Source organism: Lathyrus oleraceus, chromosome 2 (assembly GCF_024323335.1).
Source record: "Lathyrus oleraceus cultivar Zhongwan6 chromosome 2, CAAS_Psat_ZW6_1.0, whole genome shotgun sequence".
In the NCBI taxonomy this organism is placed as follows: Eukaryota; Viridiplantae; Streptophyta; class Magnoliopsida; order Fabales; family Fabaceae; genus Lathyrus; species Lathyrus oleraceus.
In genome coordinates this window covers 185428663-185500751 of record NC_066580.1, presented here as the reverse complement: position 1 = coordinate 185500751, position 72089 = coordinate 185428663, and positions in this window count along the sequence as shown.

Here is a 72089-nt window from a genome sequence, read left to right as displayed (position 1 = left end):
ATTTTTTATTATATTTTATTTATTTTTTTATTATTATTTTTATTTATTTATATTTTTTGTAAAAAAAAATTTTTTTCTTCTTTCTTTTCGGATCTAATTCTGATTGACATGATGAAATGCAATATGAAATGAATGCATGAATGAGGAGGGCAAATTTTGGGGTGTTACAACCTGATACCAATGAATTTTTGAAAAATCTTTTCTTAATCAAACTTGTAAATAAACTTAACAATATTGACTTAAATTTCAAAAGACAAAAAGAACTAACAACCCCATTCAAATTTTGGCCTTTTGTGCCCTTTTCTAAATTTTTTGTCAAAATCAACACACCAACTTTCTTTGAAATTTTTACCACGAAAGCCTCATTTTTATGTTGGTACGTAGGCATAAGACCAAAGGTCTTGTCAAACAAAAAATTATAATCGATGAATTCATTTCTCATCCTCACACTCTATTTTTTTTCTCAAACATCTTTTATACTAAAAGATAGGTACACATAAAAAGGGCTCCCTAGGAGTACCTAGGACACTTTGGGTGATTGTAGCGGTAAATTCATGATCATCAAGCTATGGATAAGCTAGACATCAATAAAACCAGAGTCGCCACCACACTTTTATTGTTTTCAAGTGAAAAGAGAAAAAGTACGAACAAAACCCAAAAGTAAGAAGTTTTCAAATCAAAACTAATAAAATATCAGAGATTACAAGTAAGGGGGTTGGTTACACAGAGGGAAGGTGCTAGCACCCAAAGTTTCCTAGGTACTCTTATGAAGCCCTTTTTGTGTGCATATGTATTTGGTACAAAATGATATTTACAAACAAATGGAGTGGGGGGATGAGAAAATAATTCATTAATTATATTTTTGTGTTTGACAAGACCTTCGGACTTGTGACTACGTACCAACATAAAAATGAGGGATCAAAACCTCATAGTTCGTGATACAAATTTCTAAATGGATGCATTGATTTTAACAATATTTAAGTTTGAAAGGCACAAAAGGCCTGAAAATGGTTTGAATGAGTTAGTTCTTTTTTTTTTTTTTTAAAAGTTTAAGTCAAGTATAGTTAAGTCTATTTACAAGTTTGATTAAAAAAAAGAAGTTTGAAAATTCAATGGCATAAGGCCAAAGTTTCTATCTTTTTGCAAAGTGATCAAAGTTTAGAATAAAACTAGTTCAAACAAAGAAGATTTTTAAAAAATGAGGGAGAGATTTTGAAATTAAAGAAATACGGAGGATATGGAGAGACTAATCCTATGCACAGAATTAAAAGTTAAGGGTTAAAAAGATCTGACCAATGGGTAGCAATCCAATAGACAAGAATGTCAATAGAAACCCAAATTCCCTTTGACATTTAGAATCAAGCGACATACAAATGCACAATTATATCAATCTTGAAGAGCAAAGGCATCAAATAAAGATAGCCATATCCAAGCTTTAGCCACTCCACGATCTTCTTCAAATTAGCCCATGTAATTGATGAATTCTACAAGTCAGAGGTTCAAAATAACAGCTTCACAATGATCATGTTGAAGATAAACTCAAAGGGGTCTTGAATGATGTATCAGATGAATTTTCAAATTGCAACCACTTGGTTCACAACAAGTTGGCATTGGCCAAGTCCTTTAGCATAGGAATGTTGCCTAAATTCTAAGTCCATTTGTCCAAGGTCAAGCCAACAGTCCACACAAAAGTTTTTTAGGGTTTTTGTTGTTATTATGTACATTAATGGTCAAATACCACACAAACAAGCAAAGTATACACAAACAAGATATATCACACAATATGGTTCAAATGGACAAAGTGAAAATTGCATTAACATAAATAATTAGAATGGTCGGAATAATGGCAAATGAATAAAGACTAAAATTAAATGACATTAAAGTAAATTGCTTGAAATTAAAAGTTCGTTGTTAATAGATTAGAAGTTAGTATTGTTTTGCTTTTGCTTTTCATTTTTAAGTCATTCTTTGGAGAACACTCAACCCACTTATCACAAGCATGGATCCTTGTTCCAAGACATCTTCCAAAGGAAGGAAAAAAGGCTAAGTCAAATCAACCTTGACAAAGGCCCAACAACAAGAGTCAAACTCAAACAAGTCATCACAAATGGTCAACACAATTAATTGGCATTTATTCAAATTAAAAAGACTAAAATAATACATTTAAATAAAATATAGTTTGTCAAATTCCTAAAACCTCATCAAAACACCAAAGAAATTGCCATGAGATTTATCATAGGTCAAACAAGGTCAAAGGACCTTGGAGAAAAAATTTCAGAAGTTTTTAAAGACTTAAAAGTATTTTTAAACAATTAAAAATATTCAAAAAATCAATTAAATCATGAAAAATATTAATAATGATCCAAAAAATAATTTTAATTCAGAATATGAAAGAGGAAATTATTTGAAAATGTTTGGTGAAACTCTCATATTTTTTGGATCAATATTAAAATTAATATGAATTAATGAAAATAAAACAATTAAAATGAAATTCAAATAATCAGAAAAAATGTGGACCACTTGATCTCCCTCATTAATTGAGGTGGCAGATCAAGTGGCCATCAACGCGCTTTCCCCCATAGTCATGAGTCAATGCGTAGCAGGGATGGTAATTACAAGCAACGCGTGAGATTAAAACATTTCAAGTGAGATCAATGGCTCAGAACCTGTCCAGCACACCACCGGCACTGGACCGCCGGTCACCTTCTCAAGCGAGGTCCACCGGACTCGTTCACTAATCACCATCAAGAAAATGAAAAAGGAGGACATGATCTGAAAGAAAAAAATGGCATAGAGCACGAATCTGACCTAAATTTCAACTAACTCTAAATATATAAAAAGATATGAGGAGTTGAATTTTGAGGTGTGTCAACTGAGTTGCTTCAATTTGACCTCTAAGCAACTCAATTTTCTTGCCTACATTGGTAGGACTTCAGACAACCAAAGATACAAGAGAATTGAATAGAATTGAGTGAGAATCTAAGAGATGAAGTTTTTTGAAAATTACCTTCAATGTTATGCAGTTCTTGATGAGGCTTGCTCCAAACACGATCTGATCACACTTGAGAAGCTAGAAGGAAGTGATTAGAGAGGTTGCAAGGCTTTGGATCCTGAAGTTCTTGAATCTCCAACAGTTGAGATTCAAACTCAAATTTCGAATTGAAATTTCTCAGGTTTTCCTTTAGAATGAGAGGGTTCAATGGGGGGCAAAGCTGGCGCGTAAATTCTTGTTCGAATGAGCTCAGAGGCCTTCTATGTATAGCCAAAGTGAATGATATTTGCACACTTCAAAATTTGTCCAAAATTGGCATTGTGGATGGCACGAGTGCATGGGCATGTACAGGCCCATGATGCAATGCATAAAGGTCCAAAAATTATTCCAATTGAAGTCTAAATAAAGCTTGAATGGAAAGGCATTATGAACAGAAGTTTGTGCAATTGATTCTTTCCAATGATGTAGCCCTATTAAAGCCATATGCAGACCTAGCAATCTTCATCTAAAAAGCATGAACTTGGGTTCTTTGGAAAGCCTGGATCAAGGGGAACAAGTTTGATGTTCAACACTTTTTCATTTGGAGCTTGGAACATGGAGAACAAGTTTTATGGGAGCTTCAAATGAGAAGAGTGTCTTCATCAAAGTTGTATCTATTTCAAATACCTTCAAAATGGTCACTAATTTCATGTCATTTGGATTTACAATGATAGAGTTATGCATTTTTGAAGTTTGAAAAAATCACTTCTTCAATGGTATTGGTCAAAAATGACCTATAATGTAACCTTATATCACATGCTCATAAAAGTCAAATTAGCTCCCACTACAAACATCAAAGTTGAAGTAGACATCTTGAACTTGATTTTGCAACTTGGAAATCTTTCATCTCATAAAAATCAAGCAAGGTATGGCCTTGGGAAGTTGACTTTCAAATTAGGGTTTAGACAAAATGACCTATAATGTTTCAACATAGAAAATGATTTTCCAAGCAAAACTAGCTCTAGGTCTGAACATGAAAGTTGTTAAAAATGTCATTTAGAGTAAATGTTCTCTTGGAATCATTTTCATATGGTGCAAATTGTAGGAGATAGGGTCTAGGGAGACCCAGTTTTGATTAGATGAATTCATCTGGCCAACCACCATCAACCAACTTGCTAACCTTCAAATATTTTGACTTTCTTGGCTCATGGTAGGTCATATATGCATAAGATGATGAATTTTGAAGTGTGCCTTGAGAAATTTGATCAATTGGTGAGATAGCTTGTTGGAGAAGTTACTCAAGATACCCAGTTAAACTAGGGTTTCCAAGGTAAATCACCCTTAAACTCTTGAAGAAAACTAGATCAATAACATGTAGAGGTCATTGGGACTCATATATGATGATCATAACCTTTCTTGGATAAATCCATGCTTGTGCTCTCTGTCATGAGGGTCTCAAACCCTAGATATGAACTAGATAGATCAATGGAGATCATGCCCTACCTACAAAAGAGTTAGGCAAATGCAAAGACATATTTTTGTATTTTGGTTAGTAAAATGATAATACATGTATGATACAATCACATAGTGCTTGGTGATCTCTCCCAAAACAAACCCAATGAAAGAGGGGTGAGGAGGATGCCAATGTATGATCCCAATGCTAATGCTTATGACGAAATTGCATAAGGGATATTAGGGTCAAAATTGGAATCCTACAGATGCCCCTATTTAAGGACATTCTAACTGAGGAGGCGAAGGTTAAAATCTTCGGCTCGACTCAGTAGAATGGGCTTAAATAACAACATATAGAAACAAATTTTTGTCCCTAAAAGACCTCATGATGCATATGATATGAATGTAAAAGTTAATGCTCTGTGGGGAAATATTTTCACAAAGGAAAAAAAATCAGAGAGACCAAAAATCCACAGGAGTATAATGCATTCCATAAGGAAAACTCACTGGGAAGACAGAGACTCTGGGGGAAAAAGGTATTATGCGTAGGCCAGGCTACGACTTAAAACTACTAGGGGACTCGAGGAATTCCATACAAAAATGGAAAAGACTCAGCCGGGGAACAACAACATCTGCAGGGGATACGAGTAAGTCAGGATAAAACTGAAGCACTTGAATCATGCAGGGAAAGCGATTTCACTAAGGAAATGGGCACTTAACTCAACTGGGGAAGAAATAAACTTCAACACAGGAGGAGCAGAAATCTATTATCTACTACATGTTACTGGGTGAGGAGATAATAAAGATCTGTCAGAGAGGACATCGGTCATCGTTTAGGATGAACATATCAAGGATGACTCGCTGAGAATTTCCAAGAGAGAGTATTCATTACCAGTTACTGGGTAAGAATAGCCTTGTTGGGGAAAACTGCATAAAATAGGATTTACAACTATCAGTTACTGGGAAGAAGACCAAAGGTGAGAATATCCGTCATCGGTTAGAATGAACATATCAAGGATAAACTCAACAGGGAAGAATATTCGTCATCGGTTAAGATGAACATATCAAGGATAGACTTTCCTGGGACTGTCAAGGAAGATACCCGTCATCGGTTAGGATGAACATATCAAGGATAAACCAACTGAACAAAAAGGTAGGAATTACATCTATCGAATGCAGGATAGAAGACCATCAAAGAGAAAATCCGTCACCGGTTAAGATGAACATGTCAAGGATAGACTTTGTGAGGGGAGAAAATAGGAATTACATCTATCAGTTACTTGATAGAATACCATCGAAGAGAAAATCCATCCCCGGTTAAGATGAACATATCAAGGATAGACTCTGCGGGAGAAAGTAGGGTTTACAACTACCGGTTACTGGGTAGAATACCACAAGGAGAAGGAAATTTGTCATCGATTAAGATGAACATATCAAGGATTAACTCTCTGGGGAACAAAATAGGGATTATAACTACCTTTTTACTGGGTAGAACACCAAGGATGAGAATATTCGTCATCGATTAGGATGAACATATCAAGGATAGACTTAGGCATGGGAAAAAAAGATATCAGTCACCGGTTAGGATGAACATATCAAGGATATACTTCCGGAGAATCAGAAACAAATGAATCCACTGGGTACTCCACTATTGGGAAACAAGGGTACTTTTGCCGGGTATTGGGCAAGAAGTAACAAACTACCAAGTAAGAAGAATATTACCAGTTACTGGGTAATAAGCTCTCAGGAGACTCAAAGCATCTATCTAGGTAATAGTTAGAAAGAAACAGTCAATCAAGACTCAATCCAATAAGGACATAACTCAAGGGGAGTGATTCCATCCAGATAATCAATTGGGAAGGAAACTGAAGTAATGATCATCCACTAGGAAACAACTCAGTGGGGAAGAGGAGAAAGGTTAAAGTCTTTCTGCCTAAGGGGATGATGCTCTACAATTGAGGGAGGACAAACACCGAACTCGTATGGGGATAAAGTACCGCCATATAGAGAATAAGAATCTCAGAAAAATAAACTAATCAGATATGATGATGCAAATATGCATTTATGAAATTATATGAATGTATATGTATATGTATATATGATGATTATGCTGACAAAACGATCACAAAGGATACAAAGGTGTCGCAAAGAATTTGAATCATCGGTACAATCCTCGGTCAATCTACAAAGAGGGAGACAACTACTGGAGAACAGAGAAATCAACATCTCAGAGGCTCAAAACTAGCCGAGGGAGGAGATCTGCTGAGGTGAGGAGAAGTTATCACGTCTGCAGGGAATTTTAGTTCAACACCATATCAAATGGGAGACAACCATACAGAAGATAAACACAAAACAATTGCTCAAAAACCAGGAGAAAGCTCTGACTGGGAGCGAGTCGGGTGGTGACTGGTGAGGAAACCAACGCGATCCACTGGGGAAAACATCTTACTCTGCTGAAGATCAACCCTTCTGAAGAAACACGAACACCGTTGGGGAACCCAAAAACTCTGTCGGGGAAATAACACGCCGCAAGGTACTGAATCAACCAACTCTATTGGGGAAAAGAATCGGAACTCTGCTACGGAACAAACACTCCGCAGGGGAACCAAATTGACACAAATAACTAGGGATACCTGAAGGGTTAACTGCTTAGGGAACCTCTGATGTTTCACACTTAAGGACTTGCTGCTCTTTGAAGTGCTGTTGATACTTCCTTTTAATTGCTTTGAAAATTTCTCGTTTTTATATGTTTTAAGAAAAAATTATTTTGATTAAAAAATTTAAATTTCAAAATGATCATAATAAAATTTAAACTATTGGCTGAAGTAAATAAGAGAAGAAACAATTGGACAAAAGCTCAACTTTATTTAATGGGATGGTAGTTTGTAAATGACAAGACTCCATAGATTTTTACAAAGTTGAAAATGGTAATTTTCATGGAAAAGGGTTACATTGAATACAAATGATCCTTAATCCTTCTACCAATCCTTGATATCCACTGCGCTCTTGACCGCTACTGGGATGATGAATCGACGTCAACCCTTGTGCTCAACAAAGTCTTTCCAAAATTGGACGATCAGCAGACTGCAGTTACTTACCATAATCCCTAATTTTTGCATGTTTCCCCAAGGTGGGATACTCAACTTATTGGGAAATACATTCTGTTTTCATGTCTCTAATTTTTGCCTGGATCGTCCTTTCGGGTTTTCAATCCACTGAGATGCTCTTTTTTGCCTAAGCAGCCCTTTCGGGTTTTTAACTTAGCGAGTTGTTCTTTTCTTTTTTAGGCGAAGTATTTCTTGACTGCATCTGTGTTCACAGGACAAGTGAACTCTTCACCATCCATAGTTGTAAGAATCAAAGCAACGCCCGAAAAGGCTCTCTTAACAACATATGGGCCTTCTTAATATTAGGAGTCCACTTTCCCCTAGAATCTGGTTTGAATGACAGGATCTTCTTGAGCATAAGATCACCTTCTCTAAACACACGATGTCTGACCTTATTATCAAAAGCTTTCTTCATTCTGTGTTGATATAACTGACTATGACATATGGCAGTCAATCTATTCTCTTCAATTAAATTCAACTGATCAAACATGGTTTGACACCATTCAGCCTCAATCAACTTGGATTCCATGAGAACATGCAATGACAAAATCTAAACCTTTACGGGGAACACTGCTTCCATACCATACACAAGAGAAAAAGGGGTTGCCCCTGTTGAAGTGCGGACGGATGTATGATACCCATGCAAAGCAAATGGGAGCATCTCATGCCAATCCTTATATGTGATAACCATCTTCTGAATAATCTTATAATGTTCTTATTCGCAGCTTCAACAGCCCCATTCATCTTAGGTCTTTAGGGAGAAGAATTATGATGTGCAATCTTGAAGTCTTTGCAAAGAGCTTCCACCATATTGTTATTCAAGTTTGATGCATTATCAATAATAATCTTGCTTGACACACCATAACGGCATATGATATGATTCTTAATAAACCTTACAACAACTTGCTTTGTTACATTTGCATACGATGCCATTTTCAACCCATTTTGTGAAGTAGCCAATTGTCACTAAAATGGAACGATGTCCATTCGAAGCTTTGGGCTCAATCATCCCAATCATATCAACTCCCCACATGGAGAAGGGCCATGGGGAAGAAATAACATTCAATAGTGAGGAACATGAATCTTATCAGCATATATTTGACACTTGTGGTACTTCTTCACAAATTTGCAACAGTCAGATTCCATTGTCAGCCAATAGTAACCTGCTCGCAACATCTTCTTTGCCATTGTATGTCCATTGGAATGAGTACCAAAGGAACCTTCATGCACTTTAGTCATCAACAAGTCTGCTTCGTGTCTATCCACGCATCTAAGCAAAACCATGTCGAAGTTTCTCTTGTATAGTATATCACCATTCAAGTAGAAATTATCGGCTAATCCTCTCAAAGTCTTCTTATCTTTTGAAGATGCCCCAGGCGGGTAAATCTGACTTTGGAGGAAGCATTTGATGTCATAATACCATGGCTTCTCGTCTCTGACTTTTTCAACAGCAAACACATGAGCTGGCCTACCAAGACGTATTACAGACAAATTGGGAACCTCATTCAAATACTTCACTACAATAATTGACGCCAATGTTCCAAGAGCATCTACCATTCGGTTCTAATCTCTATATGGTATTAAAATGGGTTAATTTGTCTCCCATTCACCTTTGATATGATTCACAACCAAAGCTGAATCTCCAAAGACATCCAAATACTTGATTCTGAGATTCATGGCCTCTTCAAGCCCCATAATGCAAGCTTCATATTCTGCCATGTTGTTTGTACACTTGAAAGCCAATCTAGCTGTAAATGGTAGATGCGTGCCTTGAGGAGTAATAATCACTTCCCCAATACCATTACCATACTGATTAACAGCTCCATCAAATACCATGCCCCAACGGGAACTAGGTTGTGGCCCTTCTTCAAGCAATGGTTCATCACAATCTTTCATTTTCAAGTACAAAATTCCTTCATCAGGAAAGTCATATTGCACTGACTGGTAATCATCAATCGGTTGGTGAGCCAAATGGTTAGCCAAGATACTACCTTTGATCGCTTTCTAAGATCGGTATTCGATATCATACTCTGATAACAACATCTGCCAACGGGCAATCCTCCCAGTTAAAGCAGGCTTCTCAAATATATACTTGATTGGATCCATTTTGGATATCAACCAAGTGGTATGATTCAACATATATTGACGCAGACACTAAGCAGCCCAAGCCAATGCGCAACAAGTCTTCTCAAGCATAGAATACCGAGTCTCACAGTCGGTGAACTTCTTACTGAGGTAGTAAATTGAAAATTCTTTCTTTCCAATCTCATCTTGCTGACTAAGAACATAACCCATACTATCTTTAAGCACAGTCAAATACATGATCAATGGTCTTCCTTCAACAGGCGGAGACAAAATCAGAGGTTCAAGCAGATAATCCTTGATATTGTCAAAAGCTTTTTGGCAGTCTTCGGTCCAATCACAAGACTGATCTTTCCGAAGAAGCTTGAATATAGGCGCACATATGGCAGTCATATGTGAAATGAATCTGGAGATATAACTCAAGCGGCCGAGAAAACCTCTGACTTGCTTCTCAGTTTTGGGCGCAGGCATCTCTTGTATTGTTTTGACCTTGGCAAGATCAACTTCAATACCTTTCTCGCTGACAATAAAGCCCAACAACTTACCAGAAAGAACACCAAAAGTACACTTATTGGGATTCAAGTGGAGTTTATATTTCCTCAAATTCTGGAATAGCTTCAACAAATGCTCAACATGTTCCTCTTCATCAATTGATTTAGCAATCATGTCATCGACATAAACTTCAATCTCTTTATGCATCATATCATGAAAAAGAGTAGTCATTGCTCTTTGGTAATTTGCATCAGCATTCTTTAGACCGAAAGGCGTCACTCTATAACAGAATTTTCCCCAAGGTTTAATGAATGTGGTCTTCTCCATATCTTCAGGTGCCATCTTGATCTGATTATATCCAGAAAATATGTCCATAAATGAAAAGACTTTGAATTTAGAAGTATTGTCTACCAACATATCAATGTGTGGCAAAGGGAAATCATCTTTCGGACTGGCTTTATTCAAATCTCTATAATCAACGCACATGCGGACTTTTCCATCTTTCTTTGGCACAGACACAATATTGGCCACCCATTGCGGATACTCAGTGGTTACGAGGAAACCAATGTCAATCTACTTTTGAACTTCTTCTTTGATCTTTACAGCCATATCAAGATACGTTCTTCTCAACTTCGACTTGACTGACGAGCATTCTGGCTTCAACGACAATCTATGCTCCACAATCTCAGAATCCAAACCAGGAATGTCTTGATAGGACCAAGCAAACACATCTGAATACTCTTGAAGAAGATCAATCAACCCCTTCTTGACATCTGAACAAAGGCGAGACCCGATCTTGACTTCCTTCACATCATCCTCGGAACCCAAGTTGACTAGCTCAATCTGCTCCTCGAACGGCTGAATGGTCTTTTCCTCTTGCTCAAGAAGACGAGATAATTCATCACTCACTCCTTCATCACTTTCCTCCTCGGCCTCGAACACAGGGAATTCAAAATTTGGAGAAGGATCATTGTATTCAATGGGGTTAGAAACAAACCTGCATAATGATTTGATATTTTGATTTTAGAGAAGTGGATCTGTGACCAAATATTATGCAGATGGACAATTATATTGTTTATTTATGTTTTTTGTGATTACCATTTTTAGAATAAAGCAAAAAGAAAAAACAAAACATCATAGATGTGGATGAATAAAATTAATTGTATTAATGATCAATTTAGAAATGCCCAAACAATGTTCACTTCTCCCTTAGGCATAGGAGAAGGATTTTAAAAACATATAAAAGCAATTACTTAGATCGATGCAAAATAACAGGAATATCAACAGTAGTCCAATTGTTGCAAGCCTTTCCATGCGTCACAAATGAGATGAATGCATAAAGAAGGGGAATGAGATGAAGAGGGAGGGGAATGGATCAAAACTCAAATTGGTCAAAGGAGGACTTTTACCAAATTAATATCATCCATTCCTTTTGGGAGATGGAATGTACATTCCATCAATCCCCTAAATCAATGATATTAACTCAACAAAGTCAAATCAACCTTGACCAAGGCCCAACAACAAGAGTCAAACTCAAACAAGTCATCACAAATGGTCAACACAATTAATTGACATTTATTCAAATTAAAAAGACTAAAATAATACATTTAAATTAAATATGGTTTGTCAAATTCCTAAAACCTCATCAAAACACCAAAGAAATGGCCATGAGATTTATCATAGGTCAAACAAGGTCAAGGACCTTGGAGAAAAAATTTCAGAATTTTTAAAGACTTAAAAGTATTTTTAAAAAATTAAAAATATTCACAAAATCCATTAAATCATGAAAAATATTAATAATGATCCCAAAAATAATTTTAATTCAGAATATGAAAGAGGAAATTATTTGAAAATTTTTAGTAAAACTCTCATATTTTTTGGATCAATATTATAATTAATATGATTTAATGAAAATACAACAATTAAAATGAAATTGAAATAATCAGAAAAAATGTGGACCACTTGATCGCCCTCATTAGTTGAGGTGGCATATCAAGTGGCCATCACCGCGCTTCATACCATAGCCACGAGTCAATGCGTGACAGGGATGGTAATTACAAGCAACGCATGAGATTAAAACATTTCAAGTGAAATCAATGGCTCATAACCTGTCCCGCACACCACCGGCGCTGGACCTTCGGTCACCTTCTCTGGAGGACATGATCTGAAAGAAAAAATGGCGTAGAGCACGAATCTGACCTTAATTTCAAGTAACTCCAAATATATAAAAAGATATGAGGAGTTAAATTTTGAGGTGTGTCAACTGATTTGCTTCGATTTGACCTCTAAGCAACTCAATCTTCTTGCCTACATTGGTAGGACTTCAGACAACCAAAGATCCAAGAGAATTGAATAGAATTGAGTGAGAATCGAAGAGATGAAGTTTTCTAAAAATTACCTTCAATCCTATACAGTTCTTGATGTGGCTTGCTCCAAAAACGATCTGATCACACTTTAGAAACTAGCAGGAAGTGATTAGAGAGGTTGCAAGGCTTTGGATCCTGGAGCTCTTGAATCTCCAACAATTGAGATTCAAACTCAAATTTCAAATTGAAATTTCTCAGGTTTTCCTTTAGAATGAGAGGGTTTTAATAGGGGGCAATGCTGGCGCACAAAGTCTTGTTCGAATGATCTCATAGGCCTTCTGTTTATATCCAATGGGAATGATATTTGCACACTTCAAAATCTGTCCAAAATTGGCAATGTGGATGGCACGAGTGCATGGGCATGTCCAGGCCCATGATGCAATGCATAAAGGTCCAAAATTGATTCCAATTGAAGTCTAAATGAAGCTTGAACAGCAAGGCATTGTGAACAGAAGTTTGTGCAATTGATTCTTTCCAATGATGCAGCCCAGTTAAAGCCATGCGCAGACCTAGCAATCTTCATCCAAAATACATGAACTTGGGTTCTTTGGAAAGCTTGGATCAAGGGGAAGAGGTTGGATGTTCAACACTTTTTCATTTGGACCTTGGAACATGGAGAATTTTGAGGTGGAAGTTTGGAAATTTCAACATGTTGAAAATTTTACTAAGTATCAAGCCATATATCTCAATATTCCACCTTACTTAACTTTTTATGTGAGCTTCAAATGAGAAACATGTCTTCACCAAAGTTATAGATATTTCAAATACCTTCAAAATGGTCACCAATTTCATGTCATTTGGATTTATAATGATAGAGTTATGCATTTTTGAAGTTTGGAAAAATCACTTGTTCAATGGTATAGGTCAAAAATGACCTATAATGTAACCTCATATCACATGCTCATAAAAGTTAAATTAGCTCCCACTCCAAACATCAAAGTTGAACTAGACATCTTGAATTTGATTTTGCAACTTGTAAATCTTTCATCTCATAAAAATTGAGCAAGTAATGGCCTTTGGAAGTTGACTTTCAAATTAGGGTTTAGACGAAATGACCTATAATGTTTCAACATAGAAAATGATTTTACAAGAAAAAATAGCTCTAGGTATCAACATGAAAGTTGTTTAGAATGTCATTTAGAGTAATGTTTCTCTTGGAATCATTTTCATATGGTGAAAGGTGTAGGAGATAGGGTCTAGGGAGACCCAGTTTTGATGAGATGAACTCATCTGGCCAACCACCATCAACCAAATTGCTAACCTTCAATTCTTTTGACTTTCTTGGATAATGGTAGATCATATATGCATAAGATGATAAACTTTGAAGTGTCCCTTTAGAAATTTGATCAATTGGTGAGATAGCTTGTTGGAGAAGTTACTTAAGATACCTAGTCAAACTAGGGTTTCCAAGGCAAATCACCCTCAAACTCTTGAAGAAAACTAGATCAATAACATGTAGAGGTCATTGGGACTCATATATGATGCTCATAACCATTCTTGGATCAATTCATGGTTGTGCTATTTTTCATGAGGGTCTCAAACCCTATATATGAACTTGATAGATTAATGGAGGTCATGCCTTACCTACAAAAGAGTTAGGCAAATGAAAAGACATATTTTTGTATTTTGGTTAGTAAAATGATAATACAAGTATGATACAATCACATAGTGCTTGGTGATCTCTCCTAAAACAAACCCAATGAAAGAAGGGTGAGGAGGATGCCAAGGTATGATCCCAATGCTAATGCTTATGATGAAATTGCATAGGGGATCTTAGGGTCAAAATTGGGGTCTTATAGTGATAACACCTTCCCTCTGTGTGACCAACCCCCTTACCTGTAATCTCTGACATTTAATTAGTTTTTATTTGAAAACTTCTTATCTTTGGGTTTTGTTCGTACTTTTACCCTTTTCCTTTGGAAACAATAAAATCACGGCGGTGACTCTGGTTTTATTGACGTCAAGTTTATCCATGGATTGATGGTCATGAGTTTACCGCTACAACAATGATTTGGCTTGATCTCAATATAATTAATTACCTTGAGATCAATCCAAATCATTGTTGTAGCGGTAAATTCGTGACCATCAAGCTATGGATAAACTTGATGTCAATAAAACCAGAGTCGCCGCCGCGCTTTTATTGTTTCCAAAGGAAAAGGGTAAAAGTACGAACAAAACCAAAAGATAAGAAGTTTTCAAATAAAAAACTAATAAAAGTCCTGAGATTACAAGTAAGGGGGTTGGTTACACAGAGGGAAGGTGTTATCACCCAAAGTGTGCTAGGTACTCCTAGGGAGTCTTGTTTATGTGTGCATATGTTTTGGTATAAAAGATATTTGAGAAAAAAATAGAGTGTGAGGATGAGAAAAGAATTCATCGATTATATTTTTGTGTTGGACTAGACCTTCGGTCTTGTGCCTACGTACCAACATAAAAACGAGGGATCAAAACCTTGTAGTTCCTGATAAAAATTTCAAAGAAAGTTGGTGAGTTGATTTTGACAAAAATTCAAGAAAAAGGAACAAAAGCCCAAAATTTTAATGAGGTTGTTAGTTCATTTTGTATTTTGAAACTTAAGTCAATATGGTTAAGTTTATTTACAAGTTTGATTAAGAAAATATTTTTAAAAAATTCATTGGCATAAGGCTAAATTTTCTAATTGTTAAAACATGTTTAAGTTTGAAATCACAAGCAAAGAAAGTTTTTGAAAGGAGGGAGAGATTTTAAAATTTAATAAGTGGGAGGAGATAAAGAGACTACCCAGAGCAAAAATTTAAAAGTGAAGAGTTGAAAATATCTGACCAATGAGATGCATTCCAACAGACAAGAATGTCATATAAAAGCATATTTTCCCTTGGACCTTGATCATGTAATAAGCATAATCAATGAGCAATATCCATACGTCATAAAGATCAAGGCATCAAATAAATATAGCCACATCGAAGCAAGCATTCCAATAGTTAGCAGTCTTCATTATCTTCCCATGTAACAGATGAAGTATTCCTTGCTCAACTTAGAATGAAACATCAGACAAAGATTATAACAAAGTAACAATTAAGCACATAGAAATGATATCAGATGAACCAAAGAGATCTAAAGTCTTGCATCAGATGAAAGTCAGTTGTCAAGAATATCTCAGTCTTAGATGTTGGCATTGGACAAGTCCTTTAGCATAAGGAATGTTGCCTAAGCCTAAGTCCAAAAGTTCAGATTAAATCCCAATAGTCCACCAATTTTTTTTAGGGTTTTGTTGTTATTAGGTGTTTTAAGGTCCTAAGACCACAAACAAAATCAAAACACACAAACAAATATATATAATCACAAGATATGGCTCAAGTGAGCATAGTGAAAAGGACTGAATCATAAATAAGTTATATGAAATGTAAATGGAAATGAATGATAAATGACTGAAATTTAAATTGCATAAAGTAAATGACTTGAAAGTAAAAGAAAAATGAATAAAGTCAATGGTTAATTCAAATCTTAGTGTTGAGTTTTAATTTGTTAAGTCATTCTTTAGAGAGCACTCAACCATTCATTCACAAGTATTAATCCTTGAACCAAGACATTTTCCATGAGAAGGGCTCAAATTCTGATAATTCAACAAGTATGCCACTAGCTCTCATGAAAGGAAAAAATATAAAGTCTCCACATAATGCGATGAAGAATAGGAGACTTACAATCTCACTGACTAGAATGATATGCCTTAAGGGTCAAATTTAGCTCTATGTTAAGCAATTGTAATTGGACTTATGTAGAAGTCACAACTATCTGAGGTCGGGCAATAAAAATATAGGTGTTAATGCATGTTAGAGATTTGGTACAAAGAACCAAACTCCTAAAACATACCACACACTAAAATAAAAGTGGGAGGGACCTATTTCAGTCATACTTGTATTGATTCATCTGACACAAGGTCATTGATGAATCAATTAGCATTTACACATTATAGATTTCATTGGTCAAATGAGGGAATGGGGAAGAATAGGGATGAAGATGAAGATGAAGGGGGAAATAAAAACACAAATTGATCATGGGAGGAATTTCATCTGATCAAAATCATCCATTCATTTTGGGAGATGAAATGTACATTTCATCAATCCCCTAAATCCAATGGTTTTTATCAAACAAAAGTTAAATCAAGCATGACTCAGGCCCAAACAGAAAGGTCAAACATCACAAGACCTTAAAAATTTCACAATTTTTGGAAAGTCAGAAGCATTATTAAACAATTAAAAATATGCACAAAAACATTTAGTTTATGAAAAATACCAAATTTAATCCAAAAAATAATTTTAATTCAGGATATGGAAGAGGAAAAATTTAAATATTTTTGGTGAAAGTCCCATATTTTTTGGATTAAAAATGAAATTTCTATGAATTAAATAAAATAAGGAAATTAACTGGAAAATCAGAAAATACAAAAAAAACAAGGGTCATCAGAACTCCCTCATTAATTGAGGTGGCAGATCTGATGGCCAAGCACGCGCTTCCATCAAACACCTCAGTCAACGCGTGTACACGCGTGGTATTCAAAAGTGAGGGTCAGGATTAAAACGTGGATGCATGATCAGATGGTATGGGCAATGCCAACACACCACCGGAGCCGTAGCTCCGGTCATCTTCTTCGGTGGACCTCACCGGACAGGTCCACCCTAAACCACCACCAAAATAAAAAGTAAGGACATCATTTTAAAGGAAAAATGCTCAGGAGCTCGAATCTGGCCTCAATTTCTTCCAATTCCAAGTATATTGAAAGATACATGGATTTGAATATTGAGGATCATGAACTGAGTTGCTTCGATTTGACCTCTAAGCAACTCAATCTTGTTACCCATATTGGTAGGACTTTAGACAACCAATAATCAAGAAAACTAGGTGATAAATGAGGGAGAATTAAAGAAGGGAAGTTTGAGAAAATTCACCTTCGGGTAGCTTCAAATTGGCTTGATCTTGATCTGAATTCACTTGGTTCTTCCTTCTCTTTCTTGTAGTGACCAATTGGGATGAAAAAGGCAATGAATCCTTGGAGTTTGAATCTCAAAACAGAAGGTGAAATTCAAACTCTATTTCAAAGAAACCTTCAAGGAGCTCTATGGTGTGAGGTTCTGAGATCACTTGGCAAAGCTTGGGTAAGGTGTCTGTTGGTCTTGAGGCGATGCACTTGTTTATGTAGGCAATGGGATCCAGTTTTGCACCCTTTGAAATTTTGCCAAGATTAGAAACAATGGTGCATAGATGCATGGGCAACGAATTAGGCCCAATCAATGATGCAATCCAACTTTAATTCGTGCATAATGAATACTGAGGTAATCACATGGAAGCATGCAAAGAGAAATGATCACTTGAATTCAAAACTTTCCAAAACAAACCTTTGAAACGAACCATACACAAATCCCTCAAATCTTGTCCGAATGAAGTGATCTTGGATTTTTTAGAAAGGTGACATCAATGGGAACAACTTTGGTTTTGAAAATTATTCCATTTGAAGATTGGACCATGACGAATTTTGAGGTGGAAGTTTGAGAAATCAAACATAATTGAAATTTTTCTAAGTACCAAGTCAAATAAACACTTCTTCCACCTTGAATAACTTTTTCTATGAGCTTTAAATGGAGATGGTTTCTTCACCAAAGTTGTATATCTTTCAATCCTATTAAATTTGTTTAGAAATTTGACCTCATTTGGATTTTTCATGAGGGATTTATGCATTTTAGAAGTTGAGGAAAATTGCTTGTTCAATGGTAATGGCCCAAAATGACCTATAATGTCTCCTCTTGGAACATGCCCTTGCAAGTTGAATTTGACATTTATCAAAGAATAAAAGTTGGAGAATACATATTGAAATTGATAATGAACTTTGGATGGCCTTTATATCATAAATACTAATAAAGTTATGGTCCTTGGAAGTTAACTTCCTAACTAGGGAACAAACAAAATGACTTATGATCTTTCACCATAAAAAATGACTTTCCAAGCAAAACAAGATCATGATGTCAACACGAAATTTGTTTTTAATGTCATAAGGAGTAAAATTGCTCTTGGATTATTTTCATTTGACAAAAATTATAGGAGATAGGGTCTAGTGAACCCCAACTTTGACTAGTTAACTTTCTCTGGTCAACCTCTTTGGCAAGAAAAGTCTTTCAACAATGACGTCCGCATCACTCTTTGGAAAACTTCAATAACATGATTTAGAACTTGGTAGGCTTGAGAAAGATGAAAGTCAAGAACATAAATCTAAAGTAATTGCCTTGAAGGTAGACTCAAAAGAAGATAAAGATGATGACGCATTGGAGGAAGATGAGAATTTCATGCTCCTTGTTAAAAGGCTTGGTAAGTTCTTTAACAAAAATGATAAATCCTTTAACGCTAAAAAGAATAGACATTTCAGGAAAAAGGAGACCACCATATCTACGCAAGATATAACATGCTACGAATGTGGAAAGCAAGGCTACATAAAGCCGGAATGTCCTAAACTTTCAAAGAAAGGCGGATTCAAGAGCAAGAAGGATTTCAAGAAAAAAAAGCCATATGTTGCATGGGAGGACAATGAAATTAGTTCTTCATCCGGATCAGATAGCGAGGAATGTGCAAACTTGGCGCTAATGTCTTCTCATCATTCCGATGATGAAGAAGAGGTTAGTAATGATTTTTCTCTTTTTGATGATGATGCACAAGGTGAAATTAATGAATTGTTAAATGAATGCAAAATTAATTATAAAACTATATCATCTCTAAAGAAACAAATTTCTTCCTTGAAAGAAAAGATTGAAATTTTTGAAAAAGATTTTGAAAATGAAAAACAAAAGATGATTAGTGAAAAGAAGAATTTTGTATGTCTAAAGTGTGAGTCTATCTGTTTCCAAATTCTCCAACTTAAAAGAGTCCTTGAAAGGTATGAAAAAGGACAAATTGGTTTGGAAGGGGTTCTTAGCCAACAAAGGTACTCAAATGACAAAAGTGGACTTGGTTACTCCAAGTTTTCTAAACCAAGTTCAAATAAAACTATTTTGTTATTCCTAAGGATCAATCTCCAAAAGAAAGAGTCAACACACCAAAAGTTGTGCATCAACGTCCTAAAAAGAAAAGGTTTACAAAGGAAAAGTCTTATATTCCTAGATATAAAAGCAATTTTGAACCAACTTGTTTTTATTGTGGTATTATTGGCCATACGCCTAATGCTTGCTATGTTATAAACTTTAGTGTAGTAAAGGGGCATTATGTATGGGTTGAGAAAGGTATTAATTATGAAGGGCCCAAAGCAATTTGGGTACCTAACAAAACTTAATTTTTTTTTGTAGGTATGCTTGAAAGCCACATCATATCTTTGGTATTTGGATAGTAGGTGCTCCAAGCATATGACTGGTGATGTGCACAAATTTTCAGATCTAATGCTTAAGGCCAAGGTAGGTGCACCAATTTTCATATCCGTCGAAGATGTGCTATATGTTGAAGGACTAAAGCACAACCTCTTAAGCATAAGTCAACTTTGTGACAAAGGATTCAAAATAAGGTTCACAAAAGATGAATGTTTAATTGAAGGCGAAGTCACACAAGAGGTAATGCTTGTAGGTAAGCGAATTAATAATATTTTCATGATTTCCCTTAATGATGTTTCTTTGAAGGTTAAGTGTCTTGCGGCAAATAACAACGACTCATGGTTATGGCATAAGAGATTTGCTCACATTCACATGGAGCACTTGGATAAGTTAGTAAAACATGACCTTGTCATTGGATTACTAAAGATAAAATTCATCAGAGATAGACTTTGCGATGCTTGTCAAAAAGGGAAGCAAACCAAATCAACTTTCACATCCAAGAATGTGGTGTCCACTTCTAGGCCACTACAATTGTTACATATGGACTTATTTGGTCCATCAAGAACAAGAAGCTTCGGAGGTAACTTATATGCTTTAGTTATTATTGATGATTATTCTAGATATACTTGGACATTCTTTTTAGTACATAAAAGTGATGCATTCAAAGCGTTCAAGAAGTATGCAATGCAAATTCAAAATGAGAAATCATTAACAATTGCCTCCATAAGAAGCGATCATGGTGGAGAATTCCAGAATACTTCTTTTGAAGACTTTTGTGGAGATCAAGGAATATTTCACAACTTCTCGGCTCCAAGGACTCCTCAACAAAATGGAGTAGTTGAAAGAAAGAATAGGTCATTGGTGGAACTTGCAAGAACAATGCTTAGCGACTCAAATCTTCCTAAGTATTTTCTGGCGGATGCGGTTAGAACGACATGTTTTGTATGTAATAGAGTTAACATAAGACGTATCCTAAATAAGACTCCATATGAACTCTTCAAAGGAAGGAAACCCAACATTGCTTTCTTTCATATCTTTGGATGCAAGTGTTTTGTCCTTAACAATGACAAAGATAACCTTGGTAAGTTCGACGAAAAATCGGATGAAGGTATTTTTCTTGGTTATTCTTTTACAAGTAAGGAATATAGAATTTATAATAAAAGAACTTTAAATATAGAATAATCCATGCATGTTAAGTTTGAAGAATCTAACCCCTCGAAAGAGGAAATTGTTGTTTGTGATGATGATGATGATTTTGTAGAAATTCCTAAAGAAGATACTTCAAACAAGAATCAAGAAGAACCGATTCAACAAGAGTCAAATGAAAATGATCAACCTAAGGAATGGAGGACTCATAAAGATCATCCTATTGACAAAGTAATTGGTGACATTAGTCAAGGTGTTGCTACAAGATTGAATCTCAAGGATTAATGCTTAAACATGGCATTTGTTTTGCAAATAGAACCCTCTAAGATTGATGAAGCTCTAGGAGATGATCAATGGATTGTTTCTATGAAAGAAGAATTAAACCAATTCGAGAGAAATCAAGTTTGGGAACTTATTTCTAGACCAAGTGGTAAGCACGTCATTGGAAGAAGATGGGTGTTTAAGAAGAAACTTGATGAGAATGGAATAATTGTTCGAAACAAAGCAAGATTGGTCGCTCAAGGGTAGAATCAAGAAGAAGGAATCGACTTTGAAGAAACTTTCGCTCCGGTTGCAAGGTTAGAAGATATTCGTTTATTACTTGCTTACGCATGTTCAATGAATTTTTAGTTATTTCAAATGGACGTCAAAAGCGCCTTCTTGAACGACTACATCAACAAAGAAGTCTATGTCAAATAACCCCCGGGCTTTGAAGACTTCGAGCATTCTTCACATGTATACAAATTGAAGAAAGCGCTCTATGGATTAAAACAAGCACCAAGAGCTTGATATGATAGTCTAAGTAATTTTTTATGTGAAAAAGGTTTTGAAAAAGGCAAAGTAGACAAGACTTTATTTATCAAGAAGATAAAAGGGAACACCTTGCTTGTTCAAGTCTACATAGACGACATAATCTTCGGTTCAACCAACAAAGAACTATGTGAAAAATTTGCCTTGATAATGCAAGGTGAATTTGAAATGTCTATGATCGGAAAGATGAACTACTTCCTTGGATTGCAAATCAAGCAACTAAAAGATGGAATCTTTATCAACCAATCAAAGTATTGCAAAGAGTTATTAAAGAGATTTGAAATGGATGGTTGTAAAACAATATCAACACCAATGGGCTCCAAAACCTATGTTGATCAAGATGAATCGGGTGTGTCACATGATATTACAAAGTATCGAGGTATGATTGGTTCTTTATTATATTTGACGGAAAGTCGTCCTGACATAATGTTTAGCGTGTGTTTATGTGCTCGCTTCCAAGCAAATCCAAAGGAGTCACATCTCACGGTGGTCAAAAGAATCATGAAGTATCTCAAAGGAACAACCAACGTTGGCTTATGGTATCCTATAGGTTGTGTTTGTAAGTTAATTGGTTATTCTGACGCGGATTATGCAGGTTGTAAAACAGATAGAAAAAGTACTAGTGGAACATGTCACATCCTTGGTAATGCATTAGTCTCATGGTCATGTAAGAAACAAGCGTGTGTTGCTCTTAGTACGGCTGAAGCAGAATACATAGCAGCGGGTAGTTGTTGTGCACAAAATCTTTGGCTAAAGCAACAATTAAGTGACTATGGAATCGATCTTGGATGCATACCACTCCGATGCGACAACACAAGTGCGATTAATATTACAAAGAATCCTGTCATGCACTCAAGGACCAAACACATAGACATTCGACACCATTTCCTTCATGATCATGTGCTTAAAGGCGATGTCGAAGTTACCTTTGTCGATACTCATAATCAACTAGCGGACATTTTCACAAAACCACTCGCAAAAGAACAATTTTATAAGATTCAAAGAGAACTTGGCATTTAGGATGAAGGTGATATATAAATCTTCCATAATTATTCACTATACATTATAATGAGGCCAAGGTACGCAAGTTTTTAATTTTTTTTATTTGTGAAATTTCTCTTTAAAATGTGTATATGAAATTTTTGCATTTTGTTGATTTTATATTAGGTAAATTTAATTTTTTGATAAAAAAAAATTCACTCAAAATTGCATTAGTATGTATATTACCTTGTCAAACTAATTTTTTTTTAAAATCCTTCATATTTTGGGCTGTGCAAAGCTACTGTTATTTACTTTTTTCTTAGAGTAATCGGTTACTCCAAATTGGGTAATCGATTACCCTACCACTATTTCTTCCAGATTTTTTTTTAAAATTTTTAACACACATGAGTTTTTGTCATAAAAAGTACTTTTGGTCTTAAGTGTTTTTTCTTGTTTTTTTGCTTAAGTCAATCACTTCAGCATTGGTACTAAGTTTGGTTTATATTATGTTTGTATTATATTTTGTTTCATTCTTGTGTTATGTGGTGCTTGGTGTGTGTTGTTTGCATATTGTTACTTATTTCACCCTATTTGTTAATGACAAAGGGGGAGAAGAGATTGTTATTGTGTTATTTCTTTGTTTTCTGTTTCTCTCTAACAAAATGAAGATTTCAAAAGATTCCTTAAATCATCAATTAAGGGGGAGCATTTGCTAGAGAAACATGCTTGGATTGAACTTTCATTTTTTTTGGGTTGTCATCATCAAAAGGGGGAGATTGTGAAGACATGACTTCTCAAATGTTTTGATGACGACAAACTTCTCTACAAGTCTAAGATTGATTAACAAAAAGGATTGATCAAGATTTAAGCTCATGAAGGAAGTTTTCAACTAAATGATCAAGTCTCGATGAAACTCATGAAGTTTCGTATTTCAAATGAATAGGTATAACACTTGACCTCTAGATGATTATACAAGTGTTCAAAACATGTCTCATTCATGCCATAATCATTGGAAGTAATTTTATGCATCAAAGAAATCATAACACTTCATTTTTTAAGCTATTTTTCAAATCTGGGATAAAGTAATCGATTATCCATTTTAAGGTAATCGATTACTCTATGAAAAATTCAAATATTTTTGCACGTTGGAGGCAAGTAACCGATTACCCATATTAAGGTAATCGATTACCACTGAACTAGAGGCAAAAATCAGTGCATCTCTTCATGGAAACTTTTCTATTTTCTTTACCGTGAACCATGGCATCCTTTGGGTAATTGCATCCATTTGAGGAGGTGTTTAGACAACATATATACATCATTTTTTCAGATTTCAAATTAACCTCCTTGCAAAAATTTCAAATCAATTACTCATATTCTTTCAAACATTTTTCAAGTGTTCTTCCAAATTTTCTTAAGAGTGAAACCTTGCATAAACCATCTTTTTAAGCATCATAGTTTCATTCCATACAAAGAATACTTGTATAATTATTGTGAGAATTAAGTGTTATAAATGAGAAGATCAATTGATAAATTGATATACTTCAAATTTTCAACTATTTCATCTTCTACAAAAATTCAGAATTGTATCTCTTGATTACAACTTATTTTTAGGATTGTTAAGAATAAGTTTGTAAGGTTTTATCCTTGCTATCCGGTGTGTGGATGCAAGAGGTCCTTTTGTGAGAATTTGAGTCTCGATTGGACTTTAACATTGTAAATCCAAGAGGATTGTTCTTGGTGTATTAGAATTAGATAGAAAGGCCTTAAGGTGTCTTGTCTAGGAATCTAACATTATAGTGAATTCTCTTTCGTGTTGAAAGGGGAGTGGAGTACTCTCGATCTATGAGGGGAACCACTATACATCGTGATGTTCTTTACTTTCCGCACTTTACCGCTTTTCATCACATAAGTATCTCAAGAAAGTAAAAATCAATAAACCGTAAAAAATCCAAAAATCGTCTAAGTGCCTCATTCACCCCCCCCCCCCCCCCCCCCTCTCTAAGGCACTCCTTAAATTTACAATTGGTATCAGTGCAGGTTATAGGTAACATGTTCCTAAAAGATCTGCATGGCTTCCGCAAGCACGAATCCGATTTTCAAAGACGGTGGAAGTAGTAACAAACCACCACTTTTCTCTGGAGAATATTTTGATTTTTGGAAGATCCGCATGAAGGCACATCTAGAAGCCCAAGGAGAAGGCATATGGGAAGCCGTTGAAGATGGTCTGCATAATCCTATGAGTGTGGTCAATGGCATTGGTACTCCAAAGATAAAGAGTTCGTATGATGAAGATGATAAGAAAAAAATATTAAATGAAAAGAAAGCAATAAACATTCTTCAAAGTGATTTAAGCATGGACAAGTTCTTCCGCATATCTCAATGCAAATCGGCGAAACAAATATGGGACACCTTAGTGGAGACACATGAAGGCACCGCCGAAGTAAAGAGATCAAGGTTGAATACATTAAGTCAAGAATATGAGATGTTTAGAATGCTGCCCAGAGAATCCATCGTGGTGCTACAAAATAGATTTGTTCACTTGACTAACCACTTGATTGCTCTCGGAAAAACATTTACAAATGATGATCTCAATCTTAAAGTACTAAGATCATTGACTCGAGAATGGTAACCGAAGGTGACGGCTATCTCCGAAAAGAAAAGTCTTTCAACAATGACGTCCACATCACTCTTTAACAAACTTCAAGAACATGAGTTAGAACTTGGTAGGCTTTAGAAACATGAAAGTCAAGAAAAGAAATCTAAAGGAATTGCCTTAAAGGTAGACTCAAAAGAAGATAAAGATGATGACGCATTAGAGGAAGATGAGAATTTCATGCTCCTTGTTAAAAGGCTTGGTAACTTCTTTAACAAAAATGATAAATCCTTTAACGCTAAAAAGAATAGACATTTCAGGAAAAAGGAGACCACCACATCTACGCAAGATATAACATGCTACAAATGTGGAAAGCAGGGCCACATAAAGCCGGAATGTCCTAAACTTTCAAAGAAAGTCGGATTCAAGAGAAAGAAGGATTTCAAGAACAAAAAGACATATGTTACATGGGAGGACAACGAAATTAGTTCTTCATCCATATCGGATAGCGAGGAATGTGAAAACTTGGCGCTAATGGCTTCTCATCATTCTAATGATGAAGAAGAGGTTAGTAATGATTTTTCTCTTTTTGATGATGATGCACAATATGCAATTAATGAATTGTTAAATGAAATCAAAATTCTTTATAAAACTATATCATCTCAAAAGAAACAAATCTCTTCCTTGGAACAAAAGATTGAAATTTTTGAAAAAGATTTTGACGTTCTTATTCGCAGCTTCAACAACCCCATTCATCTTAGGTCTGTAGGGAGAACAATTATGATGTGGAATCTTAAAAAAGAGCTACCACTATATTATTGTTCAAGTTAGATCCATTATCAGTAATGATTTTACTTGGCACACCATAACGATATATAATTTGATTCTTGATAAACCAGACCACCACCTGCTTGGTCACATTCGCATATGATGCCGCTTCACCCCACTTTGTAGAGTAATTTATAGCCACCAGAATGAAACGATGTCCGTTCGAAGCTTTGGGTTCAATCATTCCAATCATATCAATTCTCCACATGGAGAAAGGCCATGGGGAGAAAATGACGTTCAACGGTGTCAGGAGAACATGAATCTTATCTACATAAATTTGGCACTCGTTGCATTTCTTCACAAACTTGCAACAGTCAGATTACATTGTCAGCCAATATTAACCTCCTCTCCACATCTTCTTTCCCATAACAAGTACATTGGAATGAGTACCAAAGGAACCTTCACGGGCTTAAGTCATCTACAGGTCTGCTTCGTGTCTATCCACACATCTGAGCAAAACCATATCAAAATTTCTCTTGTAAAGCACATCACCATTTAGATAGAAGTGCCCAGCTAATCTTCTCAAAGTCTTCTTATCTTTCAAAGGTGCCCCAGACGGGTAAATCTGACTTTGGAGGAAACATTTGATGCCAAAATACCATGGCTTTTCATCTCTGACGTCTTCAACAACTAATACATGAGCTGGCTTATCAAGATGTTTCACGGTCAAATTAGGAACTTCATTCCAAAAACTCACCACAATCATTGAAGCCAATGTCGCAAGAGCATATGCCATTCGGTTTTCATCTTGACGAATGTGATGAAACTCAACCTTTATAAAGAAAGTTGAAATCCTCCTCGCATAGTCTCTATATGGTATTAACCCAGGTTGATTCGTATGTCGTTCACCTTTGATCTGATTGACAACCAAAGTTGAATCTCCACAGACGTCAAGATATTTGATTCTGAGATCAATGGCCTCTTCAAGCCCCATAATGCAGGCTTCGTACTCAGCCATATTGTTTGTACACTTGAAGGTAAATCTAGCTGTAAATGGAAAATGTGTGCCTTGAGGAGTAATAATCACCACCCCAATGTCATTACCATATGAATTAACAGCTCCATCAAATACCATGCCCCAACGGGAACCAGGCTCCGGCCCTTCTTCAAGCAATGGTTCATCACAATCTTTCATTTTCAAGTAGAAAATTTCTTCATCAGGAAAATCATACTGCACTTATTGATAACTTCAATAGGTTGGTGAGCCCAATGGTCAGCCAAGACACTCCCTTTAATTCCTTTTTGAGATAGGTATTCAATATCATACTCGGATAACAACATCTGCCAACGAGAAATCCTCCCATTTAAAGCGGACTTCTTCAAAATGTACTTGATTGGATCCATTTTGGATATCAACCAAGTAGTATGATTCAACATATACTGGCGCAGACGCTTAACAACTTAAGCCAATGCGCAACATGTCTTCTCAAGCATTGAATACTGAGTCTCACAGTCGGTGAACTTCTTACTAAGGTTGTAAATTGCATATTCTTTCTTTCCATATTCATTTTGTTGACCAAGAACATAACCCATACTCTATTCAAGCACAGTCAAATACATGATCACGGGTGTTCCTTCAACAGGTGGAGAAAGAATAGAAGGCTCAAGTAGATACTCTTTGATATTACCAAAAGCTTTCTAGCAATCCTTGGTCCAATCACAAGACTGATCTTTCCAAATAAGTTTGAATATAGGCGCACATGTGGCAGTCATGTGCGATATAAATCTTGAGATATATTTCAAGCGGCCGAGAAAACCTCTGACTTGCTTCTCAGTTTTGGGCGCATACATTATTTGGACCAAGATTGAAGGAATTGCGCATGGGTGTAATGCATGGCCCCATGTGGAAATATTTGTAACCAATTTCCATTTCAACATTGCATGGTCCCTTGATTTTGTTTCAACATCATTTGGAATAGAGTTTGGACCTTTTGACATCATTGATTGGGCTTTGTACACGCCCATGCAAACATGCATGAGATCATTGATATTTTTGGATTTTTGATGGAATTGTGTGAAAATATCTTGGTAGCCTATAAATATATGACCTTGGTGATCAGAAATGGGATCCTCTTGCCCATGCTTCGACCCCCTTCTTCCACAAACACCATTGAAAGGATAATCTTGAAAATTTCTTTAGAAATCGAGTTTCAATTCTCATTCTGTTTTAGAATTGAAACTCCAAGAGTCCAAGATTTTTAATCATTAATATCATCTCCTACAAGCTTCTAGAGTCAAGCCAAGCCAAATTGAAAGCAATATCAAGCTGATTTGGACTCCCCAAAGGTGAGATTTCAGAAACTTCTCTTGTTTGATTCTCCCTCATTTCTCATCCATTTTCCTTGATTGTTGGTTTGCTGAAGTCCTACTAATGTAGGCAACAAAATTGAGTTGCTTTGAGGTCATATCAAAGCAACTCAGTTCATGATCCTCAAAATTCAAATCCATGTATCTTTCAATATACTTGGAATTGGACAAAATTGAGGCCAGATTCGAGCCCCTAAGCATTTCTTCTTTAAAATCATGTCCTTGTTTTTAATTTTGGTGATGGTTAGAGGTCATCCAGTCCGGTGAGGTTCACTAGAGAAGATGACTGGAGCCCTAGCCCTAATGGTATGTTATCATGTTCCCAACCCTTTGATTCATTCAAAACGTTTTAATCTCGTCCCTTGTGTAGTGATAAATTCATGACCATTAAGCTATGGATAAACTTAATGTCAATAAAACCAGAGTCACCACCACGCGTTTATTCTTTCCAAGGGAAAAGGGAAAAGTATGAATAAAACCCAAAGATAAGAAGTTTTCAAATATGAACTCATAAAATGCCATAGATTACAAGGAAGGGGGTTGGTTACATAGAGGGAAGGCGTTAGCACCCAAAGTGTCCTAGGGACTCATAGAGAGCCCTTTTTTGTGTACATATGTATTTTTGTACAAAATGATGTTTTGAAATAAATAGAGTGGAGGGATGAGAAAATAATTCATTGATTATATTTTTGTGTTTGACAAGACCTTCGGACTTGTGCCTACGTACCAACATTAAATAAGGGATCAAAACCTCGTAGTTCGTGATAACAATTTCAAAGTGGATGCATTGTTTTTAATAAAAAAATTAAGTTTAACAAAGGCACAAAGGGCCTAAAAAGTTTGAATGAGTGATAGTTCTTTTTGTCTTTTTGAAATTTTAAGTCAAGTATAGTTAAATTCATTTACAAATTTGATTAAGAAAATAGTTTAAAAATTCAGTGGCATAAGGCCAAAGTTTCTAATTTGCAATATGGTCTAAGTTTAGGATAAAAAACAACACAAGAAAAGAAGATTTTAAAAGGAGGGAGAGATTTGAAATTAAAGAAGTTGGTAAGAGATGAAGAGACTAATCCTAAGCAAAAATTTAAAAGTTAAGAGTTGAAAAGATCTGAGCAATGGGCTACAATCCAATTGACAAGAATGTCATATAGAAACCCCAAATTTCCCTTGGACTTTAAAATCAAGCAATATCAATACACAAATAGCAAGATGAAGAGAAAGGCATCAAATAAAGATAGCCACATCCTAGCTTAGCAACTTCATGATCTCCTTCAAAATCTCTTATGCATTAGATGAACTCAAAGATAGGCACCAGGCACAGGTCCAAAGTAACAACTTTAATAAGACCATGTAGCAGATGAACTTAGATGAGATTATAATACTTGCATCAGATGAAGTTTCAAATGACAAGCACTTAATTTTATGAAAGTTGGCATTGGCCAATTCCTTTTGCATAGGGAGTGTTGCCTAATTCTAAGTCCAATGTCGCAAATCATATCCAACAGTCCGTACAAATGTCTTTTAGGATTTTTGTTGTTATTATGTACATTAAGGTCAAAAGACCACAAAAAGAAACAAATATATACAATCACAAAATGAGGATCAAATGAGCAAAGTGAAAATGACATTAAAGTAAACAAGTTGAATGGTATGAATAATGGGAAATGAATAAATACTTAAAATTAAAGTGCATAAAAGTAAATGACTTGAAATTAAATGTTAGTTGTTAGTTGATTAGAAGTTAGTATTGCTTTTGCTTTTGTTTTATTTAAGTCATTCTTTGGAGAACACTCAACCGACTATTCACAATCATGGATCCTTGAACCAAAACATCTTTCAAAGGAAGGAAAAAAGGCCATGTTTTCACACAATACCATGAAAGAGGGGAAACTTACAATCTCACTTACTAGAATGTTATGCCTTTTGTGTCAACAATTTAGCGCTAGGTTAAGCAATCATAATTGGACTTATGTAGAAGTCACAACTATTTGAGGTCGGACAATAGAAATTTTAGTGTTAATGCATGTTAGAGATATGGTATAATGAACCATACTCCTAAAACATACCACACTTCAAAGAATATGCAAAAGAGGTGGACCGAATCTCATACACACTTATGTTTGTTTTGCAATTAACTAGCCTTAGGATATAGAGACCTCAAAGGTCCATGAAATTAATGAGAAGAGAATGGGATTGAGATGAAGAGGGAGGGGAAATGGAATCAACACAAATTGGTCAAACGAGAACTTTTATCAAATTTAAATCATTCATCCATTTTGGGAGATGAAATGTATATTTCATCAATCTCTTAAATCCAATGATTTTAACTCAACAAAGTCAAATCGACATTGACCAAGGTCCAATAACACAAGTCAAACTCAACAATTCAATATCGAAAGCTCAACACAATTTATTTTGCATTTAAACAACTAAAATCAATTAAATAATGCATTAATTTAAATTATGGTTGGTCAAAATCCTAAAACCTCATTAAAACACCAAATAAATGGCCATAAGATTTATCATAGGTCAAACAAGGTCAAAGGACATTGGAGAAAAAATTTAATTAATTTTGGAAACTTAAAACTATTTTTAAACAATTAAAAATAATCACAAAAATAATTAAATCATGAAAAATATTAATAATGATCCAAAAAATAATTTTAATTCAGAAAATGAGAGAGAATTTTATTTAAATTTTTTTGGTGAAACTCTCATATTTTTTGGATCATTATTAAAATTAATATGAATTAATGAAAATCAGAAAATAGGAAAAAACGTGGACCATTTGATCTCCCTCATTAATTGAGGTGGCAGATCAAGTGGCTCCTAGCGCGCGTTCCATGGTGGAGTCAATTCAAAGCGTTGTATGGATGGTTTGCAAAACCAAGGCACAAGATTAAAACATTTGAAAAGGATCTTGTGGTTCGGATGAGTGTCAGCACACCGATGGAGCCAAAGCTACGGTCTCCTTCTCCGGTGAGCTTCACCATACTGGTTCACTCATAACCATCACCAAAATTAAAAAGAAGGACCTGAGTTTAAAGTAAAAATGCCCAGAAGCTCGAATCTGGCCTCAATTTCTCCTAACTCCAAGTATATTGAAAGATAGAGGGAGTTGAATTTTGAGGTGTATGATCTGAGTTGCTTCGATTTGACCTCAAAGCAACTCAATCTTGTTGCCTACATTGGTAGGACTTCAGACAACCAAATATCAATAAGAATTATGAGAATTGAGTGAGAATCGAAGAGATGAAAATTTCTGGAAAATACTTCAATGTAAGTATGTATTCAATCGATCTTGCTCTTGCTTGCTATTGATCTTTCTCTGGACAATTGATGGAGTGGAATTGAATGATCAGAAGGCACATGACTCTTTGAGTTTTGAATCTCAAAATAGTGAGATTCAAACTCAATTTCCAATGGAAATTATCAAGGTTATCCTTTGAAATGAGAGGGTTTGAAGGTTGGGAATCAAAGCTGGCGCGCAGGGTCCCTGATACTGATGGCAAGGGGTTCTATTTATAGCCATATGGTTTGATATTTGCACACTTGAAATGAAGATCCAAAAATAGCAATGTACATTGCATGGGTGCATGGGCGTGTGATAGGCCCATGTACTCACTCCTTCTGGTCCACAATTGAGTACAAACAACACTGAAGTCATGTTGGAAAGCTATGCATATGTGTATGGAAGGTTCAAGTTCACTTATGCCAAATGATGACCCAATGTTCAAGCCATGTGCAGGTCACTCATATCTTGTCTAAATGGGATAAAATTGGACTTTTTGGAAAGTTTAGATCAATAGGAACAACTTTCATGTTGAACACTTTTTCATTTAAAGCTTGGATCATGATGAATTTTGAGGTGGAAGTTGTGAAAATCAAACATGTTAAAAACATTTCTAAGTGTCAAGCCATATGTTCACTTATTCCAACTTGGCTAACTTTTTATGTGAGTTTCAAATGAAAAATTTTGCTTCATCAAAGTTGTATCTCTCTTAAGCTAATTCAAAATGGTCAAAAATTTGACCTCATTTGGATTTAATATGAAGGAGTTATGCATTTTTGAAGTTGAGGAAATCACTTGTTCAATGGCATTGGTCTAAAATGACCTATAATGTATCCTCATATCACATGAATATAAAAGTTTAATTTTCTCTTCCCCCAAACATCAAAATTGAAGTAGACATCTTGAATTTGATTGTGCAACTTAGAAATCTTTCATATCATAAAAATTGAGCAAGTTATGGCGTTAGGAAGTTGAGTTTGGGGAAAAAGGGTTGTGTGTTGGCAGGCTATGACTTAAGAACAACTGGGGGAATCGAGGGATTCCATAAAAGTGAATCGATGGAAAGAACAAAAGGAACACCTGCAGGGGAAGCGGGTAAATCAAAACAAAGCTGAAATACTCGAACCAAGCAGGAAACAACGATTCCACAAAGGGAAAACGCACTCAAACTCGACTGGGGAAGAAAAGATCTTCAACACAGGAGGAGCAGAAATCTATTATCCATTACCGATTACTGGGTAAGGAGATAACAAAAATCTGATAGAGAGGACATCCGTTACTGGTTAGGGTAAACATATCAAGGATGAATCGATGAAGGCAACCAGGATGTGTATTCATTATCGTTTACTGGTAAGAATAAACTGCTAGGAAAAGCCAAAATAGGATTTACAACTACCAGTTACTGGGCAGAAGACCACCGGGGAGAGAATATCCATCCCCGATTAAAGTGAACATATCAAGGATAGACTCAAAGGAAATAAAACTTGTCATCGGTTAGGATGAACATATCCAGGATAGACTTGCATGGGGATTCTAGGGAGGATATCCATCACCGGTTAAGATGAACATATCAAGGATAAACTGCTTGAAAAAGTAGGAATTACATCTATCGAATGCTGGATAGAATACCAAAAAGAGAATATCCGTCATCGGTTAGGATGAATATATCTAGGATAGACTCAGAGGGGGAAATAGGAATTACGTCTATCAGTTACCGAATAGAATACCAAAAAGAGAGTATCTGTCATCGATTAGGATGAACATATCAAGGATAAACTCAAACAAGGGAAGAAAATATTCGTCATCGATTAGGATGAACATATCAAGGATATACTTCCTGGGAGACGTGAAAACGAATCCGCCGGTGGAACAAGGTTACCTTTGCCGGGTATTGGGAAAAAGTAACAAACATGAGAAGAATATTACTAGTTACTAGGTAATAGGCTCTCAAGGGACCAAAAGCATCAATCCATGTAAGATCTATAAAGAAACGGTCAATCAAAGGACTCATCCTAATGAGGATATAACTCAGTAGGAGTGGTTCCATCCAGATAATCAACTGGGGAGGAAATTGAAATAATGATCATCCACGAGGAAATATCTCAGTGGGGAAAGAGAAAGGTTAAAGTCTTTCTGCTTAAAGGGATGACACTCTACAATTGAAAGAGGACAGACAAACCAAATATGCATGGGGAGAAGGCAAACCACCATAGCAAAGGATCAAAGCGAGCAATGAATCGCAAAGTGAAATAATAATATTATATGAGTGTATACGTATATGTATATGTATATATGATGATTATGCTGACAAAACGATCACAAAGGATACAAGCGTCACCGATTTGAATCATCGATACAACCCCTAGAAAATCCTCATGGGAGGGAAATAACTGCTAGAGAGAAATAAACACACGTTTGAAGGCTCAATCCTGGTTGGGTAAAGCACAAGGAGAGGATCTGCTGAGGAAACTGCTACAAACTCTGTGGGGAACTTTAGGTCAACACCATATCAAATGGGAGATAACCCTGCAGGGGATAAACACAATAGCTACTCAACATCAGGAGTAACTCTAACGATCTGCGAGGAATCAAAATTCCGCCGAATCCATGCTAACTGCTGAAATAACACGCCTACAACTCAAGGGAGGCCAAAAAACTTGGCTGGGGAAACCAACAAAATTCAGCTATTGAAATGCTGCCGAGGATGAAATAGGGATTACACCCATTGCTTAGGGAAAACCAATAATGCTCCATATTTTAGGGCTTACTGCTTTTCAAACTGCTGTTGATATTCCTTTAAAATGATATGGGTTGCTTAAAATAAATGCTTTTATATATTTAAGAAAATATGATTTTAATTTAAAATTTAATTTCAAAATGATCATAATAAAACTTAAATCTATTTGGCTGAATTAAACAAGAGTAGAAACCATTGGATACAAAGTTCAACTTTATTTAATGGAATAGGAGTCTGTAAATGACAAGACTTCATAGATCTTTACAAAAGTTGAAAAATGGTAATTTACATGTAAAAGGGCTACATTGAATACAATGATCACTAATCCTTCTACCAACTTTTGATGTCCACTGTGCTCTTGGCGATTTCATCAAAGATGGTGAATCGGAATTGACCAATTTGCTGAAGAATGTCTTCAAAACTGAAGATCAGCAAGATGTAGTTACTTGCAATAATCCCTAATTTTTGCATAAATTTCCCCAGGATGGGGTACTCAATTTATCAGAATGATCTTTCTGTTTTTATGTCTCTAATTTTTGCGTTGATCACCCTTTCGGGTTGCAATCCACCGAGACCCTCATTTTTTCCTAAGCCGCTCTTTCAGGTTTTTAGCTTAGCGAGCTATTATTTTCTTTTTAGGCGAAGTATTTCTTGACTCCATCTACATTCACGGGACGAGTGAACTCTTCACCATTCGTAGTTGTAAGAATCAAAGCACCGCCTGAAAAGGCTCTCTAAACAACATACGTGCCTTCATAATTAGGAGTACATTTGCCCCTAGAATCTAGCTTGAAAGATAGAATCTTCTTGAGCACAAGGTCACCTTCTCTGAACACACGAGGTCTTACCTTCTTATCAAAAGCTTTATTCATTCTCTGCTGATAGAGCTGACCATGACACATGGCAGTCAATCTCTTCTCTTCAATTAAATCCAGTTGATCATACCTGGTCTGACACCATCCAGCCTCAGTCAACTTGGCTTCCATCAAGACATACAATAATGGGATCTTAACATTTAGTGGGAGCACATCTTCCATGCCATAAATAAGTGAGAAAGAGGTTGCCCTTGTTGAAGTGCGGATGGATGTACGATACCCTTGCAAAGCAAATGGAAGCATCTCATGCCAATCTTTGTACGTCACAACCATCTTCTGGATTATCTTTTTGATGTTCTTATTTGCAGCTTCAACAACCCCATTCATCTTGGGTCTGTAGGGAGAATAATTATGATGTGGAATCTTGAAGTCCTTGGAAAGAGCTTCAAGCATATTATTATTCAAGTTCGATCCATTATCAGTAATGATCTTACTTGGCACACCATATCTGTATATAATCTGATTCTTGATAAACCTCACAACAACTTGCTTGGTCACATTCGCATACCATTCCGCTTCAAACCACTTTGTGAAGTAATCAATAGCCACCAGAATGAAACGATGTCCATTCGACGCTTTGGGCTCAATCATGCCAATCATATCAATTCCCCACACGGAGAAGGGCCATGGGGAGGAAATGACGTTCAACAGTGTCAGAGGAACGTGAACATTATCTACATAGATTTGACACTAATGGCATTTCTTCACAAACTGATAACAATCAGATTCCATTGTTAGCCAATAGTAACCTGCTCACAACATCTTCTTTGCCATAGCATGTCCATTGGAATGAGTACCAAAGGAACCTTTATGGACTTCAGTGATCAATAGGTTTGCTTCGTGTCTATCAGCGCATCTGAGCAAAACCATATCGAGGTTTCTCTTGTACAGTATATCACCATTCAGGTAGAAATTGTCGGTTAATCTTCTCAAAGTCTTCTTATCTTTCAAAGATGCCCCATGCGGGTAAATTTGACTTTGGAGGAAATATTTAATATCAAAATACCACGACTTTTCATCTTGGACCTCTTCAACAACAAATACATGAGCGGGCCTATCAAGAAGCATCATAGTAAGATTGGGACCTTTATTCAAGAACTTCATCGTAATCATTAAAGCCAAAGTTGCAAGAGCATTTGCCATCCGATTTTCATCTCGAAGGATATGATAAAACTCATCCTTTGTAAAGAAAGTTGAAATCCCCCTCGCATAATATCTATATGGTATCAAACCGGGTTGATTCGTCTCCCATTCACCTTTGATTTGATTCACAACCAAAGCTGAATCTCCATAGACGTCTTAATACTTGATTCTGGGATCAATGGCCTCTTCAAGCCCCATAATGCAGACATCATAATCAGCCATATTGTTTGTACAGTTGAAAGTCAATCTAGCTGTAAATGGAAAATGTGTGCCTTGAGGAGTAATGATTAATGCCCCAATGCCATTACCATATTGATTAACAACTCCATCAAATACCATGCCCCAACGGGAACCAAGTTTTGGCCCTTGTTCAAGAAATGGTTCATCACAATCTTTCATTTTAAAGTACAAGATCTCTTCATCAGGAAACTCATATTGCACTGACTGGTAATCTTCGATCGATTGGTGAACTAAATGATCAGCCAAGACACTACCTTTGATCGCTTTCTGAGATTGGTATTCAATATCATACTCTGATAACAACATCTTCCGTCGGGAAATCCTTCCAGTTAAGGCAGGCTTCTCAAAAATATACTTGATTGGATCCATTTTGGATATCAACCAAGTGGTATTATTCAACATATATTGACGCAGACGCTTAGCAGCCCAAGCCAGTGCGTAACAAGTCTTTTCAAGCATAGAATACTAAGTCTCACAATCGGTGAACTTCTTACTGAGGTAGTAAATAACATATTCTTTCTTTCCAGTCTCATCTTGCTGGCCAAGAACATAACCCATACTCTCTTCAAGCACAACCAAATACATGATCAACAGTCTTCCTTCAACAGGCGGAGACAGAATTGGAGGCTAAAGTAGATACTCTTTGATACTGTCAAAAGCTTTCTGACAATCCTTGGTCCAATCACAAGAGTGATCTTTCCAAAGAAGCTTGAATATAGGCGCACATGTGGCAGTCATGTGTGAAATGAATCTGGAGATATAATTCAAGTGGCCGAGAAAACCTCTGACTTGCTTCTCAGTTTTGGGTGCAGGAATCTCTTGTATTGCTTTGATCTTGGAAGGATCAACCTCGATACCCTTCTCGCTAACAATAAATCCCAATAACTTACTAGAACGAACACCAAATGTACACTTATCGGGATTCAAGCGGAGTTTGTACCTCCTCAAACACTGTAATAGCTTCAACAAATACTCAACATGTTCTTCTTCATCACTGGATTAAGCAATCATATCATCGACATAGACTTCAATCTCTTTATGCATCATATCATGAAAAAGAGTAGTCATTGCACTCTGGTAAGTTGCACCAGCATTCTTTAGACCGAAAGGCATTACTCTATAACAGAATGTTCCCAGGGTGTAATGAATCTGGTCTTCTCGATATCTTCGGGTGCCATCTTGATCTGATTATATCCGAAAAAAATTTCCATAAATGAAAATACTTTGAATTTAGCTGTGTTATCTGCTAACATATCAATGTGTGGCAGAGCAAAATCATCTTCCGGACTGGATTTATTCAAATCTCTATAATTAACACACATACGGACTTTTCCATCCTTCTTTGGAACATGCACGATATTGGCCACTCATTACGGATATTCAACAGTAATAAGGAAACTGACATCGATTTGCTTCTGTACTTCTTCTTTGATCTTTACTGCCATATCAGGATGAGTTCTTCTCAATTTCTAATTGACTGGCGAGCATTCTAGCTTCAACGGCAATCTATGCTCCACAATCTCAGAATCAAACCCAGGCATGTCTTGATAGGACCAGGCAAACACATCTGAATACTATTGAAGAAGATCAATCAACCACTTCTTAACCTCTGGACACAGCTGAGACCCAATTTTGATCTCCTTCACATCATCCTCGGAACCTAAGTTGACTCGCTCGATCTGCTCTTCGAACGGCTGAATGGCTTTTTCCTCGTGCTCAAGTAGACGAGACAATTCATCAGATACTTCTTCATCACTTCCTTCCTCAGCCTCAAACATAAGGAATTCAAAGTTTGGCGAAGGAGTAGGATCATGGTATTCAATGGGTTTAGAAACCAACCTGCATAATGATTTGATATTTTTATTTTAGAGAAGTGATTTGGGGACCAAATATTTTGCAGATGGACAAATTATATTTTAATTATATTTTTTGCAATTACCATTTTCCAGAAGAAAAAAAAAAGTAAAAATAAAAACATCATAGATGTGGATGAATAGAATTGAAAATTCCAAACAATGTTCACTTCTCCCTTAGGCATAGGAGAAGTATTTTCAAAAACAATAAAAGCAATTACTTAGAGCGATGCATAATAACCGGAACATCAACAGCAGACCAATTGTTGCAAGCTTTTCCATGCGTCATAAAATTGGTGCAGTCTTCATCTTCATCACCCTCGATCACGGCAGATAAGTGTTGTTCATTACCATGAATGAACCCTCCGCTACGTAAATTGGGTTACACATCTTCAGCTCTGATCTTAAATGAACCTTGTTGGAATCCCAAACCAGCTCTGCTCTTGTTCTTGGTGACTTCTATCATCTGTCCCCACTGATCAGAAATACCATATTAGACAATATTCTTGGCATCTTTGAAGGAGGACATAGGTGCCCCAACTCTCTTTTCCTCAGCAATGGATAGAGCTTGGAACGAAGTTCCAACCTCATCCTCAGCTTGTACATAAGAGAAAGATGACAGATGGCTTAACAACAAAGCCTTCTCCCCACCGACAATAACAAGCTTTCCCTTCTTGACAAACTTCAATTTCTGGTGGGAAGTTGATCTAACGGCTCCTGCCTCATGTATCCATGGCCTTCCTAACAAGAAGTTATAGGCCGGGTGGATATCCATCACTTGGAAAGTAATTTGGAAATCACTCAGACCAATCTTTACAGAAAGGTCCACTTACCAATCATGGTCTTTTGAGAACCATCAAATGCCTTGACGATTATGCCACTATATCTCATCGGAGCTCCTTGATATGTCCATCTAGAAAGAGTTGATTTGGGAAGAACATTCAATGAAGAATCGGTATCAACCAAAACGTTTGACAAGGCATCCTCCTTGTAGTTCATTGAAATAGGCAACGCTAAGTTGTGATTTCTACCTTCCTTAGGAAGTTCCTCATCACAAAAGCTCAAATTGTTGCAAGAAGTGATGTTAGCCACAATATGATTAAACTTATCAACCGTTACATCATGCTCTACATACGCTTGCTCCAATACTTTTTGCAATACTTCTCTGTGCGCTTCAGAATTCATAAGCAGAGACAACACTGAAATTTTGGAAGGATTTTGGAGAAACTGCTCCACTATATTGAACTCACTCTTCTTAATCAACCAGAGTACCTCATCACCATCATTTAGTTCCAAACCACTGGATTCCCCATACTGACACTTTGGAGCGCTAATTGGATCCACTACAGGCAGTTCCAACTTCTTACTGGCAGATATATCTTCTACATTCTTCGGGAACACTGGCCTAAAAACATGACCACTACGGGTCACCTTCGTAACATCAGCAATGCTCACAATAGAACTGGTCGAAGGTAATGGAACCTCTTGACTATTCTCTAACATAGTAGCGTTATACTGATACGGGACAAGCTTATCGGATGCATACGGGACTGGACCCGCTAACCGTATTACCAACGGCGATACCGATCTATGGTTGACACTGTTATTGTTTCTACTATCAAATTGAATCACCACTCTCTCTGGCATCTTGAACACTAGAACTATTACATTCTCCTCGTCTCTCAAGTGATGGGACTGAAGAATCTGAATCATACCCTCATCCATCAACCTCTATATGTCTCTCTTCACAACCACACAACCTCGAGGATTAACACTACAGATTGCATAACTATCATGGTCATGCTCACAATCACTTACCAAACAGATATCTTTGTACATCATCACCAAGGACCTTCTAATGAAATGGACATCAAAGACTTTGAACTCCCCAGGACAACCATCTACCATGTTAACAAAAGGGTTACCATGAGCAGGTAGTGGGTTAGCTTTGACATTCGGTGCACGGTCCTCAGAGGACACCATCCCACTTTTAACCAACTTCTAAACTTCGTATTTCAAGGGGTAACAACTCTCAATATCATGGCCAGGAGCCCCTTGGAGAAAGGCACAGTGAAGCTCTAGCTTGTACCACCATGGAAGTGGTTCTGGAATTTGCGGAGGATTTCTCGGTTGCAAAAGGTTCTTGAGAAGAAATGATGGATACAATCAAACATAAGACATAGGAATCAGGTAAAAATAGACCTTCTTCCTCTCAAAGCTTTGTTGTTGTTGATGATTGTTGGTGGTGTTGTTGTTGTTGTAGTTGTTTGTTCTTTGCGGTGGTTGTTGTTGAACTGGAATTGATTGATTGTTGGTTAACACTGGAATAACAGATGATACTTGATGATGATGTTGACGGGGTTGTGGACTTCTTCTAGCATGAGGCCTCCTCTGCCTCCCAACTGATACTGCGTTAGTCTCACCTTCTTTCTTTCTGGAAAACCCACTGCCTTACTTCTTGCTAGACGAAATCTCCTCTTTAGACAACCGTCCCTCTCGCACACCTCCTTCTAACCTCATCCCCATGTTTACCATTTCGGTAAAATCGCTGGGGGCACTGGAAATCATGCGCTCATAGTAAAATGAGCTCAGGGTCTTGAGAAAAATCTTGGTCATCTCCTTTTCTTCCAAAGGAGGGGTAATCTAAGCGACAAGCTCTCTCAATCGCTGAGCATATTCCTTGAACGCCTCTTTGTCCTTCTGAGACAATGACCTCAACTGGTCTCTATCTGGCGCCATATCCATATTATATTTGTACTGCTTCATAAATTCTTGACCCAAATCGTTGAATGTGTGGACACTCTCACTATCAAAACCCACGTACCACCTCAGAGCGGCACCAGTCAGACTATCTTGGAAATAATGAATCAATAACTAATCATTATCGATTTGTATCGACATCTTTCTAGAATACATGATGAGATGACTGACCAGACAGGTATTCCCTTTATACTTTTCAAAGTCAGGGACTTTGAACTTCATCGGGATCTTGACATTAGGAACCAAGCAAAGGTCCACAACACTCTTACCGGACAAATCTTTTCCCCTTAAGGTCTTCAACTCCTTTCGCATCTCAAGGAATTGGTCTTTCATTTCATCCATCTTTCCATAAACATCAAGGCCCTCAGATGGCTCGGAATGATAGACGGTGTCCTCAACACGAAGCAGAGTGTAAACAATCGGTGGTGGCACAGACATGATCGGGCTAGATGCCGACATGGAAGCAAAAGTAGGCACAAAACCTTCAGGTACAAAGTTGGGCGGCATTCCCCACGGGAATACGGAAGGCATGGCAAGAGCGAAATAAGTGGCAGGCACGGTTGAAGAAACAACCTCTGATATGACCGTCCTCTGAGGAGGAGGAGTTGCAGGCGTTGGAGAAGATTGACTTTGAGCAGCTAGGAATGACTCCATCATGGCAGTCAGATGGGCAATCTCGTCCCTCAAGTCTCTGTTCTCTTGCTCTAGATGTTCCATGATCCTTGGATGATTGGCGCAAGTATTGTATCGATGAGTCAGCTTGGCTGAAGCACAGGAGAAGAACCATTAAGACATCTGGCGAAAGAGAAACATGTATGCAAATGATGCATGAAAATGCAATGCTTGATTGTTTTTATTTTCAAGGAACATATTATTTTATTTGCAAATATATAATCATAACAATTGCATAATTTGATTGACCATAAAAAATCTTTTTTATATATATAATTTGGAAGGATTACACTGAGTACAATTTTAGAAAGCAAAATACAAAAAAACAATAGAAAAGGAGACTAATCATCCTAAGGATCCCTAACAACTATGTCAGAAGATCGGGCCGCAGGCGTGTACTTCCTTCGGATGCGTCGGATCTCGGACTCAAAAGAAGTCTTCATCTGAATCTTCTCGAGGACAAGCTGATCAACAATCTTCTTCCAAGCAACGGAAGGCTAAGGCATACTAGAGGAAGATGAAACCTCTGGTTCTCTCTGTCTCTTTATAACTCGGTCTTCAAGAAGCTCGATAAGTGCATCCTTATCCTTAGACTCAAGCTGCAACTCCTCATGCTTTCTGCTTAAAGCATGGAAACGTTCTTCCTACATATCCTTCTCTTGCTTCATCTTGGTGAGTGCGTCTTCCAATTCCTCTACATCTTGGTTAGGGAGAGTTGGTGGCTCAACCACAACCATAGACATAGCTCTCTCACAAGCGTAAGGCATCTTCAATTCCAAAGCTCTCTTTTTCACCCAAGAAGTGTAAGCTTCCAAAGCTACATAGTTGCGCATACCAAGCTCGGATCTTCCTTTTCTATGCATATTATGCCAAGCATGCACAATCTTCTGCTTCAAATGTTGGGGATTTTTACCCTCTTGATGGAAAAGACCTTCTTACAAAGTGTTATTAGGTTTGTCTCTCAAGGGGAACCCAAGTAGACGACGAGCCAAAGCAGGGTTGTAGTTGATTCCTCCTTATGTACCAATGAGAGGCACATTAGATAATTCACCACAACAATCATTAATCTCCAAGCTACTCAATGAAGAATCATACCAAACTATATCATCATTAATGAGAGACATAAGTCTCTGAGACTACCTTAGACATTGTTTGGTCTCCACAAAAGTAGGCGTCTAAGGCAAGTGCAAAATAAACCACTTGTACAGAAGAGGGACACGACAGACAATAGTTCCACCACCCTTAGAATTCCTTAGATGTAAAGAGAAGTACATATCACCTAACAAAGTAGGTACAGGATTCCCAATTAAGAAAATTTTAATGGCGTTAACATCAACAAAACCATCAATGTTAGGGAACAAAGCTAATCCATAGATGAGCAACAAAAACATAGCTTCGAAAGCATCCACACTACTGGCTTGAGCAAAGGCAGTAGCTTCCTTGATGAGAAACTCAGAAGTCAATCCAAACAATCCTTCTTTCTTCACCCAGTGAGCCTCTATCTCAGACTTCTTCAAGTGAAGAGCTTCAGCTATGATATGAGATCTGGGAATCTCTTCCAATCCACTAAAAGGCACTTATCTAGAAACAGGTATTCCCAAGAGATCGTCATACTCCTCCAACGTAGGCACAAGCTGATAATCAGGAAAAGTGAAGCAATGGTAGAGAGGATCATAAAACTGAACCAACACGCTCAGAATTCCTTCAACCACATCAGCAAACAAGATAGGCAGAAGCTTCCCATGACGTTGCTTGAAATCCAAGGGATCTAATACAAAGGATTATAGCTTCCTTAACTCTATCAAATCTGGACATCTGAAATTGTACTTCTTAGTGTTCCTACGTCCATAATCAATGGTTTGGAAATATTTGCAAATAAGACCTCAGTTCCTTGAAATTATTTCTGGTGTGACGAATATTATGATGCACATGAATGCATGAATCCAACAATCACAAATGAGGGATCACACACAAGGCAAACAAACAAAGGCGAAGGGATGAATCAAGTCATTGTCATGATCAATCATCCATTTTGGTGGATTATGTTTTTCACTGAAATTCTAGTATCAGATATGAGATGTCGAAGTTAATGTCACAACACTAATATCTAAACAATATAAATAGGATAAAAGATAAAGAAACAATAGTACAAGTGACACAAGCAATTGTTAATCCAGTTAGGTGCAAACTCGCCTACGTATGGGGGCTACCACGCCAGGAAGGAAATCCACTAAACAAAATTAGTTCAAAGACTCTCAGTAAACAACTTCAAGTTATAGTCTTTTCACCTAATCTCTACCCGTGTGACTTCTATCTAAGAACTCTTAAATAAGAGACCCTACTCACTCCCCCTCAATCACAGCAGTGATGTAAAAACAAATATTACAAAGAAAGAAGACACTCTTCAAGAACACATACTTGATCTTGCTTAAAAGCTTCAACCAAGTAAACACACACTCATGCTTCAATGCTTAGAGTGGACAAATTAAAACACAAAAGTCAGTCCAATTCAATCATCAATAGGATGAATGAATGGCTCACAATACACAAGCACACACAAGACTAAAACCCTTATTCTCTCTCACTATTTTGTTTTTTTTTTTGTGTATTCAAACCATCTTTTCCATGCCCTTTAAGTAGAAGCTTTTGAATGGGCTTGGACATCATAAAACCCTAAATCTATTTTCCTTTCGTATCTTCTTAACAGCTGATCATATCTTATTGGAAAATAAATGAATCTGGTTTTAATTATTGCTTGAATGGCGCGTTCAATCTCCACATCAATCACACACATATTTGCATGAAAAGCGCAATCACAAAATACTTAACATTCAGACTGAATGTTGTGTATACACATATCTTAACATCGGGTCTGACATCTCAGCTAAATCCTGCACAATCATATTTAAACACCCTGTAGAAAACGGATATCTCATGTCAAGACAACACTCGTGACATCTTGTGATAACTCTAGGTTTTACCAAAATTGATGCCAACACATAGAACCAACAAACTCCCCCTTTGGCAAATTTTGGCTAAAACATACATCAGATCATACGTTTCACAAGAAAATAATCACAGTATCAGCTCAACAGCAGAAGTAAACAAACACACATTACTAGCACAAATAGCAACTAATAAACACATATTAAACACACATGCACTTGTGCTCAGAACACACCACCTCCCCCTCCAACCAACACTAGTCTGCTCAACACAGATAAAAAACTTCCCTTTCTAACATCACCTGTAACACAGAATACCTCCCCATCTAACATCACCTTCAACATCACCTGTAACATCATCTATAACATATAGTATAGCTACTTTAGCTACTTCTCCCCCTTTTTAGCCAAAAGAGACCAAAGAGACAAAATAAATGTCTATTCAGTCAAATAGAATGTCAAAGCGGAATCTTAAGTGTTACAGATCCAAGAACATACATAACTTTATACAAGCTGAGATAAAATCCAGAAAATCCAAAAAAAAACCCAGAAAAATACAAATCAAGGCAGCAGAACATGACTGCCAAAAGAAACCAGAACATCCATCACAGCAAGAAAAAAATCCACATCAGGAGAATGGGGGCTAACTTCAAACAGGGCTAACCATAAGAGCTTGAGCTTGCATCTTCATTAGCATCATGTTGATTCTAAGTGTTGGAAGCAATTTTGGTAAAACATAGAGTGTTCACAAGATGTCATGTGTGATGTCTTAACATAAGATATCCTTTGTACCTGCTGGAGTTCAAGAACATGTGCATGCAGGATTGTTTCAGAATGCCACATACAATGACAAGGCTTCTGATATTGGATGTACCTGTTGGAGCTTAAATGAAAGACATTTTCATGCAGGATTGTTTCAGATGACATATACAATGTCATGGCATCTGATATGGCTGTACCTGCTGGAAGTTATAAAAGCAATTATTGGATTATGCAGGATTTTGCCAGGATGTCAGACCCGATGTCATGACATCCTGTACACAGAACATTCAGTGTGAATGTCTGGTGTTTTGTGATTGCACAATTAATGGAAATCTTTGGATGATTGAAGATATGGCTAGCTGGCGCATTCAATCATGGATTACAACCAGATTTACTTATTTTCCAAGGAGATCTATACAGCTGTTATAAAAAGATTTGATTGGAAAATAGATTTAGGGTTTTCAAGATGTCAAGGCCCAGCTGAGAGCTACTATAAAAAGGGACTTAGAAAACCTGTTTGTACACACAACCAAGACTGAGCGAAATATAGAGAGAGAGCTAGGGTTTGTGTCTGTTTAGTCGTAAGACTTGTAGGTCATTCAAGTCATCCATTGATGATTGAATTAGACTGATTTGTGGTTGTAATTTGTCACTCTAAAGCTGTTAAGCAAGAATGTGTGTCTACTTGATCAAAGTTGTGAAGCAAGATCAAGTGTGTGTCTTCTTGATCAAAGCTTTGAAGCAAGATCAAGAGTGTGTCTTCTTGATTGAAACTGTGAAGTAAAATCAAGAATGTGTAATTGAAAAGTATTTTCTTTTCACAAGGGATTGTTATTTAAAATCACTGGTGTGTGATTGTAAGGAAAGTGAGTGGGTTCTCATATCTAAGAGTGCTTAGGTAGAAGTTGCACGGGTAGAGATTAGGTGAGAAAAACTGTAACTTGTTGAAGTGTACGGATAGTCTTTGAACTAATTCTATTTTAGTGAATTTCCTTCCTGGATTGGTAGCCCCCAGACGTAGGTGAGTTGCACCGAACTGGGTTAACAATTGCTTGTGTTATTTGCTTTACCATTCTGTTTATCTTATCCATTGTGTGTTAGCAGATATCAGTGTCGTAACATTACCTTCGACATCTTATATCTGATACCAGAATTTCAATTGGTATCAGAGCAGGCATCCTGCTCTGGTTCTGGGTGAGATCTATGGGCAACACTTTCTGGTACAATGGAGAGAGATGGAGGATCTGTTCATATGCCACCAATTTTGGATGGTTCTAACTACGACTATTGGAAACCTAGAATGGTAGCGTTTTTGAAATCCCTTGATAACAAGGCTTGGAAAGTTGTGTTAACAGGTTGGGTACATCCTGTCATTACTAAAGAAGGAGAAGCCACCACTAAGAAGCCTGAAGAACAATGGTCCAAGGAGGAGGATGATCTTGCTCTTGGAAACTCTAAAGCCTTGAATGCAATATTCAATGGGGTAGACAAAAATATTTTCAGGCTGGTAAACAATTGTGAAGTGGCCAAAGAAGCTTGGGACATTCTCAAGACCACTCATGAAGGCACCTCTAGGGTAAAGATGTCTAGACTCCAGCTGCTCACCTCCAAGTTTGAAAACTTAAGGATGAAAGAAGATGAAAATATTCATGAATTCTACATGAGTATCCTTGAAATTGCCAATGCCTCTGGAGCCTTGGGTGAGAAGATGTCAGATGAAAAGTTAGTAAGAAAAATACTCAGATCACTCCCAAGAGATTTGCTATGAAAGTAACAGCCATAGAAGAATCTCAAGACATCTCAAATATGAGAGTTGATGAGCTAATTGGATCCCTCCAAACATTTGAGATGGGAATATGTGATGGAGCTGAAAAGAAAGCCAAGAGCATATCATTTATGTCAAACACTGAAGAGGAAGATGAGGAAGGTGGTCAAGATATTGATGAAGACCTGGAAAATGAGATAGCAATGTTGGGAAGACAGTTCAACAGACTGATAAAAAGAGTAGATGTGAGAGCAAAGGGAAATGTCAAGAACATCACATCTGACATCAGTAAATCCAACAGCTTTGGTAAGAAACCAAAGTCTGAAGAAAAGCCCAAAGAAGTTCAGTGCTATGAGTGTAATGGGTATGGTCATGTTAAAACTGAATGTGGGACCTACCTGAAGAAACAAAAGAGGAGTCTTGTGGCCTCTTGGTCTGATGGAAGTGAAACAGAAGAAGCCACAAACCATGTGACTGCATTGACAGGAAGATGGGGGTCTGAGGAAGATTCAATTGATGATGAAAGAACCCTTAAAGAGTTGTGCCACAGAAAGGAAGGAGTGTGCGGACAAGTTGAAAGCCAGAAGAAAGTGATAGCTCAGTTGGAAAATGAAAAGGAAGAGCTTGTGGAAACCATCTCAAAATTAAAGGTGGAAGTTGTATTCTTGAATTCCAAACTAGATGAGATGACTAAGTATGTAAGAATGCTTAACAATGGATCTGCCATCTTAGACAAGGTTCTCCAGACTGGCCAAATAACAGGAAACAAATCTGGTATTGGATTCAAGGATGAGTACAGTTACACTGGTTGCAAACCAAAATCCAAACCTAATTGCAGCCATGTTAAAAGCAAACCTGAGATGTTACATCAGATGTCACAACAGCAAAAAGGGAAGCATCAAAGATGGAAATGCCAATACTGTGGAAAATTTGGCCACCTGAAGCCCTTTTGCTATAAGCTATATGGCTATCCTGGCCCTGTTCAGTCTCAATACCAATCAGGGTCCAAGCATCACAAGACTGTCAACAAAAGGCAATGGACTCCTAAGACAAAGGTGACAAGTCTCATAGCTCACACTTCCCTCAGAGTTTCTGCCAAAGAAGATTGGTACTTTGACAGTGGTTGCTCTAGACATATGACTGGGAACAAAAATCTGCTAACTGAACTTCATCCTCATGCCATGAGTTATGTTACCTTTGGTGATGGTGCAAAGGGGGAAATCAAGGGAATGGGCAGGCTGGATTGACCTGGAGTTCCTGACCTTGATGATGTCCTACTTGTTAAGGGATTAACTGCTAATCTTATAAGCATCGGTCAACTGTGTGATCAAGGTCTGAATGTAAACTTCACCAAAACTGAATGTCTGATTACTAGCAAAGAAAACAAAGTAATCATGAAGGGAGTTAGGTCAAAAATCAACTGCTACATGTGGAGCTCTCAAGAAACTGGATACTCCTCAATGTGTACCTTAGCCTAAGAAGAAGAGGTGAAGATATGGCATCAAAGATTGGGCCATCTGCACCTTAAAGGTATGAAAAGGATCATATCTGTTGATGCAGTTAGAGGAATTCCCAACTTAAAGATTGATGAGGGAAAAAATCTGTGGAGAATATTCAGATTGGAAAACAAACAAGGATGTCACACCAGAGGCTTAGAAATGACACAACTACCAAAGTCCTGGAGCTACTTCATATGGACTTGATGGGTCCCATGCAAGTATAAAGCCTTGGTGGGAAGAAATATGCATATGTAGTGGTAGATGACTTCTCCAGATACACCTGGATCAATTTCATAAGAGAAAAATCTGATGTATTTGAAGTCTTTAAGGAGCTTTGTTTGAAACTTCAAAGGGAAAAAGAAAGTCCTGTTGTCAAAATTAGAAGTGATCATGGGAAGGAGTTTGAGAACAACAAATTTATTGAATTCTGCTCTTCAGAAGGAATTCATCATGAGTTCTCATCCCCCATCACTCCCCAACAAAATGGTGTGGTGGAAAGAAAAAATAGGACTCTTCAAGAATCAGCCAGAGCTATGATTCATGCTAAGAAACTGCCCTATCATTTTTGGGCTGAAGCCATGAACACAGCCTGCTATGTTCACAACAGAGTGACATTGAAGAAAGGAACTCCCATAACCCTTTATGAAGTCTGGAAAGGAAGAAAACCCACAGTCAAATACTTCCATGTATTTGGTAGCAAATGCTATATCCTGGCTGATCGTGAGCAAAGAAGGAAGATGGATCCCAAAAGTGATGAAGGAATATTTCTGGGTTATTCAACAAACAGTAGAGCCTACAGGGTCTTTAATTCCAGAACTAATGTATTGATGGAATCCATTAATGTTGTGGTTGATGACCAACAGACGGATGTCACAAACGATGTTGAGACATCTCTGAATGAGTCTCCAGTTGACCACTCAGACAGAAATAAGGAAGAAGAACCTCCTCAAGTTGAACCTGAAGATGACAAAATAAACAAGGGACCCTCTATCAGAATTCAGAAGGATCATCCCAAAGATCTTATCATAGGAGATCCAGATAAAGGAGTCACTACTAGATCAAGGGAAGTAATCTCACATGGCTGCTTTGTGTCAAAAATTGAACCCAGAAATATCAAGGAAGCCTTGACTGATGAGTTCTGGATCAATGCAATGCAAGAGGAGCTAGGCCAATTCAAGAGGAATGAAGTATGGGAACTGGTTCCTAGACCTGAAGGGGTAAATGTCATAGGAACAAAGTGGGTTTATAAGAATAAATCTGATGAACAAGGGGTTGTTACTAAAAACAAAGCTAGATTAGTAGCTCAAGGATATACTCAAGTTGAAGGAGTGGACTTTGATGAAACATTTGCTCCTGTAGCTCGCCTTGAGTCCATTAGACTATTACTTGGAGTGGCATGTATTCTGAAATTCAAGCTGTTTCAAATGGATGTGAAAAGTTCCTTCCTGAATGGCTACCTAAGTGAAGAAGTATATGCTGAACAACCTAAAGGATTCATAGATCCAAATCTTCCACAACATGTGTACAGATTAAAGAAAGCCCTATATGGGTTGAAGCAGGCTCCCAGGGCTTCGTATGAGAGACTCACAGTGTTCCTCACTGACAATGGATACAAAAAGGGAGGTATTTACAAAACTCTGTTTGTGAAGAATGAAGGAGGAAAGCTCATGGTGGCACAAATATATTTAGATGACATTGTTTTTGGTGGGATGTCAGAACAGATGGTTGAACATTTTGTCAGACAAATGCAATCTGAGTTTGAGATGAGCCTTGTTGGAGAACTGACCTACTTTCTTGGGCTACAAGTCAAACAGATGGAAGACTCTATCTTTCTATCTCAAAGTAAGTATGCCAAGAACATTGTGAATAAGTTTGGAATGGAAAATGCAAGCCATAAAAGGACACCTGCTCCTACTCATGTCAAAATCTCCAAAGACAAAAATGGTGTTAGTGTAGATCAGAGTCTATACAGAAGCATGATAGGAAGTCTCCTATATCTCACAGAAAGCAGACCTGACATTGCATTTGCTGTAGGTGTTTGTGCAAGCTATCAAGCTGAACCAAAAGTCAGTCACATAAACCAAGTGAAGAGAATACTGAAATATGTCAATGGCACCAGTGACTATGGGATGTTGTATACTCATGGATCTGGATCCATGTTGACTGGGTTCTGTGATGTTGACTGAGCTGGAAGTGCTAATGATAGGAAAAGCACATCTGGGGGATGCTTCTTTTTGGGGAACAATCTGATTTCATGGTTTAGCAAGAAACAAAACTGTGTATCTCTATCCACTGCTGAAGCTGAATACATAGCAGCTGGGAGTAGTTGTTCTCAACTTGTATGGATGAAGCAGATGTTGTCTGAATACAATGTCACACAAGAAGTCATGACATTATACTGTGATAACCTGAGTTCCATAAATATTTCCAAAAATCCTATTCAACATAGCAGGACAAAGCACATTGATATTCGTCATCACTTTATCAGAGAACTAGTAGAAGAAAAAGCATAACTCTGGAGCATGTTACTACTGAAAAGCAATTAGCTGACATTTTCACTAAAGCCTTGGATGCCAATCAATTTGAATGTTTAAGGGGGAAGTTGAGGATCTGTGTTCATGAGAACCTATAGCAAGCAAAGGAGTGTATGGTTATCCAAGAGGATATTTCTGCCTGGGAAAACTGTGTTGTGGCAAGCAAGCTATTCGGATGCTGATGTTTGAAAGATTGAAGTTATAAGGTCATCTTTGGTCAATTTTTACTAAAAATGGGGAGAAGTGCTTGATATGGAAGCTATTATGGAAGTTGGATGTGGCTGGACAGAAGGACAGCTATTATTGAAAGAAGTGCACAAGTGCTACAACAGAATGTTGTTCTGTTTACAGATGTCGAACATGATGTCTGATATGGTGCACAGGTGTTGATGTTGAAGCAGATGTCAGTATGACATTCTGGCTGGTACAGGTGTTGGAGTTACAGTAACTGTTATTTTTGATGAATACACAGATTTAGGGGGAGAAGAAGTACCCTTGTGCATTATGCATTTGTGTGTCTTACTAGTTGCATCCATAACTAGTAATTCTGTTGTTTGTTGCACAGATTTAGGGGGAGGAGAAGTACCCTTGTGCATGCGTGTATTACTAGTAGCCATAACTAGTAATTGTTCTGCTTCTGCTGCTGTTTAAACTTCTGATAAGTTGCTTAACTGTTGATAGTTTGCCTTGTGAACAAAAAGGACAGATATATGTTTTAGCCAAAATTTGCCAAAGGGGGAGTTTGTTGATTCTAAGTTTTGGCAACAATTTTGGTAAAACAAAGAGTGTTCACAAGATGTCATGTGTGATGTCTTAACATAAGATATCCTTTGTACCTGCTGGAGTTCAAGAACATGTGCATGCAGGATTGTTTTAGAATGCCACATACAATGACAAGGCTTCTGATATTGGATGTACCTGCTGGAGCTTAAATGAAAGACATGTTCATGCAGGATTGTTTCAGATGACATATACAATGTCATGGCATCTGATATGGTTGTACCTGCTGGAAGTTATAAAAGGAATTATTGGATTATGCAGGATTTTTCCAGGATGTCAGACCCGATGTCATGACATCCTGTACACAAAACATTCAGTGTGAATGTCTGGTGTTTTGTGATTGCACAATTAATGGCAATCTTTGGATGATTGAAGATATGGCTAGTTGGCGCATTCAATCATGGATTACAACCTGATTTACTTATTTTCCAAGGAGATCTATACAACTGTTATAAAAAGATTTGATTGGAAAATAGATTTAGGGTTTTCAAGATGTCCAAGCCCAACTTAGAGCTTCTATAAAAAGGGACTTAGAAAACCTGTTTGTACACACAACCAAGACTGAGCGAAATATAGAGAGAGAGCTAGGGTTTGTGTTTGTTTAGTCGTAAGACTTGTAGGTCATTCATGTCATCCATTGATGATTGAATTGGACTGATTTGTGGTTGTAATTTGTCACTCTAAAGCTGTTAAGCAAGAGTGTCTGTCTACTTGATCAAAGTTGTGAAGCAAGATCAAGTGTGTGTCTTCTTGATCAAAGCTTTGAAGCAAGATCAAGAGTGTGTCTTCTTGATTGAAACTGTGAAGTAAAATCAAGAATGTGTAATTAAAAAGTATTTTCTTTTCACAAGGGATTGTTGTTTAAAATCACTGGTGTGTGATTGTAAGGGAAGTGAGTGGGTTCTCATATCTAAGAGTGCTTAGATAGAAGTTGCACGTGTAGAGATTAGGTGAGAAAGACTGTAACTTGTTGAAGTGTACGGATAGTCTTTGAACTAATTCTATTTTAGTGAATTTCCTTCGTGGCTTGGTAGCCCCCAGACATAGGTGAGTTGCACCAGACTGGGTTAACAATTGCTTGTGTTATTTGCTTTACCATTCTGTTTATCTTATCCATTGTGTGTTAGCAGATATCAGTGTCGTAACATTACCTTCGACATCTTATATCTGATACCAGAATTTCACATCAGAACCAGAACTGCCACTTGTTTCATCTTTAGTTGCAAACCTCTCACTAGAGGTTTGGGCTTCTGCTTCCTTGGCCTGTCCAATATTCTCTCTTTCAGCTTGTTACAGGCTTGCAATCAGAGCCTCCAACGCTTCTTTCCTGGTTGTTGCTATCCTTATCCTTGTATCCAATTCTTTATAAGTTTCCTTCAGCTCAGTAATAAGACCACCTTTTGAGGATGCTTCTTCACAACAAATGTCATGACAATGTCTTCGACATGACTTCCTTCAAACAATTTGTAGTGAACTGATAGAGGAGGTTTTCTTCTACTAGGAAGGTCATTTGTACTCAGAATTCCAGGGTGTTGGCGCAAGATATTCCCATAAATCATTGAGGGAAAAGCTATAGGCAGCTTTACTGCATTAGTAGAAGCATGCTTGACAATTTGTTCAAACATAAATCTACCATAATCAAATTTCAGCTTGGTTCCAGCAGCAAAGATAAATCTTCCAAGGGCATTTGAAATTGTGGAAATGTGGTTGGTAGGTACCCAATTCGCATACCCTATATTATGTAATATGGCATACTTAACAGTCAGCTTCCCGGCAAGGAGATGCTTTTTACTAGGCCACTCCTTCACCTGTCTTACAATAATTTCCCTACAGACCTCATTGTTTGTGGCTTCCAGTTCACATGCACCTTTTGTACCTCTTCCTAGAAACTTTTTAATCACAATGGGAGAAAATGTGATACACTTCCCTCTGACAAACACTTTACAAAATTCCTTGTTGTTTTTATCAGTAATATCTTCAGGAATGTTGACAACTTCCTTAACCGATCCTTCATAGCACTGAGATAACCCAACTAAAGTCTTCATTAACCCATCATTTTTAATTAGGTCCATGACCTCTTTGACCTCAACAACATCCTTTCCTAACTCTCTCTCTACAGCCACCCTTCTTTGGATCACAAACTTCCATTTTGTTGCTCCATCTTCAAGATGGAAAGAGATATTGTCTAAGTGTACAACAACAACTTTCACATGGGACTTCTTAACAGTTGTCCTCTTGATAGGGGAGATGTCAGGGACATCTTCTTCAACATCTTCATCAGACTCAGAAACTTCTCTCACTTTCCTCTTCTTCACATCAACTTTGCTCCAAGATTTTGAGGGACCTACACCAATAGTCTTCTTAGCAGTTTTGGCTGACATCATTTCATCCACAGGCCTACCTTTTCTAGTCTTCATCCTCTTTGCCACATTAGGATTTAAGTGATGAAGCAAGTTATCATCTTGATCATGCGACCTATCATCCTCTAGGTCAATCACATTGTTTGCAGAATCATGCTTCTTAGACTGTGAAGCATTGGTAGTAGTAGATGCCACAGGTTTCTTACCAGACACAGTTTGCCCTAAAGAGCACAAACCTTCAGCAGCCATATCCTTTTCAGATCTAGAGGAATCATCATCCTTCTCACTATGAGGTTCAACCTTACGAGAGGGGTCCCTTCTTGATATAGGAGTAGAAACTCCCTTCACAGAATGTCCTTCGTTGAGGATTCTAGTGACTAGGTTTCTTATGACACGATCAGTGTGATGCATGTCGTCCTTAGAACTAGTGGCATGAGTATAGCTAGAAGGGATACTAGAGTTGTTACCTTGAGTAGGGCATGCAGTGGCAGATGCATCCATGGGATGGTTTGAGTCAGGAGCTTCGCTTGGAATAACAGACAGGGGAATCACATCCAAAATATCTTCATCAAGAAAGTCCATTGAAGGCGTTCTATCCTTGTGAGTAGGCTTAGTAGTTTTTGAACCAGAGGGTGTTTGATGTTGTGACATCTTGTTGTTTTTGTGGAAAGGTTTCAGTTTCCCTAGCAGAGGAGTTTGAACAAGTCGTAGGGAGTTGGAAATGTTTGAGTAGAGGTTGCGTGTGAAAAGGTAATAGATGGAATTTCCAATACTAGGTGATGATTTACCATAAATGGGGCACTTTATTTTAAGTAAGCAGACAATAATTTGATTACCTTTTCCACTCCAAATTAATTGCTACAAATTCTCATAAATACAAATACCTAATTTCCCTCTTAGAAATTCAAATTGATTTGCATCCAACGCCTTTGTAAAAATATCAGCTAACTGCATTTCACTAGCAACATGCTCTAGGGCTATAACTTTATCTTCCACTAGTTCTCTAATAAAATGATGACGGATATCAATATGTTTTGTCCTGCTGTGCTGAATTGGATTCTTAGAAATATTTATAGTACTTAGGTTGTCACAGTACTATGTCATGACATCTTGCGTGACATTGTATTCAGTCAGCATCTGTTTCATCCATACCAGTTGAGAACAACTAGTTCCAGCTGCTATGTATTCAGCTTCAGCAGTGGACAGAGACACACAATTTTGTTTCTTACTAAACCATGATATTAAGTTGTTCCCCAAGAAAAAGCATCCTCCTGATGTGCTTTTCCTATCATCAGCACTTCCAGCCCAATCAGCATCATAGTATCCAATCAGCGCATATCCAGATCCATGAGTGTACAACATCCCATAGTCACTAGTACCATTGACATATTTCAGGATCCTTTTCACGTGGTTTATGTGACTCATTTTTAGTCCAGCTTGATATCTAGCACATACACCTACAGCAAAAGCAATGTCAGGTCTGCTTGCTGTGACACATAGCAGACTCCCTATCATGCTTCTGTAGAGACTTTTGATCTACACTAACACCATTTTCATCTTTAGAGACTTTCAGATGAGTAGGAGTAGGTGTACTTTTCTGACTTGCATTCTCCATGCAAAACTTCTTAACAATATTTTTGGCATATTTTCTTTGAGATAGAAAGATAGAATCTTCCATCTGCTTGACTTGTAGCCCAAGAAAATAGGTTAGCTCTCCAACAAGGCTCATTTCAAATTCAGGCTGCATTTTTTAACAAAATGTTCAACCATCTTAGTTGACAACCCCCCAAACACAATATCATCTACATATATCTGAGCCACCATGAGTTTTCCTCCTTCATTTTTGACAAATAAGGTCTTATCAATGTCTCCCTTTCTGTATCCATTGTCAATGAGAAACACTGCGAGTCTATCATACCAAGCCCTAGGAGCTTGTTTCAGCCCACATAGGGCTTTCCTCAACTTATACACATGCTTTGGAAGATTTGGTCTATAAACCCTTTAGGTTGTTCAACATACATCTCCTCATTTAAGTAACCATTCAAGAAGGCACTTTTTACATCCATTTGGAACAGTTTAAACTTCAGAATACATGCCACTCCAAGCAATAGTCTAATGGACTCCAGGCGAGCTACAGGGGCAAATGTTTCATCAAAGTCAACTCCTTCAACTTGAGTGTATCCTTGTGCTGCCAATCTTGCTTTATTTTTAGTAACCACCCCTTGTTCATCAGATTTATTCTTGTAAACCCACTTTGTTCCAATAACATTTATTCCTTCAAGTCTTGGAACCAGTTCCCATACTTCTTTTCTCTTGAATTGGCCTAACTCTTCTTGCATGGCATTGACCCATAATTCATCAATTAAGGCTTCTTTGACATTCTTGGGCTCAATCTTGGACACAAAACAGCCATGTGAGATCACTTCCCTTGATCTAGTTGTGACCCCTTTATTTGGGTCTCCTATAATAAGATCTTTCGGATGATCCTTCTGAATTCTGATAGAGGGTCCCTTATTAATTTTATCAGCTTCAGGTTCAGCTTTAGTGGGTTTACTATCATTACTTTTGTCTGGGAGATCACCGGGGGCATCATTTAGAGATGTTTTAACATCGTTTGTGACATCAGTCTGTTGATCATCAACAACAACATTGATAGATTCCATCATTACTTTTGTTCTGGAATTAAAGACCCTAAATGCTATGCTGTTTTTTGAGTAACCCAGGAATATTCCTTCATCACTCTTGGGATCCATTTTCCTTCTTTGTTCACGATCAGACGGGATATAACATTTACTACCAAACACATGGAAGTATTTGACAGTAGGTCTTCTACCTTTCTAGACTTCATATAAAGTAGTTGGAGCCCTTTTCTTCAAGGTTACTCTGTTGTGAACATATCAGGTTGTATTCATAGCTTCAGCCGAGAAGTGGTAGGGCAACTTCTTAGCATGAATCATAGCTCTGGTAGATTCTTGGAGAGTTCTATTTTTCCTTTCTACCATACCATTTTGCTGAGGGGTAATGGGAGATGAGAACTCATGACCAATTCCTTCAGATGAACAAAATCCAGCAAATTTACTGTTCTCAAATTCTTTCCCATGATCACTTCTGATTCTCATAACCTGACTTTCTTTTTCTCTTTGAAGTCTTAGGCAAAGATCTTTGAATACCTCAAATACATCCGATTTTTCCCTTATAAAATTTACCCAAGTGTATTTGGAGAAGTCATCCACCACCACATAAGCATACTTTTTCCCACCAAGGCTTTCCACCTGCATAGGTACCATCAAGTCCATGTGGAGAAGTTCCAGCACTCTGGATGTTGTGTCATGTTTGATCTTCGGATGTGACATCTTTGTCTGCTTTCCAATTTGACACTCCCCACAAACTCTTCCTTTATCAATCTTTAATTTTGGGATTCCTCTGATAGCTTCAACAGACATAATCCTCTTCATTCTTTTAAGGTGCAGATGGCCAAGTTTTTTATGCCATAGTTTCACTTCTTCTTCTTTGGCTAGAGTACACATTGATAAATAACCAGTTTCTTGAGAACTCCACATATAGCAGTTGTCCTTAGACCTGACTCCTTTCATGATCACTTCATTTTTTTTATTAGTAATCAGACATTCAGTTTTTGTGAAGTTTACATTTAGACCTTGGTCACATAGTTGACTGATGCTAATTAGGTTTGTAGTCAGTCCTTTAACAAGTAGCACATTGTCAAGGTTAGGGACTCCAGGGCAGTTTAGCTTTCCAATCCCCTTGATTTCACCCTTTGCTCCATCACCAAAGATTAGATAGCTGGTGGCATGAGGATGAAGGTCAATTAGCAGGTTTTTGTTCCAGTCATGTGTCTGGAGCATCCACTGTCAAAATACCAGTCTTCTTTGGCTGAAACTCTGAAGGAAGTGTGAGCTATCAAGTTAGTAGCACCAGTCCTAGGAACCCACTGTTTTCTGTTGACAGGGATGTGGTGTTTGGGTGTAGGTTGAATATGAGAAGGACTAGGATAACCATACAACTTAAAGCAGAATGGTTTTATATGTCCAAATTTTCCACAGTAATGACATCTCCATATTTGGTGTTTTCCTTTATGTTGTCTTTCCTTGTGATGTTGTGACACATGATGTGACATCTTTGGTTTGCTACCAGTGTGAATACACTCCGGAGTGGATTCATTTAACCCAAGACCAGACTTGTCTCCTGCCATTTTTCCAGTCTGGAGGATTTTGTCTAAGGTGTCAGACACATTGTTTAGCATTCTGACATACTTTGTCATCTCGTCCAGTTTGGAGTTCAAGAACACGGCTTCAATTTTCAACTTAGAAATGGTTTCCAAGTGTTATGTCTTCTCATCCTCTAGTTGTGTTATCAATTTCTTCTGATTCTCCACTTGTTGACACACTTCTTCACTTCTGTAACACTACTTTGTGTAGGTAGTGGCTAACTCATCAAAAGTTACTTCATCATCACTTGAGTCTTCATCAGAACCCCATCTTCCAGTCAAGGCAGTCACAAGATTGGAAGACTCTCCTTCTGTTTCACTTTCATCAGACCAAGTAGCAGCAAGACTCTTCTTTTGTTTCTTGAGGTAGGTCCCACATTCAACTCTAATGTGTCCATACCCATCACATCATGGCACTGAACTCCTTTTCCTTGTTTGGATTTTTCCTCAGATTTTGTTCTTCTTCCAGCATCATTGGACCTACTGATGTCAAATGAGTTATTCTTGACATTAGACTTTGACCTAACATCCATCCTTTTTAGGAGTTTGTTGAACTGTCTCCCTAGTAATGCTACATCATTTGCCAGTTCTTCATCAGTATCCAAACCACTTTCTTCCTCTTTCTCTTCAGTGTTTGACATGAAGGCTATGCTTTTGGATTTCTTTTTAGATCCATCACTCATCCCCAACTCAAATGTTTGGAAAGATCCAATTAGCTCATCCACTCTCATATTGCAGATGTCTTGAGATTCTTCTATGGTTGTCACTTTCATGGCAAATCTCTTAGGAAGTGACCTGAGAATTTTCCTTACTAGTTTTTCATCTGACATCTTCTCACCCAGGGCTCCTGAGGCATTAGCAATTTCAAGGATATTCATATGGAAGTCATGAATACTCTCATCTTCTTTCATCCTCAAATTTTCAAACTTGGTAGTAAGCAGCTGCAATCTAGACATCTTTACTCTAGAGGTACCTTCATGAGTGGTTTTGAGAATATTCCAAACATCTTTAGCCACCTCACAGTTGTTCACCAGTCTGAAGATGTTCTTATCAACCCCATTGAATATAGCATTCAATGCTTTAGAGTTTCTAAGAGCTAGTTCATCCTCCTCCTTGGTCCATTCTTCCTCAGCCTTCTTATCAGTTGTAACTTCTCCTTCCTTAGTAATAACGGGATGTTCCCAGCCTGATAGAACAGCCTTCCAAGCCTTATTATCCAAAGATTTCAGGAAGGCTACCATTCGAGGTTTCTAGTAGTCGTAGTTAGATCCATCCAGAATGGGTGGTCTGTGAACAGATCTTCCGTTTCTATCCATAGTACCAGAAAGTAACATCCCAAGATCTCACCCAGAACCAGAGCAGGATGCCTGCTCTGATCCCAATTGAAATTTTGGTATCAGATATGAGATGTCGAAGGTAATGTCACGACACTAATATCTGAACAATATAAACAGGATAAAAGACAAAGAAACAATAGTACAAGTGACACAAGCAATTGTTAACCCAGTTCGGTGCAAACTCACCTACGTCTGGGGGCTACCAAGCTAGGAAGGAAATTCGCTAAACAAAATTAGTTCAAAGACTCTCAGTAAACAACTTCAAGTTACAGTCTTTTCACCTAATCTCTACCCGTGTGACTTCTATCTAAGAACTCTTAAATAAGAGACCCTACTCACTCCCCCTTAATCACAGCAGTGATGTAAAAACAAATATTATAAAGAAAGAAGACACTTTTCAAGAACACATACTGGATATTGCTTAAAAGCTTCAACAAAGTAAACACACACTCATGGTTCAAAGCTTAGAGTGGACAAATTACAACACAAAAGTCAGTCCAATTCAATCATTAATAGGATGAATGAATGGCTCACAATACACAAGCACACACAAGACTAAAACCCTTATTCTCTCTCACTATTTCGATCGTTTTCATGTGTATTAAAACTAGGTTTTCCATGCCCTTTAAATAGAAGCTTTTGAATGGGCTTGGACATCATAAAACCCTAAATCTATTTTCCTTTCGTATCTTCTTAACAGCTAATCATATCTTATTGGAAAATAAATCAATCTGGTTTTAATTACTGCTTGAATGGCGCGTTCAATCTCCACATGAATCACACACATATTTTCATGAAAAGCGCAATCACAAAATACATAACATTCAGACTGAATGTTCTGTATACACATGTCTTAACATCGGGTCTGACATCTCAGCTAAATCATGCACAATCATAGAACCAACATTCACCTTATCAACACCCAAGTTCCATTGATATTGACAAGACTTGATTGGATCAACCAAGAATCAAAGGGTTTGTTGTGAGTCACACGCATGGAGTTTGGGTAAGAACCATCCCAAAGGAGTGTACTAAGGATAAAACCTGTAGATCATGTTCTAAAAAGTTCCCAAAGTCTTAATTCTATCTATCGGATATTACAGGTTAGGATGACTGACTCATCAACCCATAATATTCTTAAGAGAAACTCGTCTGAGTGTAGTATCGCGTAACAACTATTATCAAGTCTACACCTGAACAGTCTCTGGACTACGTCCTAAATAGGCCTAGAGGGGTTAAATGTTCTACGGTCCTTAGCTTCTCGGACCCAAAATCAGAGATAGTAATGTCTAACCACAAATAACTTGTGTGACATTCATAAATCCAAAAGGGTCTCCACTAAGTAGATGGGTCTCAAGCCAACTTATTAAGGATTACTCCACACAAGTCGAACATGACTATACCATCTTCCTATCGTAATTGCACTTAAGTCCGGGTTAGAAATTATCTTACAACTCAGAGATCACCAAGGACAACAAGCAGATTATATAACAGAAACAAATATACATACATCAAATATACAATTATATACACACAAAAAGGTAGGCTAAACCCACTGGAGACTACTCCCCAGCAGAGTCGCCACTTAATTTCTGTAGCAGTAAATTCATGACCATTAAGCTATGGATAAACTTAACATCAATAAAACCAGAGTCGCCACCGCGCTTTTATTGTTTCCAAGGGAAAAGGGAAAAGTACGAACAAAACCCAAACATAAGAAGTTTTCCAATCAAAACTAATAAAATGCCAGAGACTATAAGTAAGGGGGTTGGTTACACAAAGGGAAGGTGTTAGCACCCAAAGTGTCTTAGGTACTCCTAGGGAGCCCTTTTTTGTGTGCATATGTATTTTTGTATAAAATGATGTTTTGTAATAAATAGAATGGAGGGATGAGAAAAGAATTCATTGATTATATTTTTGTGTTTGACAAGACCTTCAGACTTATGCCTACGTACCAACATAAAATGAGAGATCAAAACCTCGAAGTTCGTGGTAACAATTTCAAAGTGGATGTATTGTTTTTAACAAAAAAAATTAAGTTTAACAAAGGCACAAAGGGCCTAAAAAGGTTTGAATGAGTATTAGTTCTTTTTGTCTTTTTGAAATTTTAAGTCAAATATAGTTAAGTTCATTTATGAATTTGATTAAGAAAAGAGTTGAAAAATTCAGTGGCATAAAACAAAAGTTTTTGATCTGCAATATGGTCTAAGTTTATAAAAACACACACACAAGAAAATAATATTTTAAAAGGAGGGAGAGATTTGGAATTAAAGAAGTGGGGAAGATATGAAGAGATTAATCCTAAGCAAAAATTTAAAATTTTAGAGTTGAAAAGATCTAACCAATGGGTCACAATCCAATAGACAAGAATGTCACATAGAAACCCCAAATTTCCCTTGGACTTGAAAATCAAGAAATATCAATACACAAATAGCAAGATTAAGAGCAAGGCATCAAATAAAGATAGCCACATCCAAGCTTAGCCACTTCATGATCTCCTTCAAAATCTCTCATGCATCAGATGAACTCAAAGATAGGCATTGGGCAAAGGTCCAAAGTAACAACTTCAATAAGACCATGTAGCAGATGAACTTAGATGGGATTACAATACTTGCATCAGATGAAGTTTCAAATCACAAGCACTTGGTTTTATGAAAGTTGGCATTGGCCAAGTCTTTTTGCATAGGGAGTGTTTCCTAATTCTAAGTTCAATGTCTTAGATCAAATCCAATAGTCCACACAAGTGTCTTTTAGGTTTTTTTTTTGTTATTATGTACGTTAAGGTCAAAAGACCACAAAAACAATAAAATATATACAATCACAAAATAAGGCTCTAATGAGCAAACTAAAAATGGCATTAAAGTAAACAAGTTGAATGGTATGTATAATGGCAAATGAATAAAGACTTAAAATTAAAGTGCATAAAAGTAAATGACTTGAAATTAAATGTTAGTTGTTAGTTGATTAGAAGTCAGTATTGCTTTTGCTTTTATTTTGTTTAAGTCATTCTTTGGATAACACTCAACCCACTATTCACAAGCATGGAACCTTGAACCAAGACATCTTCCAAAGGATGGAAAAAAGGCCAAGTTTCCATACAATACCATGAAAGAGGGGAGACTTACAATCTCTGCTATGCCTTTTGTGTCAACAATTTAGCGCTACATTAGAGATATGGTATAATGAACCATACTCCTAAAACATATCACACTTAAAAGAATATGCAAAAGAGGTGGACCTATTCTCATCCACACTTATGTTGATTTTGTAATCAACTAGCCTTAGGATATAGAGACATCATAGGTCCATGAAATGAATGATAAGATAATAGGATTGAGATGAAGAGGGATGGGAAATGGAATCAACACAAATTGGTCAGAGGAGAACTTTTATCAAATTAAAATCATTCATTCATTTTGGGAGATGAGATGTATATTTCATCAATTCCCTAAATCCAATTATTTTAACTCAACAAAGTCAAATCAACCTTGACCAAGGCCCAACAATAAAATTCAAACTCAAAAAGTCAATATCAAAAGCTCAACACAATTTATTTTGCAATTAAACAATTAAAATCAATTAAATAATGCATTAAATTAAATTATGGTTGGTCAAAATCCTAAAATCTCATCAAAACACCAAATAAATGGCCATGAGATTTATCATAGGTCAAACAAGGTCAAAGGACCTTGGAGAAAAAAATTCATTAATTTTGGAAACTTAAAACTATTTTTAAACAATTAAAACTAATAACAAAAACAATTAAATCATGAAAAATATTAATAATGATCCAAAAAATAATTTTAATTCAGAAAATGAAAGAGGAATTTATTTAATATTGGTGAAACTCTCATATTTTTTTTATCATTATTAAAATTAATATGAATTAATGAAAATAAATCAAATAAAATGAAAATCAGAAAATAGGAAAAAACGTGGACCACTTGATCTACCTCATTAATTGAGATGGCAAATCAAGTGGCTACTAGCGCGCATTCCATGGTGGAGTCAAGTCAAAGCGTTGTATGGATGGTATGCAAAACCATGGCACGAGAATAAAACATTTGAAAAGGATCCTATGGTTCAAATGAGTGCCAGCACACCGCCGGAGCCAAAGCTCCCGTCTCCTTCTTCGTGTGAGCTTCACCAGATTGGTTCACTCACAACCATCACCAAAATTAAAAAGAAGGACATGAATTTAAAGTAAAATTGCTAAAGGAGCTTGAATCTGGCCTCAATTTCTCCTAACTCCAAGTATATTTAAAGATACATGGAGTTGAATTTCGAGGTGTATGATCTGAGTTGCTTCAACTTGACCTTAAAGCAACTCAATCTTGTTGCCTACATTGGTAGGACTTCAGACAATAAAATATCAAGAAGAATTATGGAGAATTGAGTGAGAATCGAAGAGATGAAAAATTCTGGAAAATACCTTCAATGCAGGTTTGTATTCAATCGATCTTGTGCTTGCTTGCTATTGATCTTGCTCTGGACAATTGATGGAGTGGAATTGAATGATCAGAAGGCACATGACACTTGGAGTTTTGAATCTCAAAACAGTGAGATTCAAACCCAATTTCCAATGCAAATTATCAAGGTTATCCTTTGAAATGAGAGGGAATCAAAGCTGGCGCGCAGGGTCCCTGATTCTGATGGCAAGGGGTTCTATTTATAGCCATATGGATTGATATTTGCACACTAGAAATGGAGTTCAAAAAATAGCAATGTGCATTGCATGAGTGCATGGGCGTGTGATAGGCCCATGTAATCACTCCTTCTGGACCACAATTGAGAACAAACAATGTTGGAGTCATGTTGGAAAGCTATGCATTTGTGTATGGAAGGTTCAAGTTCACTTATGCCAAATGATGACCCAATGTTAAAGCCATGCGCATAACACTCATATCTTGTCCAAATGGGATGAAATTGGACTTTTTGGAAATGTTAGATCAAGAGGAATAGCTTTCATGTTGAACACTTTTTAATTTGAAGCTTGGATCATGATGAATTTTGAGGTGGAAGTTGGGAAAATGAAACATGTCAAAAAAAAATCTAAGTGTCAAGCCATATGTTCACTTATTCCACCTTGGCTAACTTTTTATGTGAGCTTAAAATGAAAAAGGTTACTTCATCAAAGTTGTAGCACTCTCAAACTAATTCAAAATTGTCACAAATTTGACCTCATTTGGATTTAATATGAAGGAGTTATGCATTTTTGAAATTTGAGGAAAATCACTTGTTCAATGGCATTGGTCCAAAATGACCTATAATGTATCCTCATATCACTTGCATATAAAAGTTGAATATTCTCTTACTCCAAACATAAAAGTTGAATTAGACATCTTGAATTTGATTGTGCAACTTGGAAATAATTCATCTCATAAAAATTGAGCAAGTTATGGCCTTGGGAAGTTGACTTCTAAATCAGGGTTTAGACAAAATGACCTATAATCTTTCACCATCCAAAATGACCATACAAGTAAAACTGGCTCTAGAGATCAACATTAAAGTTGTTTGTAATATCATTTAGAGTAACTTTACTCTTGGAATAATTTTCATATGATAAAAATTGTAGGAGATAGGGTCTAGGGAAGCCCAATTTTAATTAGATGAATTCCTCTGGTCAACCACCATGAACCAACTTTCTAGCTTGCCATTCTCTTGACTTTTGGGACTCATGGACGATAATATATGCATAATATGATGGAATCTGAAGTATCCCTTGAAATATATGATCAATTGGTGAAGAAGCTTGTTGAAGAAGTTACACAAGATACCTAGATGAATTAGGGTTTCCAAGGCAAACCAATTCCAAACTCTTGATGATTTGTTGATCAAAATATCATGTGAAGATCATGGGGATTCATATTTTATTCTTAGAGCCATAGTAAACCAATTCTTGATTGAACTCCTTGCACTGAGGGTCTTAAACACTATATGTGAGCTTGATAGATCAAAGGTGGGCACATGTCCTACCTACAAAAGAGTTAGTTTATACATAGACATATTTTTGGTATTTTGGTTAGTAAATATGATAAAATACAAAGTATGATACAATCACATGATGCTTAGTGATATCTCCCAATGCAAACCAAGTGAATGAGGGGTAAGGAGGATGCCAAGGTATGATCTCAATGCTAATGCATATGATGAGATATCATGAGGGATCTTAGGGTCAAAACCATTAGATTTAGGGGATTGATGAAATGTACATTTCATCTCCTAAAATGAATGGATGGTTTTTATTTGATGAAATTCCTCTCATGATTAATTTTTTTTTCTATCTTCCCCTCCCTCTTCACCTTCATCCATATTCTTACCCATTCCCTTATTTGACCAATGAAATCTCTAATGTGTAAATGCTAATTGATTCATCAATGACCTTGTGGCAGATGAATCAATACAAGTATGATTGAGATATGTCCCTCCCATTTTCTTTTAGTGTGTGGTATGTTTTAGGAGTTTGGTTCTTTGTACCAAATATCTAACATGCATTAACACCTATATTTTTATTTCCCGACCTCAGATAGTTGTGACTTCTACATAAGTCCAATTAGGATTGCTTAACATAGAGCTAAATTTGACCCTCAAGGCATAGCATTCTAGTCAGTGAAATTGTAATTCTCCCACTATTCATGGCATTGTGTGGAAACTTGACCTTTTTTCCTTTCATGAGAGCTAGTCGCATACTTGTTGAGTTATCCAAATTGGAGCCCTTCTCATGGAAGATGTCTTGGTTCAAGGATTCATACTTGTGAATGAATGGGTGAGTGTTTTCCAAAGAATGACTTAATCAATTAAAACTCAACACTAACATTTGACTAACTTTTATTCACTTTGCTTTTACTTTCAAGTGTTTTACTTTATGCAATTTAAATTTCAGTCATTTACCATTCATTTGCCATTTTAGATTTCATGCAATTTGTTTATGATTCAGTCTGTTTTACTTTGCCCATTTGAGCCATATCTTGTGATTGTATATATTTGTTTGTGTGCTTTGATCTTATTTGTGGTCTTAGGACCTTAAACCACCTAATAACAACAAAAATTAAAAAAAAACATTTGGTGGACTGTTGGGATTTGATATGAACTTTTAGATTTAGGCTTAGGCAACATTCCCTATGCTAAAGGGCTTGGCCAATGCCAACATCTGAGACTGAGCTATTCTTGACATGTGACTTTTATCTGATGAAAGACTTTAGATCTCTTTGGTTCATCTGTTATCCTGTCTATGTGCTTAATTGTTACTTTGTTATGGTCTATGTCTGATGTTTTGTTCTGAGTTGATCAAGGAATATTTCATCGAATACATTGGAAGACAATGAAGACTGCTAGCTATTGGAATTCTTGATTGGATGTGGCTATATTTATTTGATTCCTTGATCTTTATGATGTCAGAATATTGCTCATTTCTTATGCTTATTGCTTGATCAAGGTCCAAGGGAAAATGGGTTTCTATACGACATTCTTGTCTGTTGGATTGCATCCCATTGGTCAGATCTTTTCGATTCATAACTTTTAAATTTTGCTTAAGGTAGTCTCTTTATCTCCTCCCACTTATTAAATTTTAAAATCTCTCCCTCCTTTCAAAAACTTTCTTTGCTTGTGATTTCAAACTTAAACATGTTTTAAAAATTAGAAACTTTGGCCTTATGCCAATAAATTTTTAAAAAACCTTTTCTTAATCAAACTTGTAAATCAACTTAACCATATTGACTTAAATTCAAAAGACAAAAAGAACTAATAACCCCATTCTAAACTTTGGCCTTTTGTGCCCTTTTTCTTAAATTTTTGTTAAAACCAACTCACCAACTTTCTTTGAAATTTTTACCATGAACTACGAGGTTTTGATCCCTCATTTTTATGTTGGTACGTAGGCACAAGACCGAAGGTCTCGTCAAACACAGAGATATAATCAATGAATTCTTTTCTCATCCCCACACTCTATTTTTTTTCTCAAACATCTTTTGTACCAAAAACATATGCACACAATAAAGATCTCCCTAGTGTAAGACCCCAATTTTGGCCCTAAGATCCCTCATGATATCTCATCATATGCATTAGCATTGGGATCATACCTTGGCATCCTCCCTACTCCTCATCCATTGGGTTTGTTTTGGGAGAGATCACCAACCACTATGTGATTGAATCATACTTGTTATTTTATCATTTACTAACCAAAATACCAAAAATATGTCTTTGCATTTTTCTAACTCTTTTGTAGGTAGGGCACATGATCACCTTTGATTCATCAAGTTCACATCTAGGGTTTAAGACCCTCATTGCTAAGAGCCCAACCAAGAAATGATCCATAATGGATCTAGGCATCATATATGAGTCCCCATGAGCTTCATATGTATTTTTGATCATCAAATCATCAATAATGTGGAGTTGGTTTGCCTTGGAAACCCTAGTTCATCTGGGTATCTTGAGTAACTTCCTCACCAAGAATCTTAAACAATTGATCAAATATTTCAAGGGATACTTAGAAGTTAATCATCTTATGCATATATGATCTCCCATGAGTACCAAGAGTCAAGAGGATTGCAAGTTAGCAAGTGGGTTGATGGTGGTTGACCAAAGGAATTCATCTGATCAAAACTGGGGTCCCCTAGACCATATCTGTAACACCCCTTTTTCTATCCCAAAATACATAACATATAATCAGACTACATAAGCACACATATAACAAAAGGGCGTCACATCGACGTTTTCAAAAACTAAAAGCTTTCAAAAACCAAACCTCATTCATCATCAAAATACAATACACCTGGTAATTTCAAATAACACATTTCACTTATCATGAACATTCAAGAATATGCGTTCGCAGCGGAAAATAATGAATACTCATGCATTTCATCAAATGATCCATGTCCCATACCATGATCATCTCTCAATAATCTCTTCAAAATAAACTGAAACCATAATTAGAATATTTGGCATTATGGCCTCTCCACAGCAAATGCAAATAAGCATGTTCGCAAGTAATAACATAATACTTATCCAAATAGGATACGAGTTCAATACTACTAATCTACCTAGTGTTACATGACCAGAGCATTGAATAATTACCTAGTCTTCAAACTAAAATACGGGAACTCTCCAGCTAATCTCGAGCGAGCTACCGTCCACTTACTTCAGCGCTACTACTCCTGAGTATATGCGCGATACCCATGTAAAGGTAACATTCAAACAGAAAGGGTGAGAATTAAAATCATTATGAAGAAGTATAATCAAGCACAATGATTAAATCAACAACTAAAGGAATTCATCACACTTCATATAACCATGTAAATAATATTCACCAACATCTATTTCACATATTTCAAACATCCATCAAACTCAAGGAGTACAATATTAAAATCCAATATTATATTCTCAAATATACACATAATTACAATTATCACATAATCACATATGTTGTCAAGTTATGTATCCAATCATCATCAAATTCAATTACCATATCTCATACACACATCACAATCACAATAATGCATACACTCAATTATCACATAAATCTAATGTGACTCAATGCAATACATGTGACTCTATGCATGTGGTACCATAATGTGAACCCAACGTTTCACCGCTTTCCGATTCAATATCTAGAATCCAAGTCACGCTTCTGATCCAGACAAGATCAAAGCCACTACCACGCCTATTTCCAATGAAGGATCAACGTGTGCTACATCTACCACACCTATTTCCAATTAAGGATCAACGTGTGCTACATCTACCACACCTATTTCCAATTAAGGATCAACGTGTGCAACATCTACCACGCCTATTTCCAATTAAGGATCAACGTGTGCAACATCTACCATGCCTATTTCCAATTAAGGATCAACGTGTGCAACATCTACCACGCCTATTTCGAATTAAGGATCAACGTGTGCAACATCTACCACGCCTATTTCCAATTAAGGATCAACGTGTGCAACATCTACCACGCCTATTTCCAATTAAGGATCAACGTGTGCAACATCTATAACGCCTATTTCCAATTAAGGATCAACGTGTGCAACATCTACCACGCCTATTTACAATTAAGGATCGACGTGTGCTAACATGTGAACCCACAGTTTCACCGCTTCCACCATGAAGCCGACCATGCTATGAATGAATGTACAAATACCTATACATATGCAATTAAGATTATCTCTACCATCTTAACATTCCACATAACACCATAATTTAACTCTATGAATTATCCACCAATGGTACATATAGACATTCATAACAAATACACCATTCACATAATATGCAATTAAGATCATCTCTACCATCTTAACATTCATAACAAATACACCATTCACATAATATGCAATTAAGATCATCTCTACCATCTTAACATTCATATCAAATACACCATTCACATTATATGCAATTAAGATCATCTCTACCATCTTAACATTCATAACAAATACACCATTCACATGATATGCAAATAAGATCATCTCTACCATCTTAACATTCATAACAAATACACCATTCACATAATATGCAATTAAGATCATCTCTACCATCTTAACATTCATAACAAATACACCATTCACATAATATACAATTAAGATCATCTCTACCATCTTAACATTCATAACAAAAACACCATTCACATAATATGCAATTAAGATCATCTCTACCATCTTAACATTCATAACGAATACACCATTCACATAATATGCAATTAAGATCATCTCTACCATCTTAATATTCATAACAAATACACCATTCACATAATATGCAATTAAGATCATCTCTCCCATCTTAACATTCATAACAAATACACCATTCACATAATATCTATTAGAGTCACCTTTCTAATGCTTTAAACCCCAACCCAAAATGATTCACGAGTTGAAAATTATGAATAAAACCGTGCACGAAGGCGTTACTAAAAAGATGTTGTTTATTAAATTTTCTAACATAATTTTCATCTTCTTAAATCCCCAAACCGTTCTCGAAATAATCTCCAAAATTATTTTATTCCTGAAGCAAAGTTATAGCCCTCTGTTTCAGTTATCCAACGCTTCAAACGGCACTCAATTTGGACTTACGGATCAAAAGTTATGACCAAAACGATTTCGACAATAAAACATAAAAAAAGGCCGCGAGTGTGACGGATAGCATGCAGAATTTTCTGCGTTTTTCATCGTTGGAGGACTTTCGGATCTCTGATTTCGATTCCGTAAAAAGCCAAACGTTCAGAAAATTATAACTCATACAATACTCTAAGTATATAACATTAATTTACAGTTTTAACACAATCAAATCACAACAAATCGAGAATACTCATCAAGACCTAACAATTCCAAAACCATGCAAATTAGGGATTTTAACCTAAACATACATCTACCCATTGACCCAATCATACTAACCCATAATAATAAGGATTCCCCCCTTACCTCTTCAATTTTCTGGAAACCCTAGCTCCTCTCTTGTTCTTCCCTTCTTCTCCTCACTTTTCCTCTTCTCTTTCTCTATTGTTGTCAAATGATCAATGAATCCTAATTCTCACCCTCCTCCCCTTTAATTAATAGGCCTAATAAGACCTAATATTTAAATATCTCTAATTAGTTCAATTAAATTAAACTAACACCACATACACACTAATTTAATTAATGCAATTATTTTATTATATCTCATATCAACTAAATAATTAATTAACACACCAAATTAATTAATATAATAAATTATTATACTACCTAACAACCAATTAATTAATTAACACTCCACATAAATAAGATAAAATATAGTAATAATAATATAATAAATAATTACTAAAATTGGGTTGTTACAACTCTCCCCCACTTAAAAGATTTTCGGCCCCGAAAATACCTCAAACGAACAACT